The sequence below is a fragment of the Sorghum bicolor genome, chromosome 5, assembly GCF_000003195.3.
Source record: "Sorghum bicolor cultivar BTx623 chromosome 5, Sorghum_bicolor_NCBIv3, whole genome shotgun sequence".
In the NCBI taxonomy this organism is placed as follows: Eukaryota; Viridiplantae; Streptophyta; class Magnoliopsida; order Poales; family Poaceae; genus Sorghum; species Sorghum bicolor.
In genome coordinates, this window is record NC_012874.2 from 17,219,412 (window position 1) to 17,291,500 (window position 72,089).

Below are 72,089 nucleotides of genomic sequence, written 5' to 3' on the forward strand. Positions count from 1 at the left end.
GCCAGCTCAGTATTGGCGACGCGGAGATCTTCAATCACCTTGCCGGCCTGGGCGACGGCTCCGCTCTTCTCCAGCAGTTCTCCTTTCAGACGCTCGACGTCGTCGGAGAGACTGCGGGATCGAGCTCGCTCTATCTCGAGGTCTTCGAGGGCTTTCTTCTTCGCGTCCTCGGCGGCACCTCTGGCGACCTCATTTTCCACGCAAGCCACCTTCATCTTCTGGAAGGTATCGCGGAGGGAGTCCAGGTCGGTTTGGAGAAGGCCCTTTTCCTTGTCCAGATCCGCGATGACGTTCTTGTGGGACAGGACCTCCTCACGGGCTCTGGACGCGGCCTCCTCGACTGTAAGAGTCCGCTCTCGTAGCCGCACCGCCTCCTCCTCCGCCTTCTTCGAGACCTCTCGGGCCTCGGCCAAAGCAGCCTCCCTCACCTTCTTCTCCTCCTCGAGTGCTATAAGATCTTTGTAAGCTTTAAGTAGCTTTTCCTGCGACTCGAGGAGTTGATCCTTGAGGAGGGGAAGCTGCTCCCATCCGCCCCTCGTGGCGTGAATGAAGCTAGATTTGATGCGAGAGGTCTCTTTCATATCCTGCGAATCAGGGGTCAGAGGGATTAGAACATAGAAACCCAAAAACACCACCAAGATTGGAGCTCGAGAAACGCTTACAAAATAGGCTGGGCCAAGCCCGTTGTTGATGACGTCCGATAGGAGCCCCACCACATGTTTCATCCAAAGGCGGAGCTCCTCGACGTGCTCCCACTTCTCGACTTCCTTCTTGTCGTCGAGGAAGATATTGGGCTCGGACGGGTCGCTGGAAGCTCGGATACGAATCCGATCGGGACACCAGTTCTCCATCTCCCGATCGGCCCGCACCTTGACACCGCGGAGAAAGTTCTCGACGGTCTCGAGAGAACCCCCGTGGCGCAAGAACAGGTCGGCGAGGCAAGGGAACCGCCCGTCGTCATCCACCGTCTTCCACGTACCGTCCTTGCTCCCAGACGACCCGATCTCGTCTTCCTCAGAAGGAAAACGGTCCTCCCACGCTCGACGCTCCCGGAGAAACCCTGGGGCGATCCCGTCCATGCCATAGAGCGTCCCCTTGATCTCGGACTCGGGGTCGGTGGGGGTGCGCATCATGCAGGCAAGCGCCACCACTCCGTCCGCTCGACCCGACTCTGCCCGGATTGCGGCGGGCGCCCCCGGGAGAAGCCACGCTGGGGTGGGAGGCCCGTACACCGGCAAATCTCCCTCTTGATCGCCGGGCTCTTGCGACGCCTGCGGCACCGATCCGGCCAAAATTCGAGGCGGGGATTCGAGTGGCTTGTTCTCTTGGCCCCCCAGCTGCTGCTGCTGCTCGTCCTGCTGATGCAGCGGTTGCTCCTCCGGCTGGGGTTGCTGCTGCTGCTGCTCTAGTGACGGCTGCGCCGCCTCGCGCTCCCGCGCCTCCTCCTCCACCATCTCCCTTTGCGCCTCGAGGGCTCGAAGGCCTACGGGCCAGGGAGTCTGTCCTGCGACGGTGGGAGTCGACGCCTCTTCCTCCATGGGTCGGACGCCCCCAGACGCTTCGTTACCATCAGACGTGTCGCTGATGGTGATGGGTTCCCCCTCGACCCCCAATCGAGGGAGCTCGGGGGCTCCCTCTGACACTCGCGTCTGAGGGGTCGCATCATGAGTTGTTGGCAACGTAGCAGGCGCGGGACGAGGCGACGCCGCCTCGACGCCGGCTGAAGGTTGGGTGCTGGACGGGCCTGCGAAACAAAGGGCAAGGATCAGACGCCATGATAACCGATGTAGTAATATCGCGACACCCAGGAATTAACTACGAACCTTGTTCCGTGGGGGCGGCACCCGTTCTGAGCCTCTTGGCCATCGATGGTTGGGCCTGCTCGAGGGCCGGTTTCAGCCTGAGAAAAAGTAAGCATGTGAGGAAAGGTGAAAGAATGAGGGGACAAATACCGCAACAGCAAAAAGGCTTACCCCACGGGCAGAACGGCTCGCCTTCCGCTACCCCGACCAGCGGTCCTCGAGCCACCCCGCGTCTGGGCGCTAGGCCCCTCGAGGGCAGAGACTGGCCTAGGCACGTCGGGTCCCGCTTGGCGGGTGCCGGGACTTGCGCTCCTACGGCCGGCGTCCCCTTTCTCAGAAGCCGCAGCGCGACCGCGGGTCAGCGGCCTCGACGCCTGGGATCTTGCCGGACCACTCTCCTTGGGCGCCAGGGGAGGGCGCGGTGCGTCCCGGCCCGCCTTGAGCGCGGAAGGAGCATCGGGCCGGGGACGACGAGACCCGCTCGGACCCTCATCCGGCACCTCCGTCTGGGGGGTATCGACGTCATCTCGAGGGGGGCCCTCGAGGAGCCGATCGAGACGCGACGCCATCCCCTCGGAGTCGTCACTACTCTCGTCGTCGTCGTCGTCATCGTTGGGGGATTCTTCCTCAGGCTCCCCCCTCTGCCTGGATTTGGCTCGACGCGCCTCCAATGCTTGGCGCTCGAGATTCTTCTTCTTCTCCCCCTTTTTCGCGGAGTCCTTGGCAGACTTCGACTTCTCGGCGGATTGGCGTCGTTTGTCGCGATCGACCTCGTCCTCCTTTACTGGAGGCCTCGAGGACCGGACGTCAATCCGGCCCTGCCAAAACTAAGGTAGACTTAGAAAAAAGAGAGGGGAGGGGGCAAAACCTAGAATCAAGGATGCGCGTAAGAAGAAAGCGTACCAGATCAATCGAGCCCGCGTCGGGTCGCATGGGGAAGCCGTTGACGTGTTCCGGCTTGAAATCACCAGCGATTGCGGCCCTGACTCGGGCCGCGACTTCATCATCCGTCGGAGGCTCGCTGGACATCCGACATGCCTCGAGGTCCCGAGACGAGACGCCAGGGCCCATCTCGTCCATCCTCAGCGGTCGTGACATCAGAGGAAGAACTCTCCGATGATGGACCGCCGAGAGGACGAGGGCGGCGGTCAAACCTTCCTGGCGAAGCTTCTTCAGGGCGTCGAGGAGAGGGTCGAGCCGATGCTGATGAGCTTGGACGACGCCGTACGTCCAGTCCGCTGGGCGCTCCAAGATCAGACGGCCCGAGTAGGGAGGTAGGAGGTTGTCGTCGTTGCGCAGGTAGAACCATTGAGAATCCCAACCGGCATGGTTGGTCGACAACCCTACCGGGATGTACTCCCGCGGCCGGTCCGTCTTCCCCGTCTTCTGCACCAGGTTGAGGCAACCCGCTCGCACGGGTTTCCTCACGCCCGTGGTTCCGGTGGAGGCGTGGAACAGCTCGCCCCTGTAGAGGTGGAGCCACAGCTCCCAGTGCGGCATCATCCCTAGGAAGCCCTCACACACGGCGGCGAAGACCGCCGCCACGGTGATGGCGTTCGGGGAGAAGTGCTGCAGCTCCACCCCGTAATGGGAACAAAGGGCCCGCATGAAGCGGCTTGGAGGCGCGCCCAGACCGTGGCGGTGGAACTTGGCGAACGACACCACGTAGCCTTCGGGTGGCTGAGGCGCCCTGTGGCTCGCTGGCGGCGCGATCCACTCTGGCGACGACGACGAGGTGCGGCGGCGCAGCAGTCCCTCCTTCTCAAGCTCTAACAGCCGGCGCTCCGTCATCGACGACGGGCGCCAGTCATCGGCGGCGACGAGTCTTACAGGCATCTTGGCTAACGAGATGGTGGGTTCGCCTGCGGCTCGAGGGGGCGTGTGCGCGTGAGATGACGAGAAAGCAAAAGCAGCGAAAGAACGAGAGCGAGAAGGCGGAAGGGAGAGGAACGGCGGTGACGCGACGACATATTTATAGCCAGCTGACCGCCAACGGACAGATCCGAGAAGTAAGGTAACTCCCCCATAAATGCGCCGCCTGACATCTCTCTCTCCCTCCTCACAGGCCGGACTCTCCGAATTCCTCGCCGATACGGTGTCGCAACGTCATCCGCCTAAAAAGACGCGCCCAACGGGCAGAAATGCGAATCGCCACGACCGTTTCCGTCCCTCGTAAGCCAGGGGACATAACCGCAAAAGTCTCGAGAGGTCGATGGCTGGCCCGCCGAAAGGGTTCGACAGCCGATCTCGAGCGCCAGAGTCAGGGATCCCCAGCGAGCGGTCGAGAATCGAGGCCCACCTCGAGGACTCGCTGGCGATGTTCAGGGTAGGATCGAGACAGTCGAGAGGAATCCCGCCGAAGGGAGGCATCGAGCCACTGGACTCTATCGAATGAGACTGGTATCCCCGACCACGTCGACCCTGCTTTATGAGGACGCCTCCGGGCTACAGCTGACCCCCCACGAAAGGGGCACAGGTTCTCACTTGGACAACCCGCTAGGAACTCAATTTGGGATGAAAGACGCTCGCTCTATCGAGAGTACGTCGAAACCCACGGGCAGAAAACGAGCCGGTCAGAATCTTCCACCACTGGTGTCGAAAGCGTTTCTGCGAATTAGATAACATAACCCTCGAAAGAGTCAAAAACTCCTCCGAGGTCTCGGGGGCTACCCCGCGGGGTCGCTCGCGCGCCCTCACGGAAATTCGACCGTAAATCAAAACCTCCATTCGAGCGCTAGCGCTCGAATGAAGGCTCGGGGGCTACTGTCGAGGGTATTAGTAAGGGGTACCCTCAGCGATGCGCGTTATGAGATTGCTTGTACGAAGATTGGGACTCCCGATTCGACGCCTTAACCTTACTCACGCGCCGCCAACGACGGTCGCAGCCTCGAATACGGAAATAGCGTCGAGCGAATCGGTCAGGGCTCGAGCAACGACTACCGTCGAAGACGGAAGTAGGCTCGAGCGAACAGAGAGACGTCGAGCGTTAGGACACTGTCCGCCGCCTGACGCGCGCACGCGGGCTGGAGCATTAAATGCACCTGACGCTTCCCACCTAACACACAGGTCATGGGAGGCGCGATAGGGAGCAAGCTTCCGTCCCATCATTCTTTTTGCAGCTTTCTCACCGAACGACCCAGGCGTGTCAGGACGCAAGAAACAAGGATGGAACGTCTAATCGGGACCCCCTCGAGATATCCAAGGTCAGCGCTCCAGATACCAGCGTACTACACGGCATCCGACCCTCGACCGAACAGGGCCCCTACCCAGGAACGAGTTGGGCGTCGACTAACTTCATCACAGCTACGCCGTCGGGTCCGGCACCATACCATACAAGCATGCGACCTCAGGACTGGCACAAGGCGGCTGGCAGGGCAGAACGCAGGAGCACGCGTGATCATCACCAAGCTATCAAGATGGGACGGCTCGAGGCTACGCCGTACGGAAGCCTCGAGTAGGTCAGCGCTCCATGCGGCTATCAATCCCTACCCTAACATCTATGTATGTACCTTGTCTCTCTCCTTGGAGCTATAAAAGGAGGGACTCAGGAATAGAACGGGGACGAGACATATACGTAGAAGAGCTCCACATTTCACTCCACGCTTGTATTCGCCCCTGTGCAAGCACTTAGGTGCAAGATAATACAAACTCTCTCCCCCCGCTGGACGTAGGGCTTTCTCTTGCCCGAACCAGGATAAATCTCTGTGTCTTCTTGCATCACCATCCGGAAAGGGGAGCACGCATACAAATTTACTCGTTGGTGTGACCCCCCGGGGGAAAAACACCGACACCTCTAATCTTGGACCCTTGCATCAACAGCATCAGATTCGAGCGCGTGCTCATGGACGGAGGAAGTTCCATTGACATCCTCTTTCGCAACAGCTTGCCCGCCCTCAAGATATCTCCGGCACAGCTAAAACCTTACGATGCTCAATTCTGGGGAGTCTTGCCAGGTCAAAGTTCAGTGCCCCTCGGACAGATAACACTGCCTGTCTAATTCGGCACATCCAACCACTTTCGAACAGAGTTCGTCAACTTTGTGGTCGCCGACTTTGATGGAACTTACCACGCTATACTGGGCCGACCATCGCTGACAAAATTCATGGCAGTTACACATTACTCATACTTGGTCCTCAAAATGCCTACAGAGAAGGGTGTCCTAACTGTCAGAGGCAATGTCTACACAGCATATACTTGCGAGGAGGAGAGCTTCAAGATCACTAAAGTAATTGATCTTTCAATTCGCATGGCAGAAACACCAGCCCAAGCTGCACAGCTCCCTCCCGACCACCTCTGACTACCCGAGCAGGAGACCGCCAGGAAGAATTCAAAATCCAAGGAGTACAAGGAAGTACAGCTGGTCGAAGGCAGCCCCAAGAAGACGGCCCTCATCGGGGCCAACCTGGACCCTAAATAGGAAGACGCGCTCGTCAGGTTTCTAAGGGACAACGTGAGCGTTTTCGCATGAAAACCCGCAGACATGCCCGACGTCCCACGAAACCTGATCGAGCACTCCTTAAATGTCTAGAAGACCGCAAGACCCATCAAGCAAAAGCTGCGACAGTTCGCTCGTGACAAAAAGGAGGCTATTAGGACAGAAATAACACGGCTTCTAGCAGCCGGATTCATAAAAGAAGTGTATCATCCCGATTGGCTCGCCAATCCGGTTCTTGTACGCAAAAAGAATAATGAATGGAGAATGTGCGTTGATTACACTGATCTCAATAAACACTGTCCTAAAGATCCTTTTGGTCTCCCTCGCATCGACGAGGTGGTCGACTCAACGGCCGGATGCGAACTCCTCTCTTTTTTAGACTGCTACTCTGGTTATCACCAGATCTCGCTAAAGGAAGATGATCAGATCAAAACGTCTTTCATTACTCCTTTCGGCGCATACTGCTACACGACCATGTCCTTTGGACTCAAAAACGCCGGAGCCACCTATCAACGGGCCATCCAGCAATGCCTCCACGACGAGATTCGTGATGACCTCGTCGAGGCTTATGTAGACAACGTCGTCGTCAAAACAAGGGACGCAAGCACCCTAATCGACAACATAGACCGAACCTTTAAGGCACTAAACAAGTACAAGTGAAAGCTTAACCCCAAAAAGTGCATCTTTGGGGTCCCTTCTGGTCTACTGCTCGGCAACGTCGTCAGCCGCGACGGCATACGACCGAATCCTTCAAAAGTAAAAGCAGTGCTTGACATGCGACCACCTAAGAACGTCAAGGATATTCAAAAGCTCACCGGATGTATGGCCGCCCTCAGCCGCTTCATCTCAAGACTAGGAGAAAAAGGCCTCCCTTTCTTCAAACTCTTGAAGGCATCGGAAAAATTCTCCTGGACAGAAGAAGCTGACGCTGCGTTCACCCAGCTCAAGACTTTCCTCACCTCACCGCCTGTTCTCACAGCGCCTCAGCCCAATGAAGACCTACTCCTTTACATTGCAGCAACCGACAGGGTTGTCTCAACGGCAATAGTGGATGAGCGAGACGACCCAGGTCATGTCTACAAGGTCCAGAGACCCGTTTATTTCATAAGCGAAGTTTTAAACGAGTCTAAGGCCAGATACCCACAAATACAGAAGCTCATATACGCTATTCTAATAACGTCGAGGAAGCTAAAGCACTACTTCGACGGCCATCAGGTCCTGGTAACCACCAGCTTCCCTCTGGGGGATATTCTGCGCAATAAAGATGCCAACGGCAGAATTGTAAAATGGGCAATGGAATTATGCCCATTCTCCCTGGATTTCCAGAGCCGCACCACAGTCAAGTCTCATGCCCTGGTCGATTTCATTGCAGAGTGGACGGATCTCAATGAGCCTCCCATTTCCGACGTCTCCGACCACTGGTCAATGTTCTTTGACGGGTCTTTGAACATCAACGGCGCCGGCGCTGGGATACTTTTTGTGTCGCCTAACAAGGACAAACTGCGCTACGTCCTTAGGATCCTCTTCCCGGCGTCAAACAACGTCGCCGACTACGAAGCATGCTTGCATGGCATACGACTAGCCGTCGAGCTGGGAGTCAAACACCTCTACGTCCATGGCGACTCCGCTTTAGTTATCAACCAGCTCAACAAGGAATGGGACGCAACCCACGAAAAGATGGACCTCTACTGCAAAAGAAATCCACAAATGGGAGTCCAACTTCTATGGCATAGAGTACATCCACGTGGTCCGGGATAAGAACCAGGCAGCGGATGCATTGTCAAAGTTAGGCTCATCTCGGGCCCAGATCCCGCGAGGCGTTTTCGTCCAAGACATCCATGAGCCAAGTGTGGGCACAGGCCTGCTCGAAAAACAACCTAATGAGGCAATGCTCATAGACGACACCACTCCGACAACCAGCAGCCGTGATTGGCGCACCCCGTTCATCAGGTATATATCGGACGGGTCGGGCTTCCAGGATAAAACGGAGAACGAGCGCCTCATTCGACGATCAAAGAATTACATACTGGTGGACGACAAACTTATGCGAAAAACGCAAGTTCTGAAGTGCTGCTCAAATGTATATCCCAAGATGATGGCATCAAGCTCTTGGACGACATACACGCCGGATCCTGCGGCAACCACGCAGCCTCCAGAACACTGGTCGGGAAGGCTTTCCGAGCAGGTTTTTACTTGCCAACCGCGGTCGCCGACGCAGAAAAACTGGTCCGACATTGTGAAGGATGCCAGTTCTTCGCCAAGAGGACTCACGTACCTGCTCACGAGATTCAAACTATTCCGTCATCCTGGCCCTTCGCCTGCTGGGGCCTCGACATGATCGGGCCATTTAAACCGGCCCCCGGCAACTACAAGTTCGTTTTCGTGTTAATCGACAAATTCTCGAAGTGGATCGAATACATGCCACTGGTCAAAGCGACCTCCGAGAAAGTCGTCGAGTTCCTCAATCAAATCATACACAGATTCGGGATCCCCAACAGTATAATCACCGACCTGGGCACTCAGTTCACTGGCTCTACGTTCTGGGACTTCTGCAATAACAGAGGCATAGTCATAAAATACGTGTCAGTAGCTCACCCACGAGCAAATGGTCAAGTAGAACGCGCGAACGGGATGATTATTGATGCCCTAAAGAAAAGGTTGTACACCGAGAACGACAGGGCACCTAGTCGATGGATGAAAGAGTTACCGGCCGTGGTCTAGGGTCTCCGAACACAGGCCAGTCGCAATACAGGCGTATCACCCTACTTCATGGTTTATGGATCCGAGGCAGTGCTCCCGACAGATGTAACCTTCAGATCTCCAAGAGTTGAAAACTTCGACCAGTCAACGGCTCACAACGCTAGGGAGCTCGAAGTCAACTGCATGGAGGAAAAGCGTCTAATTTCATGTCTTCGAACAGCAAAGTATCTCAAAGCCATCAAGCGATACCACAACAGGAACGTCAAAGACCGTTCTTTCGTGGTCGGTGATCTGGTACTCAAGTGGAAAACAAGCCAGGAAGGAGCGCACAAGTTATCCACACCTTGGGAAGGACCCTTTGTGGTCGCAGAAGTCACGCGTCCTACATCTTACAGACTGGCGCATCCAGATGGAACACGTCTGCCTAATTCCTGGCACATAGATAAACTGCGCCGTTTTTATCCATAAATTTCAGCACCTTTTGCTTGTAAGTTTCTTATAATTAGCAACGATAAAAGTTTTTCTTTTTCGCTATGTATTGTTTACACGCAGAGTTTCTGACGAGTACAACAGTCTTCCTCTGCGCCGAAGATTCTTAACGACTATCAATCAAACACAGTGATACATCACCCAGACAACATTGCAGTGCTCAAAATCGTGGTCATGACGAAATCAAACTTTATTACAAGCTTTACATATAGAGTTTACAATAAACACCCCGCCGGGCGGTTCCTAGTCTACTCCTACAGACTATCCTACAGGCCTACTGCTCGGGCTGATCACCCGCCTGGCCTTGCTGCTCGGACGAAGGGGTCGGGGCCACCGGCGCCTGGCTGGTCGAGACCGCAGGCGTCGACCGCCCATCTCCGACAATGGACGCCCCCGATAACTCCCTGGCCGATCTGTCTGACCCCGGCTGGTCGGGGGGAGTGGCTGTCCCGCATAGGTTAATGTCGCCGATCACCGTCGACGACAAGTCAAGCAGGCCAGTTCGAAGGTCGTCTGCCTCCTGCGGGCCAACTTCCTTGGGGTACCCCCTCTCCAGCCTGGACAGGTCGACCAGGGGATAGTGGGCGCGCACCATGCTGAGGACATGCGCGCCGGCGAACTCCCCGGCGTCCTTGACGAACTGCTGGAGCCAGTCCCATGCCCGTTGCGCCTTCTCGACTGGCGTCAGCCTCGGCGCGCGGAGCTGGTGTTCAGGAAGCTCGGGGCTGATCAAGTCCAGAACCGGGGCTACTCCTTTCCAAAGCTTAATGCAGTTGGTCTTCTAGGAGTCCCGATCCTTGTTCAGCTCGTCAAAATGCTTCTTGGTATTCACCTTAAGCACTACAAACCAAGCAGAAGGTCAGTTCTAGAACAATGAAAGGAACGTTGAGCAGCCAAATAAAAAAGGTGATTGGCACGGTTATTACCAGACAATTCCCAATTCCTGTGGCCTAGCTTCTCGCCTGCTCGGCGCCCGGCCTCCAGCGCCCCGGCAAGCTCTTGGCCGAGCTGCTCCTTCTCTTGCTGGAGGCGCGCGACCTCCTCCTCCAAGTCTACAGGAACAATCCCCTGGTCACCAAAACTAAGCACGCGGCTACATACAGGTGCTCGGAGTATGTGACTAACCTGTCCGTTGCCGATACTGGTCGGCTAAACGCCGAGTGAGCTCGAGACGACGCTCTTCCTGAGCACTCATCTCGGCCACCTTCTCCCCAACCTCCGACCGAAGCTGGTCCACCTCCACGGACAGGGCCTTGTTCTCAGCCACAATGCCCTCTATTTGGTCGAAGCACCTCTTTCGGTACTTCGCCGTTTTCATCGCGCCCTGCGAGAAGTACACATGTCGACCTAGGAACACAGCACATAAGTGTCGAGCAGCACAAAGGACCACTTACCTTAACTTCGTCCACGAGACACTTGGCCGCGCGCTCCACCCTGGCGGCCTCTTCCGTCTCCGCGAGCTCCTCGTGTCCAATGAAGTGGTCCCTGCGTTGGCGCCACACGTAGACATGCTGGCGGCCATCACGGGGACGACCTTCAATCTCCTCCACGTCGTCGTCAGAGGCCGCCTGGGCCTCCTCGTTCGCCGCACTGCCACCGGCTGTGGTCGCAGGCATCACCGGCCCCTGGTCCAGGCCAGGGGAGCTTGCAGGCGATGAGGCCCCTGCCTGGGGCGGTGTGGGGACTCCCCTCTCTTCGGCTAGGGGAGGAGTCGGGGTCCTGTCTTCCTCCTCCACGATGTTACTCGGGGGAGGGGTCCTCATAGCCTCTTCATCTCTCGTCGGGGCGCTTGCCGCGGTCTTTGCTGAGGCCGGATGCTCCTCGGTGCTCTTGGCCACGATTGTTGCCGCGGGCTGCTCCGTGGTCTGCGGCGCAGCGCCCACAGCGGCAGCAACGGGCTCGGCCATCCTCTGGCTAGCAACGCGGTCAGGATCGACGTCCGACGCCGCGCTAGCAATAAGATGATGTTTCAATACGCAGCAACAAAACGCAAAACATCGCAGCGCGAAAGTAAGAATGCAAACTTACAGGTCAGAGCGCCGGTGTGTGGCGGTGAACCTCCTCCTGGTCCTACCGGTCGGTGCCTACGCCTCCGTCTCTACGACGCGCGTCGGCTCGACGCGCGGTGCAGGCGGGTCACTGGTGACCCGACTAGTCGCGGCCGGCGCAACGTCCGGACGACTTCGAGGCCTCTAGACCAATGACGACGCGGCATCCTCCTCCTCGTCGTCGTCATCAGCGATTCGGACGAGCCGACGGCGCTTTGGCGCCTGGCTGCTCTCTGCCGGCAGAAAAGCCGCCGGGGAGGGGTCCGCTGCCATTGGCCTTTTCCCCACCACTCTGTCCTCAGTGGTCGGGGCGGGGTGGTTCTGTTCCTCCTCACTGCTAGTGTATCGAGTACACCGAGCAGCGTCGTCCTCTGGCGGGTCTTCACCCGCGGGATTCTCCATGCCAGGTGCCAGTGATATGTACACTGTGCACCGGTCAACGTCTCCGATCTGCAACAATAACAGAGACAAGTCAACAACCACGAGGAACAAGAACTAAGGAGGTAACATCAGTTAGTAGCATTACCTTAGGAGCTGGTCGCCCCAGTTTGAAGGCTTGTACCCGGTCACTACCACGGACGAAGCTGCCGTCTGCGAAGTTGAACAGCTCGTTCAACAGTTGTTGCACTTCAGCTTTCTCCAAGACCTCAGGCCTCATCCTGGTTGGGTCCTGGCTTCCAGCGTACTCGTACGCCGAGTGCACCCTCTTCTAGCAGGGCATCACCCGACGACAGACGAAGTTGCCAACCACTCCTAGCCCGTCCAAACGCGACCAGTCGATCAGCTTCATCAGGTCCACTACTTGACCGACGAACTCTGGGCGGTCGGTCCAACTGACCCTCTTCTCGGGAGTGTACCCCACGTCACAGAACGTGGAGCTGCCCGGCTCTTCCCTGATGTAGAACCACTTCTTGGACCATTCGGTGAGAAGTTCCATGGGCAGTTTAGATACCGGTTCTTCATCCCTTCACGAAGATTGAGGTATACTCCACCTGCAATCTTGGAGCCTCCAACTGCTCCCTTCTTCCTCAAACAGAAAAGATAACAGAAAAGATCGAAGTGCGGCTCTATTCCAACATAGGCCTCGCACAGATGGATAAAAGTGAAAATAAGAAGAATTGAGTTCGGATGCAGATTGCAGATCCCGATCTCATAGTATAGAAGAAGCCCCTGGAGAAAAGGATGGACAGGAACCCGAAAACCCCTCTTGAGAAAATCTTCGAAAACTACAATCTCACCGGCACGGGGGTCGGGGTAGCTCTCCCCCTCTGGCGCCCTCCAGCCGCCGAGCTCTTGGCTGTGCAGTAGCCCCATGTCGGCGAGGTCGTTGAGGGACTTCACGCTGCTCCGGGACTTTTTCCATTCCTTAGCCATCAGCTCGGCCCTCTTCTTGGAGTCGCTCTTCGCCATTGACGTTGCAGGATTGACTGCGAGTTGGGAGGATTGACGGTGGTTGTAGAAGGCAAGAACGAAAAGCTTGAAGGCGATGGCAGGGTAAGCAATACGGGGGTACTGTCAGGCTTTTATAAACCACAACTCCACCCCTCCCACTTCCCGCATTCTTGGGAAGTGGGCGGGCCCAACAGCGGACGCGGCGCTTCGATTTTCAATAATTACCGGCAGTTAATACGGCGGCCTTTTTGTATAATTGATGGTTTCCTTTTCTCAAACCGCGCAAAGAGTGGCTGCACAGTTACCAGGCGCACCTTTTCACGCAACCATCTGACAATGCGTCAGGAGGTCTCGTCACGTCACTCATTTATGTGGTAAGATGCTTTTTTCAAAATAACAGACAAAAAATGGTGGAGGATCAACGTTCCTGGGGACTGCGCCGACCACCGAGCACTGTATGCTCGGGGACTGGTCGCCCAGTCCGACAGCTCGGAGACCTAGGGACTGCACCGACCACCGAACACTGAATGCTCGGGGACTGGTCGCCCAGTCCGCCAGCTCGGGGATCTTCGGGCCGCACCGACCACCGAGCACTGTACGCTCGGGGACTGGTTGACCAGCCCGCCAGATTGGAAGAATTTGGGACTGATTGATAAGTCTATCCGATGGCAAACGAGCATAGAATGCTCGGGGACTGGATAATTTTAATTTTTTAGACCTTGCTACAAGGCTTATACTTCGCCTTCCAGCAAGCTCGGGCACTACATCGGTACGATGCATCTGGCGATGCATCTTGGTTTCAGAATTTCTCTGAGTACTTTTCTTCTGACCCTGGCACCACGTGTCTACGCCACCTACTACCAGGCTCGGGGACTAAGTGGGCACACTTCACCTTGCGGTGAACATGCTTGCTTTTTGAAAGCCTGTACTTTTCAGAAAAGTAAAGTGGGCACACTTCACCAGGAAAGAAATCTTTTTTGAATAAGAGCACCATGCATTCTTCGAACAACCTGCTTCTTCGATGTCAATGTTGATCAACTGTCTTTTGAGTCGGTCAAAATACCGTTGCAACAGTTTGGGCGACTCTCCTGCCTATTGAAGATGTCAAAGTTTCACTGGTCGAAGAAGCTCAAGACGGCGTGTTACTTCACAATACATGGTGCTCGGGGACTAGCTGTGGGGGTATAAACCCCTATACCCTTACGGCTAGACTTGGGCCAGGAGGCTTGGCCCATTACGAGACAAGTTCGAGGCTTGATCCGACAGCTCGGAGTTTCGCGTAAGGAAACAAGACGTGGAGATCAAGCAGGATTCTAGTCGGTTAGAATAGGAATTGATATCGAACTATCTATGGCAATTGTAACCGACTAGGATTAGTTTCCAGATCTGTAACCCTGCCCTCCGGACTATATAAGGAGGGGCAAGGGACCCCCATAGGACACATTATTCTCTCAATCCAATACAATCAGACGCAGGACGTAGGTATTACGCCCACACGGCGGCCGAACCTAGATAAAAAGCTTGTCCGTGTCTTGCGTCACCATCGAGTTCGTAGTTTGCGCACCGTCTACCGATAAACTACTACCGTGGGCATACCCCAAGGTAGACTGCCGACTAGCTTTCGTCGACAACATCCCTCCTAAGGACACCCATGACCGCATCAACCGGCGCGCCATGAAAAGAGCGGTACATGAAAACTTGCGACGCATTGAGTACGATACCGCGCACGGTCCTCCCGGCCTAAGACAGTTTTCTTCACACCTTCGCCAAGTTGTATGGCCCCGCAACTTTAAACTCGAGAAGTTTAAAAATATGATGGCAAGGAAAACCCAGAAAACTGGATCACTCTCTACGAGATTGCCGTTCCGTCAGCAGCAGGAGACGAGCACGTCATGGCAAATTCCTTCCCAGTCGTCCTCGACCAGGCTGGCCATCAGTGGCTCCTCGGCCTGCCCGAGGACTCTTTTGACTCTTGGGAAGAACTACGCCAGGCGTTTATCGACAATTTCATTGCTCCCTGCGAGCAGCCTGGGAACAAGTACGACCTCGAGAGAATAAGGGACAGGAAAAACGAGCCTCTGCATGATTACATCCGACGATTCTCGGATATGTGCCTTAAAATTCCAAAAATTTCTCACGATGAGGCCATATCAGCCTTCATTAAAGGGCTACGCTTCCACGAAGCACTAAGGAATAAGCTACTGTGCAAAAGGCCGACCACGATGGCCGAGCTCCTCGCCACGACAAAAAACTACGCTGACGCTGATGACGCAGAAAAGCTCATCCGAGAGGATGCGAGAGGTCCCGACCAGCCTCCTCGATGAGACGACAGTCGTGGACGCTTCGATAACAGGATCCATCGTCACACTGACAACCGCGACCATAGAGAAGGTTGGGACAGGCGGCGTGACAGTCACGATGACTTCAGGGGCAAGCGCCCTCGTGACCATGACCACGAGGTGAATATGATCAAGCGCCCCAATGGGCGACGAGACTACCAAGAAGATTACAACAAGATGTTGAAAGGACCGTGCCAACTCCATCCCAAGTCCAATCACATGATGGAAGAATGCCGTGTCCTCAAAAGCATCTACACACAGCGGGCCGCTCAAGACGACTCCGCCAAGAAAAATGGGAAGCAGGATAGGCGTGGTCACGAAGACGAAGACGACGACCAAGATAGGGACCCACAACACTAGTATGTCAGTCCCACCAACGTGGTCCACTCCATCTTCAGAGGCAAAGTTTCCATTGAATCCAAGCGAGAAAGAAAGGTCTTGAAGAGAGCCTGCCTCAACCTGGACAGCGCAGATGGTCTGGTCACTGACCCAAAATTTCCTCCCTGGTCGCACAGGGAGATCTCCTTCAACAGGAAGGACCAATGGGCCACCATCCCGGAGCCAGGACGTTTCCCTCTGATCCTGGATCTTTGCATCAACAACGTCAGATTTGAGCGTGTGCTCATTGACGGGGGCAGCTCCATTGACACCCTTTTCTGCAATAGCCTACCTGCTCTCAAGATAACCCCGGCGCAGCTAAAGCCGTATGACGCTCAATTCTGGGGAGTTCTGCCAGGTCAAAGTTCAGTACCCCTCAGACAGATAACACTGCCTGTCCAGTTTGGAACACCTGACCACTTTCGAACATAATTCGTCAACTTTGTGGTCGCCGACTTTGACGGCACTTACCATGCAATTCTGGGTCAACCATCACTGACAAAGTTCATGGCAGTTCCACACTACTCATACCTGGTCCTCAGAATGCCAACAAAGAAGGGAGTCCTAACTGTCAGAGGCAATGTCTACACCGCATACACTTGCGAGGAGGAAAGCTTCAAGATCACTGAGGCAATCGATCTCTCGATCCGCATGGCAGAAACCGTAGCCCAAGCTACGTAGGTTCCACCCAACCAGCTCCAACTACCCGAGCAGGAGACTCTGAGGAAAAATTCAAAGTCCAAAGAGCACAAGGAGGTACAGCTGGTCGACGGTAGCCCCGAGAAGACGACTCTCATCGGGGCCAATCTGGACCCCAAATAGGAAGACGCGCTCGTCAGGTTTCTAAGGGACAACGTGTTGATGCAAAACTGATCTGCAAACACAAAGGGCTAATACCCGATTCAAACGTTAAGGCGTGCCAGCCGATTTGACCTTGCTATCGGCAAAGGTGATAACTCGAATACTTTAGTCCTGACAACAGCGATGCGCCCAGATGTCACGGCTAAGAGGTACTCACGCGGAACTTGAGAACACGCCGAGCTTAAGTCGACGAATTCCTAAGAACTCGTAACAAAAGGAAAAAGTATGACGAAGTCGTCGAAAAGTAAATGCTGGAATATGAGTAAAAACGTGTGTTTGATTCATTGATTGATTTTTTATTACAAGGCCCTAGGGTCTATATTTATACCCTGCTCAAAGAGCTACAACCAGACACGATTAGAATCCGAATTCCAAATTACACGGAATCCGTATACAAAACGATGCAAATAATTAAGGAAATAACAAAACTATCCCTCGTGACAAACCGAAACTCCTCCACATAACGACCGGCAGCTTCCGGACTCCCTCTTTGCATCATCGGCAGACCCTTTGCCATAGTCATCGGCAGACTTTCTTATCTAGCCATCGGCACCATATTACTGCCTGCGGACTTAGTCACGTTCAACTTCTCCCTCATCGGCAACCATCCTCATCGGCAACCTACTTTGTAAACATCGTACTGCCACCTTATCCTGCCATCCTAGACACGTGCCCAAAAATGGTGTCAACACATGCCCCCCAGTTTCGGAGTATAAAACTATTAATGCTCCGAAATTCTCTACAGTAATGATGCCTTTTCCCGCAATTAATGCTCCTAATTTGGTAACCGACAACCTCAATCTGAACAACTCTGACCCTATTCCTCCGCAGATTTCTTGAAATCCCCAACTTCATAAACGGGCATTTTTCTCAGCCGTACATCGGCAACAATACCGTTACAAAGATCTGCCGATGTTCTGACCAGGATATTCGCACAAACGGTTACTTCCCCTCTATCCGCCCATCGGCAATATGACCGTTATAGAATATTGCCGATGGACCGACCAGGAGATCTCGCACAGTAAAATATCTTCAGATAATGACCGCTTCCCGTCAAATCACCTGCACAATCCCTGGATTACCGTGCGAACAGTTACCATATCCACCTGAGTACCCTCGGATTTCTCGGATGCGGCAAAGAGATAAGTCGGATTTGCCCTTGCCCATTTTATCCTATAAATAGTTCCTTCTTGGGTACTCCTTCCCTGTCACACCATTCTACTACCCAACTTTACTTTTCCAGCGGCGGCGCCACCAAAAACTCCCAAGGTCTCCGACAAGTACCCCTCTTCACCAACTCCGGTGCCTTCAAACGCTCCCTTCGCAGCAAGATGGCCGTCGGGTTCGTCGTCCCTGAGGTCAAATCTCCACCCCGTCTTCTGTATTTTTCTTCATATCCCTGTTCACTGAACATCTTCCTTTTCTTTCCTCTTTGTATTTCTTTTTACGCCCAAAATCACTAGGAATTGTCCAACAAAATTGTCATCCCCACCGATCAACCACACCTTCAATGCCTCGGCCCTCTAGGGGACCCAGATCCAACTAACCTTATCAACGCAGAAACGAACAGGATCCCCTTCAGAGCTGAAAATTTTTCCTTAGATCTGTGGAAGGACACCTTCCGCTCTTGGCCCAGCCCAACTGTAGGGTGGAAAGACTGGTTCTTGAGGGTCAGCAACTCTAATGAAGTTCAGTGGGGTGAAAGGAATTTAGCCCAATGCATTAGATTGTCCATTGTCGATATGCATAGGAACGAGTCACTGCTGATAGCTGCATCCTACTTTTGGTCAGACACCCTCAATGCTTTTGCCTTTGGCCACGGCCCTGCTTCTCCTACTCTTGCCGATGTAGCCATGCTTACTGGTCTAGATATATCTTCTGCCGATAGCACCCACTTTTTTGATACTGCCCCTAGTGCCAAAGTGGAGACTCGCGCTATCGGCGGTTTGTCGGGGTACATTCAGAAGTACCGTGGGAAAGGATCTGTCACCATAAAGGAACAAACCACCTTTCTGAACATGTGGCTGGACAAGTTTGTATTCTGTGGTCGATCGGCAGGACCGACTTCTGTCTACCTATCGGCAGCAGAAAGACTGGCTAACGGTGGCCGATTCCCTCTCGGCTGATACCTGCTTGGCGCTGCTTACCACCTTCTCCATCAAGTAGCCCAGAAACTTCTGCTCGGCCAATCCACTGGCAACTTGGGAGGCCCCTGGTGGTTTGTCAACATGTGGCTCAATCTGCATCTGCACAAGCGTCTCAACTTCAACCTGTTCACACAGCGTTTCCCAAGAGATATAGTTGAAAACCATGTATTGGGTGAAGAGGAATCGGCAACACGCGCCCCCTTGAACTTTGGCGAAGCTGTCATAGTTCTGCCTGGTTCAGGGGGTAATCCAGATCAGATCGGCCGATTCTTCCAGACTCTGTATGAGGGTTTGACCAGAGATGAACGACCATGGTTGGCTTATGATGACCCAGATAGCATGCTCCCTCTGACCTTCAATCCATTTGATGAAGCTCTCGACAGGGACAATGAGGCGATAATGGCAATTGTGACTCCCAGAATCATTCCAGTGAATTTCTTTGGTAACACAAAAACCTCCCCTCAAACTTACGAATTTTACAACCCATCGGCATGAGCTCGCCAGTTAGCTTTCGGCCAGTTGCCGATTGCACTTCCTTATGCCGATGTGATAAAACCCAGAGAAACTATCAACAACCTTCTTGAGTGGACTCGAGCAGCCCAACTACCACCAAACGCCGATATAGATGTAGATCTGTCAGAATGGGCTCCGGCTGCTTTTATCACTCAGGCATACAAGTTATGGTGGGCAGAATGGAAAGAGCATCTATTCTGCAGATCGGCACTTTCATACCGCGGCATGATTGACTCCGAATACGAAGTTCCTGATGACACTGTAAGTAACTCAAACCAACGTTTCATTTTCTCAATATTACCTCCATCGGCAGCTTACCCTTGTATTCCTTTTGCAGGTTGACAATATTCCTCCATTGGTTAGCAGGAGTGGCAGGCCGATCGACTTGTTTCCATCAGGCCCGATTTCCTCAATCGGCCACAATGCTCCCACTCTAGCTTTCATCGTGCATCGGGGTGTACGCCTCAGGAAAGTCACCACCAGAAGAACCCAGACATCACCAACGGTAGCTGCTCCCACTCTTGCGCGGGCTTTCAAGGCAATTTGTCAAATCTTTTCCTTTATGCTGACTATCTTTATATCGGCTATATTTATGCTTATAAACTCTTGTTCATTATTGCAGCAAACCGGCGCATCGGCGAAAGCCAGGCGTGAGAGTACCGATGCCCCCCAGTCTAGCCAACCCAAGAGAAAGGGCACCACGGGTGCTAAGACTGGAACAAAGCGCCAGAAGGTAGCAGTTCCCCCTCCTCCTCCGGTATCTCCAATTCCGGTGGAGTCTTCTCCTTCTTCTCCAGAAGCCCAGCCACAGCAAGCACCATCTCCCCCACCTATGCAGGAAGCACCACAGATAGAAGAACCCCAACAGGAAGGACCTCAAACAGAAGATACATCAGCTGACATGGGTGAACAAACAACTGGCCCGGTGGGTCCAGTTATACCATCGGCAGTTCTCCCGGTTCAGACAACCATTGTCCCTCCTCCAGGTAACATACTTTAACAATATCGCTACCGATGAACTTATTCTTATTTAGTCTCACAACTCCTTTTGTCTTCTTTCAGTTGATATCGTTCCATCGGCAATCTCAGCCGATCAACCTGTAGCTCCATCGGCATCTTTGGCCGATCAGCCTGCAGCTCCGTCAGCACTTCTCAGTCAAAGACAAGAGATCGCCTTGAAGCAAGTAAGTCACCGTTTACCGTTAGCACTATTTGCCGATTCTCTGAATATGAGCTAATTTTGCTTTCCCTCCCAGGAACAAGATTCTCCCGATACCCTGTTCTCCTTCGCCATCGATCTCTCTGAAGAAGAAGGTGAAGAAGCAAGCTCTTCTCAGACGATCGGCATCACATCGGCAGAGATCAGGGTCAGGCTGGAAGAATTGTCAGCTCTCCTTCACCAGGACACAGTGCAATTGGTTGATGATTCCGACCCTACCAAGACCCTGTTCAGAACTCTCAGAGGCCAAATCCCAGCCGATGTTGAAGAAATCCTGTTCCAAGCCGCTCATCTGGAGAGTCGCCAGCTGCAGTACCAGAGAGCTTCTCGGCGTCTTGCCGATAGAGCTGCTCAGACTCAACTCTCCGATGAAATGAGGAAAGAGAAGCTTTTGACCGATGAGAAGCACAAGAACATCGGTATCCTGAGATCTTCTGGAGACGCGCTGAAGCAGAAGATATCCGATCTATCGGCAAGAAAAGAATCCCTGTTGGCGGAACTCAAGGAAGTAGAGAACGCTCTGTCCCATGCCCAACAGGAAGAGAGCCAATTGCCAGAGACCATCAGGCTTCTTGAGCACGAGCGAAATGCCCATGGTCGCAAGGCACTTCAACTGAAGAAGAAGCTGAAGCCGATAGAAGGTTCTGCCGATGATGATATCAAGGAGATAGAAGCAGCCAACCAAATCCGGTTGCGCGCTATATCGGCAATCCAGGCACTGCTTAACACATATCTGGCCGATCAGATCGATGGCCCATCCCCGGAACGGCCAAGGCTTTATTATAGGATTCATAGCCGATGCGGGTGCTCTCTGGATATTACCAAACTTTTGACAACCTTGACATCCCTTGAAATATTTAAAACAATCTTCAAGTATGGTTGGCCAAAAATATCCATTCCTTCGAATCATCCACTTCATCTTAAAAGCTGACTGATGCGCTCCACACACTCCTTCATGGATTTCCCCCATCAAACTTCTAGCTTCATCATCACCCAAGCATCGGAGAAGAATTCCGTCGATAGTTCGATAATACAATTCATTTTCAAGGAGCACATACTTGGTTGCTTGAAATCGAACCCGTCTTTCAACTTTTTTGGATGGATCTTTTAGATAATCAATAATTTCTTTCCTCCAATCACCGGCACCGACTGCCGATGTCGCATTAATCATTGGCTGATATCCCGAGGCATGCTGAGCTAACCGATTAGCGTCTTCATTATGCAATCAGGGAACATGCTCCAATCGGAAATCCTTGAATTCCTTTAACAGTTGCATACTTTTCTCGAAATAAGTTATGAGAACTTCACTTCGGCATTCATAGCTTCCAGCCAATTGATTTATAACCAACATAGAATCCCCGAATATTTCAACAGCATCAGCACGAACTTCTCTTAACAACTCCAATCCCTTGATCAGAGCCTGATACTCAGCCTGATTATTTGTTGATGTGGCAACAATCGGCAAGGAAAACTCATACTTCCTCCCCTTAGGGGAAACTAATACAATGCCGATTCCTGCCCCCCGGTCACAGGTAGATCCATCAAAGAAGAGCGTCCAGGGTACAATTTCCAAAGTTTCCACTAGACCGCAATGCTGAGTCACAAAATCGGCCATAATCTGCCCTTTGACTGCCTTAGCCGATTCGTAACGCAAATCGAACTCCGACAGCGCTAAAATCCATTTACCGATCCTACCACTCATAATCGGCATAGATAGCATGTATCGGACCACGTCATCTTTGCAAACAACAGTGCATTCGGCCGATAACAGGTAATGTCTCAGCTTGATACATGAAAAATATAAGCATAAGCATAGTTTCTCAATGGCCGAATACCTGGTTTCAGCATCAATCAACCTCCTACTCAAATAATAAATTACCCTTTCTTTCCCTTCAAATTCTTGAACTAAAGCTGAACCGATAACCGATCCATCGGTAGATAAATACAATCTGAAGGGCTTCCCTTGTTGAGGTGGAACTAGAACTGGAGGATTTACTAGATACTTTTTGATTTCATCCAGAGCCAACTGCTGTTCTTCTCCCCAAATAAACTCTTGATCGGCTTTCAATTTAAGAAGAGGACTGAAAGCACGAATCCTACCAGACAAATTCGATATAAATCTCCTGATAAAATTTACCTTGCCGATCAAGGATTGGAGCTCGGTTTTGTTGGTAGGGGCCACTATTTTATTGATGGCATCAATAGATCTTCGACTAATTTCAATACCCCTCTGATGTACCATGAAACCAAGAAACTGCCCTGCCGATACACCAAATGCACACTTGTTGGGATTCATCTTCAATCCATGCTTCCTTGTGCACTCTAACACTTTTTGTAAATCGGCAAGATGCTTTGAGAAATCTCCAGACTTAACCACCACATCATCAATATAAATCTCCACGAGCTTGCCGATGAACTCATGAAATATAAAATTCATAGCCCTTTGATAAGTAGCACCAGCATTCTTCAACCCAAAAGTCATGACTATCCATTCAAATAACCCAACATGACCAGGACACCTGAATGCGGTTTTTGGAATATCCTCCTCCGCCATGAATATTTGATTGTAACCTGCATTACCATCCATGAAGCTGATGACCTGATGACCAGCCGCAGCATCAACCAGTAGATCGGTGACAGGCATTGGGTATCCATCCATCGGCGTAGCTTTATTGAGATTCCTGAAATCAATGCACACCCGAAGCTTCCCGTTCTTCTTGTAAACCGGAACAACATTGGAAATCCACTCGGCATACCGACACTGCCGAATAAACTTAGCTTCAATAAGTTTGGTGATTTCGGCCTTAATATTAGGTAGAATGTTAGGATTACATCGGCGGGCTGGTTGCTGATGTGGCCGAAATCCAGACTTGATGGGTAACCGATGTTCAACAATTGATCGGTCTAAACCAGGCATCTCGGTATAATCCCAAGCAAAGCAATCTTTATATTCCTTTAACAAACTAGTCAATTGTTGCTTACTCTCAGGATCTAATTTAGCACTAATAAAAGTAGGCCTAGGCTTATCACCACCACCTATATCTACTTCTACCAAATCATCGGCCGATGTGAATCCCTGGCCTAATTTTCCATCATCGGCGAATCTATCCATTAAAAACCGTCGTCAGAACCGACTGCTTGGATCGGTGGAATCTCATAATCGGCAACTTTGAGAAAATCTTTCTCCCAAACTTCTTCTGAAATGCACCTGGTCCTTTCGTAAGTATCCGCTTCTGCCGATGCGATAACATAAGAAGAATCTCCTGGGACAATCTCAATCTTGTCACCTACCCACTGAACCAAGCATTGATGCATTGTAGATGGGATACAACAATTGGCATGAATCCAATCTCTTCCCAATAATAAGTTGTAAGCACCTTTTCCGCTGATCACGAAAAAAGTTGTCGGCAAGGTTTTGCTGCCGATGGTCAACTCTGCACATATCGCCCCCTTGACTGGAGACACGTTTCCTTCAAAGTCTTTGAGCATCATATCGGTCTTGGTCAAATCTTGATCCCCTTTCCCAAGCTTCCGATATACTGCATACGGCATAATATTAATAGCAGCTCCACCATCAACTAGGATCTTGGTCATTGGCTGCCCATCAACCCTTCCTTTGAGGAACAGAGCCTTAAGATGCTGCCTCTCGTCATCGGCAGGTTTCTCAAAGATAGCCGTCATCGGATCCAGAGCCAACTGAGCTATCTGATCAGAAAATTCCAACTCATCATCACTGGCTGGTGCAAGAAATTCCATCGGCAACATGAAGACCATGTTGACGCCTGCCGATGGACCTTCCCTCTTAGTGTCTGACGGCTGCCGACTTCCAGAGTTCTCTCCCTTGTTTAGCTCTTCTTGCCTTTCACGTTGCAACCTCCTTTTCTGTGTCTTGGTTAATCCTCCAGGGCACCATGGAGGAAGTGGCCTTTGCCTTGCCGTCGGGCGTCGGTTCTCCCTTGACTCCATACGATGCGTGTTAGCATCCCTGCAAAATATGAATTCATCGGGAACCCGCGCATCAGCCATTTCCTCGAGCTCTTCTTGGTTCCTGGGAAAATACTGGACATGGTCACTAAGTCTGTCGTGCCCACTAAATCTGCCCCCCAGCCGGTCATGAACTGACACCCTTCCTCTGATCAGCCCATTAAATCGCCGTTCATCATCATGATAATGCCGATCGATCCTATCGTACCGATCACAACCGTTGCACTCAGTGCAGTCTCTGACAGTAGGAAGCTTGATATTTTCCTCCCAACAATGGATGAAGAATGGACAATTCCAATGATCCCTGTGCCGATTCCACTCCTGTCGGCGTCTTTCTTCTTCCCGTCGATAATCTTCCTGCTGGCGCCGATACCGATCTTCCCGTTGTTGCCAACTTTCTCGAGGCCTTCTATGAGTTATGACGATACCATATCGAGGAGGCCTTCCCGAGCTAGTTCCTTCCTGGACCAAGCCCTTACTTCTTGCATCGGCAGTAGTAACTTGATGCTGAGGATCTACCGATGCACTCTTCTCAGCTGTCTCCGATGTTAAGACCTTAGCCTTCCCCTTAGCATCCAACATATTTGTCGGGAAAGGATGTTGTTCTATCTTCATCGGCTTCTGGGCTTTGGAACTGTCAAACTTGATTCTCCCTGACTCTATAGCCGATTGCAGCCGCTGTCTGAATACTTTGCACTCGTTGGTGTCATGGGAAGTTGCATTATGCCACTTGCAATATCTCATCCTCTTCAACTCTTCTGCCGATGGGATCACATGGTTAGGTGACAGTTTGATCTGACCTTCCTGAAGTAGAAAGTCAAATATCCTATCAGCCTTAGCGGTGTCAAAAGCAAACTTCTCTGGTTCCTTCTGCCCAAAAGGACAAGACATCGGCTTCTTGTTTTTCACCCACTCTGCCAAGCCGATTACTGGTTCTTCATCAGAATCTGAGCTTGTTGCTTCATCGACAAATGACACTTTCCTATTCCATGCTCTTTTAGGCTCGAAAGGCTTGATGTCTTGATCAGAAATCCTCTGCACCAAATGACTTAAACTTTCGAACTCCTGAGAGGCATACTTATCCCTGATATGTGGCAACAAACCCTAGAAAGCCAAATCGGCTAGCTGGCGATCATCCAGAACCAAGCTATAGCATTTATTCTTAACCTCTCGTATCCTCTGCACAAAACCCTCAACCGACTCATCATTACGTTGCCTCAACTTGACCAAGTCGGTGATCTTCTTCTCATGAACCCCCGAGAAGAAATATTTGTGGAATTGCTTCTCTAGATCGGCCCAAGTAATTACTGAGTTGGGAGGTAATGATATGAACCAAGTAAAGGCCGATCCGGACAATGATGATGAAAATAGACGAACCCTCAATTCGTCCCTGTTACCAGCCTCTCCACATTGAATGATGAACCTGTTGACATGCTCCATGGTTGACGTGTCGTCCTGCCCGGAAAACTTTGTAAAATCCGGTACCTTGTACCGATGTGGAAGCGGGATCAAATCATACGCGGGAGGATACGGTGTCCGATAAGAGTAAGTGTTGACTTTGGGTTTTATCCCAAATTGTTCCCTCATTACTTCAGCAATCTTATCGGCCCAATATGCATCGGCATCTTGCCGATGAGGTGGCTGCGGATCTGGCACCTGGTGGCGAACCTCCACGTGTCTATTCGGGACGTGATCTGCACGGAACATTGTATTGATCACCTGTCCTCCAATCTGCGGACCACCAAACTGTCCACCGATTGGCTGTCCTCCGAGTTGCTGTCCAAAATTCATTGGCTGGTTGGGAATCCCCTGACCTTGGAACCCGGGATAGACCTGCCCTTGCTGGTACCCTGTAGTCTGGTAACTCTGCTGGGGCGATTGTGGAAAGGCTTGCTGTCCAAGAGATTCATTATTAGCGTTCATCGGCATAGGTGCTGCCGATGATTGGTAATTGGGTACCGTCGTTGAATTGACATACCTCGACTGAGCCATAGACCTCTGTTGCATCAGCATTGACTCTGCCGATGCGTTGGGCATCTGGAACATTGAATCTTGAGGATTTCCAGTGTGGGGCCTTGCAGTAGTAGTTGTGGTATACCGAGGACTCTGGTTCACCGGCGCATTGGGAGGTGCCGATGTCATAGGAGTTTTGCCCCTCATGTCAGTTATTTGTGATGTTCCCGGTGTCAACTCTGGAGGCATATCGTAACCCCACCAGTTGGGAGGAAGAGTCAATCCTGATATTGCCGATGCCAACATATCTGTTGTCAGTTTATGCTGCCCAACTAAAATTTGTGGGTTGGTTGTCATCGGCATAGATAGTGCACCAGTAGTCCCCGATGTACTTGGAGGGACGGCAGATTGTGCACTTGCAGTCGTCAAGGCAGCCGATGGAGCCGTGACCTCTGGTGCCATTGGCTGATGATGGGAGGGGCCCACATAATCTGGTGGGATTTGTCCTTCCTTGAAAGTTCTTGCCACGGCATTGAAAACCGTATTAGACAGTACACCAGCTTGGTTAATCAACGATCGATTGATGGCATTGTCAACCATATCTTGAAGCTTGCCAGGATTGGCGTCAAATGTAACCTGCCGTGGTGCCGGCAGTGCATCTTTCTGGACCACTTCACCGCTCCTGTTTATGCTGAAAGACCTCAGGCATTGCTGCTTGAACTCTTCCATGGCTTGGGCAATAGCTTGCTTCTGCTCATCCTTGAGGTTGGCCTCCGTCACGGGGATGACGTTCTCTTGATCGAGGTTAGAGATCGACATGTTGATCTTGATCTTGAATCCTGTCCCACTGGGCGTGCCAAAAGATGTGTTGATGCAAAACTGATCTGCAAACACAAAGGGCTAATACCCGATTCAAACGTTAAGGCGTGCCAGCCGATTTGACCTTGCTATCGGCAAATGTGATAACTCGAATACTTTAGTCCTGACAACAGCGATGCGCCTGGATGTCACGGCTAAGAGGTACTCACGCGGAACTTGAGAACACGCCGAGCTTAAGTCGACGAATTCCTAAGAACTCGTAACAAAAGGAAAAAGTATGACGAAGTCGTCGAAAAGTAAATGCTAGAATATGAGTAAAAACGTGTGTTTGATTCATTGATTGATTTTTTATTACAAGGCCCTAGGGTCTATATTTATACCCTGCTCCAAGAGCTACAACCAGACACGATTAGAATCCGAATTCCAAATTACACGGAATCCGTATACAAAACGATGCAAATAATTAAGGAAATAACAAAACTATCCCTCGTGACAAACCGAAACTCCTCCACATAACGACCGGCAGCTTCCGGACTCCCTCTTTGCATCATCGGCACACCCTTTGCCATAGTCATCGGCAGACTTTCTTATCTAGCCATCGGCACCATATTACTGCCTGCGGACTTAGTCACGTTCAACTTCTCCCTCATCGGCAACCATCCTCATCAGCAACCTACTTTGTAAACATCGTACTGCCACCTTATCCTGCCATCCTAGACACGTGCCCAAAAACGGTGTCAACACAACGTAAGCGTTTTCGCATGGAAACCCGCAGACATGCCCGGCGTCCCGCAAAACCTGATAGAGCACTCCTTAAATGTCTCAAAGACCGCAAGACCCATCAAGCAGAAACTACGACGGTTCGCTCATGACAAAAAGGAGGCTATTAGGACAGAAATAACACGGCTACTAGCAGCCGGATTTATTAAAGAAGTGTATCATCCTGATTGGCTCGCCAATCCAGTTCTTGTAAGAAAAAGAATAATGAATGGAGAATGTGCGTTGATTAAACCAATCTCAATAAACACAGTCCTAAAGATCCTTTTGGTCTCCCTCGCATCGACGAGGTGGTCGACTCAACGGCTGGATGCGAACTCCTCTCTTTTCTCGACTACTACTCTGGTTATCACCAGATCTCGCTAAAAGAAGACGACCAGATCAAAACATCTTTCATCACCCCTTTCGGTGCATATTGCTACACGACCATGTCCTTTGGACTCAAAAATGCTGGAGCTACTTATCAACGAGCCATTCAGCAATGCCTCCACGACGAGATTCGTGACGACCTCGTCGAGGCTTATGTAGATGACGTCGTCGTCAAAACAAGTGATGCGAGCACTCTAATCGACAACCTAGACCGAACCTTTAAGGCACTAAATAAATACAAGTGGAAGCTTAACCCCAAAAAGTGTATCTTTGGGGTCCCCTCTGGACTACTACTCGGCAACGTCGTCAGCCGCGACGGCATACGACTGAATCCTTCAAAAGTAAAGGCAGTGCTCGACATGCGACCACCCAAGAATGTCAAGGACATTCAAAAGCTCACCGGTTGTATGGCTACTCTCAGCCGTTTTATCTCTAGACTGGGAGAAAAATGCCTCCCCTTCTTCAAACTTCTAAAGGCGTCGGAAAAATTCTCCTGGACAAAGGAAGCTGACGCTGCGTTCACCCAGCTCAAAACTTTCCTCACCTCACCACCCGTTCTCACAGCACCTCAACCTAACGAGGACCTGCTCCTTTACATTGCAGCAACCGATAGGGTTGTCTCCACGGCAATGGTGGTCGAGCGGGACGAGCCAGGCCACGTATACAAAGTCCAGAGACCCGTTTACTTCATAAGCGAAGTCTTAAATGAGTCCAAGACTAGGTACCCTCAGATACAAAAACTCATCTACGCCATCTTAATAACTTTAAGGAAGCTGAAGCATTACTTCGATGGTCATTGGGTCTTGGTAACCACTAGTTACCCTCTGGGGGACATTTTGCGTAACAAGGACGCCAACGGCAGAATTGTAAAATGGGCAATGGAATTATGCCCATTCTCCCTGGATTTCCAGAGCCGCACTACCGTCAAGTCCCAGGCCCTGGTCGATTTCATCGCAAAATGGACGGACCTCAACGAGCCCCCCTTCGGACACTTCCAACCACTGGTCAATGTTCTTCAACGGGTCCCTAAACATCAATGGCGTCGGCGCTGGAATACTCTTCGTGTCGCCTAACAAGGACAAACTACGCTACGTCCTTAGGATCCTCTTTCCGGCGTCAAACAACGTCGCCGAATACGAAGCATGCCTACACAGGCATACGACTGGCTGTCGAACTTGGAGTTAAACGCCTCTACGTCCACGGCGACTCTGCCTTGGTCATCAACTAGCTAAACAAGGAATGTGACACAACCCACTAAAAGATGGACCTCTAGTGTAAAGAAATTCAGAAATGGGAATCTAACTTCTACGGCATAGAATACATCCACGTGGTCCGGGATAGAAACGAGGCAGCAGATGCGTTGTCAAAGATAGGGTCATCTTGGGCCCAGATTCCGCAAGGAGTTTTCGTTCAAGACATCGACGCGCCAAGCGTTGGCACAGACCTGGTCGACAAGCAACCCTATGAGGCAATGCTCATAGACAATACCAATCCGACAACCAGCAGCCGCGATTGGCGTACTCCCTTCATTAAGTATACATTGGATGGATCGGGTTTTCAAGATAAAATGGAGAACGAGTGCCTCATTCAGCGGTCTAAGAATTACATACTGGTTGATGGTAAACTTATGCGAAAGAATGCAAGCTCCGAAGTATTGCTCAAATGCATATCCCAAGATGATGGCGTCAAGCTTTTAGAATAATGAATGGAGAATGTGCGTTGATTACACCGATCTCAATAAACACTGTCCTAAAGATCCTTTTGGTCTCCCTCGCTCGACGAGTTGGTCGACTCAACGGCCGGATGCGAACTCCTCTCTTTTCTCGACTGCTACTCTGGTTATCACCAGATCTCGCTAAAAGAAGACGACCAGATCAAAACATCTTTCATCACCCCTTTCGGTGCGTATTGCTACACGACCATGTCCTTTGGACTCAAAAATGCTGGAGCTACTTATCAACGAGCCATTCAGCAATGCCTCCACGACGAGATTCGTGACGACCTCGTCGAGGCTTACGTAGATGACGCCGTCGTCAAAACAAGGGATGCGAGCACTCTAATCGACAACCTAGACCGAACCTTTAAGGCACTAAATAAATACAAGTGGAAGCTTAACCCCCAAAAGTGTATCTTTGGGGTCCCCTCTAGACTACTACTCGGCAACGTCGTCAGCCACGACGGCATATGACCGAATCCTTCAAAAGTAAAGGCAGTGCTCGACATGCGACCACCCAAGAATGTCAAGGACATTCAAAAGCTCACCAGTTGTATGGCTGCTCTTAGCCGTTTTATCTCTAGACTGGGAGAAAAAGGCCTCCCCTTCTTCAAACTTCTAAAGGCGTCGGAAAAATTCTCCTGGACAAAGGAAGCTGACGCTGCGTTCACCCAGCTCAAAACTTTCCTCACCTCACCACCCATTCTCACAACACCTCAACCTAACGAGGACCTGCTCCTTTACATTGCAACAACCGATAGGGTTGTCTCCACGGCAATGGTGGTCGAGCGGGACGAGCCAGGCCACGTATACAAAGTCCAGAGACCCGTTTACTTCATAAGCGAAGTCTTAAATGAGTCCAAGACTAGGTACCCTCAGATACAAAAACTCATCTACACCATCTTAATAACTTTAATGAAGCTGAAGCATTACTTCGATGGTCATCGGGTCTTGGTAACCACTAGTTACCCTTTGGGGGACATTTTGTGTAAAAAGGACGCCAACGACAGAATTGTAAAATGGGCAATAGAATTATGCCCATTCTCCCTGGATTTCCAGAGACGCACTACCGTCAAGTCCCAGGCCCTGGTCGATTTCATCGCAGAATGGACGGACCTCAACAAGCCCCCCCTTCGGACACTTCCAACCACTGGTCAATGTTCTTCGACGGATCCCTAAACATTAATGGCGCCGGTGCCGGAATACTCTTCGTGTCGCCTAACAAGGACAAACTACGCTACGTCCTTAGGATCCTCTTTCCGGCGTCAAACAATGTCGCCGAATACGAAGCATGCCTACATGGCATACGACTGGCTGTCGAACTGGGAGTTAAATGCCTCTACATCCACGGCGACTCTACCTTGGTCATCAACCAGCTAAACAAGGAATGTGACACAATCCTCGAAAAGATGGACCTCTACTGTAAAGAAATTCGGAAATGGGAATCTAACTTCTACGGCATAGAATACATGCACGTGGTCTGGGATAGAAACCAGGCAGCAGATGCGTTGTCAAAGATAGGGTCATCTCGGGCCCAGATTCCGCAAGGAGTTTTCGTTCAAGACATCCACGTGCCAAGCGTCGGCACAGACCTGGTCGACAAGGAACCCTATGAGGCAATGCTCATAGACAATACCAATTCGACAACCAGCAGCCGCGATTGGCGTACTCCCTTCATTAAGTATATATTGGATGGATTGGGTTTTCAAGATAAAATGCAGAACGAGCACCTCATTCAGCGGTCTAAGAATTACATGCTAGTTGATGGTAAACTTATGCGAAAGAATGCAAGCTCCGAAGTATTGCTCAAATGCATATCCCAAGATGATGGCGTCAAGCTTTTAGATGACATACACGCCGGGTCCTGTGGCAACCACGCTGCCTCCAGAACACTGGTCGGGAAGGCCTTCCGAGCAGGCTTTTACTGGCCAACTGCGGTCGCCGACGCCGAGAAACTGGTCCGACACTGTGAAGGATGCCAGTTCTTTGCCAAGAGGACCCACGTGCCTGCTCACGAGATTCAAACTATTCCATCGTCCTGGCCTTTCGCCTGCTGGGGCCTTGACATGATCGGGCCATTTAAGCCGGCCCCCGACAACTTCAAGTTCGTCTTCGTACTAATCGACAAATTCTCGAAGTGGATCGAGTACATGCCACTGGTCAAAGCAACCTCCGAGAAGACTGTGGAGTTCCTCAATAAAATCATATATAGATTCGGGATCCCCAATAGCATAATCACTGACCTGGGCACTCAGTTCACTGGCACTACATTCTGGGACTTCTGCGATGACAGGGGCATAGTCATAAAGTACATGTCAGTAGCTCACCCACGGGCCAACGGTCAAGTAGAGCGAGCAAATGGAATGATTATCGATGCCCTAAAGAAAAGGCTGTATACCGAGAACGACAGAGCACCAGGACGATGGATGAAAGAGTTACCGGTTGTGGTCTGGGGTCTCCGAACACAGGCTAGTCGCAACACGGGTGTATCATCCTACTTCATGGTTTACGACACCGAAGCAGTGCTTCCGTCCGACGTAACCTTTGGATCTCCAAGAGTCGAACATTTCAACTAGTCTTCGGCTGACCTCGTTAGGGAGCTTGAAATCAACTGCACAGAAGAAAAGCGCTTAATCTCGTGCCGTCGAATAACAAAGTATCTCGAAGCCATTAGGCGGTATCACAACAGGAACATCAAAGACTGTTCCTTCGTGGTCGGTGATCTGGTACTCAAGTGGAAAACAAGCCAAGAAGGAATGCACAAGTTATCCACACCCTGGGAAGGACCTTTCGTGGTCGCTGAAGTCACACGCCCTACATCCTACAGACTGGCGTACCCAGACGGAACACGCTTGCCTAACTCGTGGCACATAGACAACCTGCGCCATTTCTATCCATAAGTTCCAGTACATTTTGTTTGTAAATCTTTGATGATTAGTGGTAATAAAATTTTTCTTTCTTGCTATATACCTCTTTTATATGCAGAACTTTCGACAAGTGCTACAATCTTCTTTTAGGACGAAGGTCCTTAAGGGTTATTAACCCGACTCAGTGATACATCACTCAGACAACATTACAGCGCTCAAAACCATGGTTATGATAAATCAACCTTTATTACAAACTTTATATACAAAGTTTACAATAAACACCCCTTTGGGCGGTCCCTAGTCTACTCCTACAGACTACTCTACAGGCCTACTACTCGGGCTGATCACCCGCACGGCTTTGCTGTCCAGTCGAAGGGGTCGGGGCCACCGGCGTCTGGCTGGTCGAGACCGCAGGCGTCGACCGCCCATCTCCCGCAATGGACGCCCCCGATAACTCCCTGGCCGACCTATCTGACCCGGGCTGGTTAGGGGGGTTGCCGTCCCGCAGAGGTTACTGTCGCCGATCACCGTTGACGACAGGTCGAGCAGACGAACACGAAGGTTGTCTGCCTCCTGTGGACCCACCTCCTTGGGATACCCCCTCTCCAGTCGGGACAAGTCGACCAAGGGGTAGTGGGCGCGCACCATGCTAAGGACATGCGCACCGACAAACTCCCCGGTGTCCTTGACAAACTGCTGAAGCCAGTCCCACGCTCGTTGCGCCTTTTCGACCGGGGTCAGCTTTGGTGCGCGAGGCTGGTCTTCAGGGAGCTCGGGGCTGATCAAGTCGAGAATTTGGGCCACTCCTTTCCAGATTTTGATGTAGTTGGTCTTCCAGGAGTCTCGGTCCTTGATCAACTCGTCAAGGTGCTTCTTGGTATTAACTTTAAGCACTATGAACCGAGCAGGACGTCAGTATAAACACAAGAAAAGGAACGTTGAGTAATCAAAAAAGAGGGTGACACGGTTCTCACCAGACAACTCCCGACTCTTGCTCCTTAGCTCTTTGTCTGCTCAGCGCCCAGCCTCCAGCACGCCGGCACGCTCCTGGTCGAGCCTCTCCTTTTCTTGACGGAGGCGTGCAACCTCCTCCTCCAAGTCTGCAGGAGCAATTCCTGGTCAACAAAAACGACTATGCGATTATATACAACTGATCGGAATGCATGACTGACCTTTCCTTTCACGATCCCTATCGGCTAGTCGCTGATTGAGATCGAGCAGGCGCTCTTCCTGAGCACCCATCTCGGCCATTTTCTCCTTGGCCTCCGACCGAAGACGGTCTACTTCCGCGGACAGGGCCTTATGTTCGGCCACAATCCCTTCAATCTGGTCAAAGCACCTTTTCTGGTACTTCGCCGTTTTCATTGCGCCCTACAGGAATCACACATAATGAGGCAAGCAACAACGCATATACATTTCGAGCAGAATGCAAGACGACTTACCTTAACCTCATCAACGAGCCGCTTAGCTGCGCGCTCCACCCTCGCGGCCTCCTCCGTCTCCGCGAGCTCCTCATGACCAATGAAATGGTCCCCACGTTGGTGCCACACGTCAACGTGCTGGCGACCGTCATGGGGGCGACCTTGGATTTCTTCAACTTCGTCGTCGGAGGCCGCTTGAGTTTCCTCACCTTCTGTGCTTCCCCCAGCCATGGTCACAGGTATCACTAGACCTTTATCCCGGCCAGGGGAGCCCTTTGGCAAAGAGGCCTCTGCTCGAGGTGGAGTTGGGACCCTCCTTTCTTCAGCAGGCGGGGGAGTCGTAGCTCTGTCTTCCTCCTCCGCGACACTGCTCGGGGGAGGCGTCCTTGCAGCCTCATCATCCCTTGCAGGGGTGCTCGCTCCAGTCCTCGCTGGAGCTAGGTGCTCCTCGGCACTCTCAGCCGTGGTCACCACCGTGGGCTGCTCTTTGGATTGCTCCTGGGCGGTCTGCCGCGCTGCGTCTTCGACGACAACCGCTGGCTCGGTCGTCTTCTGTCCAGCAACGTTGTCGGGGTCAACGTCAGATGCCGCACTAACGAAATTACGAAATTTTACCAATGTCAAAAGCCATAGCAACAATACAAAACATAAATCGGAGGAAGTGTAAAAATGAGATTGAAAAACTTAAAGATCAGAGCGCCCGTGTGTTGCTGTGAAGAACCTCCCCCTGGTCCTACCAGTCGCCGCTGCCGCCCCTGTCCCTCCAATACGCGTTGGCTCGGCGTGTGGGGTAGGAGGGTCACTGGTCACCCGACCAGTGCTAGCTGGTGCAATGTCTGGGCGACTGCGCAGCTTTCGGACCAAAGAGGGGGTAGCCTCCTCCTCGTCATCGTCGTCGGTGATCCTCACGAGCTGACGATGCTTCAGGGCTTGGCTGGTCTCCGCTGGCAGTGCTTCTGCAGGAGATGGATCCACAACTATTGGCCTTTTCCCCGCCACCCTATCCTCGGTGGTCGGGGTAGGACGGTTCTGTTCCTCCTCACTGCTGGTGTATTGAGAACACCGAGCAGCATCACCCTTTGGCGAGTCCATCCCCACAGGATTCTCCATACCAGGTGCCAGCGATACGTACACTGCGCACCGGTCAACGTCTCCAATCTGCAGTAGACCAACGACAAGTCATCAACTAGGAGGAAACAGTAACCAAATAGCAATACTAGTCAATAACATTATTTATTTACCTTAGGAGCTGGTCGTCCCAGCTTGAAGGCGTGCATCCGATCACTGCTTCGAACGAAGTTGTCATCTGTTAAGTTGAACAGCTCCTTCATCAGTTGCTGCACCTCCGCCTTCTCCAGACCATCAGGGCTCAATCTGGTCGGGTCCTGGCTCCCCGCGTACTCGTACGTCGAGTGTACCCTCCTCTGGCAGGGCATCACCTGACGCACAATGAAATTCCCGACCACTCCTGGCCCGTCTAAGCGGGACCAGTCGATCAGGCTCATCAGGTCTACTACCTGCCCAGCGAACTCCGGGCGGTCCGTCCAGCTGACCCTCTTCTCGGGGATGTAGCCCACGTCGCAGAACGTGGCGCTGCCCGGATCATCCATGATATAGAACCACTTCTTGTACCATTCGGTGAGAGAAGTGTTCCATGGGCAGCTGAGGTACCGGTTCTTCATCCCATCGCGCAGATTGAGGTATACTCCACCTGCAATCTTGGAGCCTCCAACTGCCCCTTTCTTCCTCAGACAGAAAAGATAACGGAAGAGGTCGAAGTGCGGCTCTATTCCAACATAGGCCTCGCACAAGTGAATAAAGGTGGAGATGAGAAGAATAGAGTTCGGGTGCAGGTTGCAGATCCCGATCTCATAGTAAAGAAGAAGGCCCTGGAGGAAAGGATGGACAGGAATCCCAAAGCCCCTCTTGAAGAAATCTTCGAAAACGACAATCTCACCGGCGCGGGGGTCGGGGTAGCTTTCCCCTTCCTGTGCCCTCCAGCCGCTGAGCTCTTGGTTATGAAGCAGACCCATTTCGATGAGGTCGTTGAGGGACCTCGTGCTGCTTTGGGACTTCTTCCACTCCTTCACCATCAGCTCGGCCCTTTTCTTCGAGTCACTCTTCGCCATTGACGCCGTAGAAAATACTTTGAGCTAAAAGTTAAAGATGGAAGTTGAAGGAGGCAGGAATGGCAAGAGCAGAAGGTTTGTAGGCAAAGGCAGGATAAAGAATATGGGCGCTGTGTTGAGCTTTTTATAGCAATAGCTCCACCCCTTCCACTTCCCGTATTCTAGGGAAGTGGGCGGGCCCTGCGGCGGATGCGGCGTTTCGGTTTTCAATAATTACCGGCAGTTAATATGGTGGCTTTTCTGCATAATTGGTGGTTTCCTTTTCTCGAACCATGCAATGAGCGACCGCATAGTTACCAGGCGTAGCTTTTTACGCAACCGTCTGACAATACGCCAGGATGCCTTGTCACATCACGCATTAATGTGGTGAGATGCTTTTTCCAAAAGACAAGTAGATTTGGTGGGGGACTGTATATGACATTCCTGGGGACTATACCGACCACCGAGCACTATACGCTCGGGGACTGGTCGACCAGCCCACCAATTTGATAACCTGGGACTGTACCGACCATCGAGCACTGTACGCTCGGGGACTGGTCGACTAGCCCACCAGTTTGAGAACCTAGGGACTGCATCGACCAATCCGAGCACTATACGCTTGGGGACTGGTCGGCTAGTCGGATCCATTGCAGAAGATCATGATATGCTCGGGGACTGGGTGACTAGTCTATTTCAGTTGTGGACGAGCATGATATGCTCGGGGACTAGTAAATTCAATTTTTTAGACCTTGCTACAAGGCTCATACTTCGCCTTCCAGCAAGGTCGGGGACTACATCGGTACGATGCATCTAGCGATGCATTTCAGTATCAGATTTTCTATGTGGTTTTTCTCTTTTGACCTTGGCACCACGTGCCTACGTCACCTACTACCAGGCTCGGGGACGAAGTGGGCACACTTCACCTTGCGGTGAACATCCTTGCTTTTTGGAAGTCTATACTTATCAGAAAAGTAAAGTGGGCACACTTCATCGGGAAAAAAATATTTTTTCTTAAGAGTACCATGCATTCTTCAAACAACCTGCTTCTTCGATGTCAATGTTGATCAACTGTCTTTTAAGTTGGTCAAAATATCGTTGCAACTGTTCGGGCGACTTTCCTGGTTATCGAAGATGTCAAGCCTCACTGGTTGAAGAAGCTCAAGACGGCGTGTTACATCACAATACATGGTGCTCGGGGACTAGCTGTGGGGGTATAAACCCCTATACCCTTACGGCTAGGCTTGGGCCAGGAGGCTTGGCTCATCATGAAGACGGTCCGAGGCTTGATCCAACTGCTCGGAGTTTCGCGCAAGGAAACAAGATGTGGAGATCAAGCCGGATTCTGGTCGGTTAGAATAGGAATTGATATCGTGCTATCTATGGCAATTGTAACCGACTAGGATTAGTTTCCAGATCTGTAACCCTGCCCTCCGGACTATATAAGGAGGGGCAAGGGACCCCCCTAGACACATTATCTCAACACAATCCAATACAATCAGACGCAAGACGTAGGTATTACGCCCACACGGCGTCCGAACCTGGATAAAAACCTTGTCTGTATCTTGCGTCACCATCAAGTTCGTAGCTTGCGCACCGTCTACCGATAAACTACTACCGTGGGTATACCCCAAGGTAGACTGCCGACTAACTTTCATCGACAACTCCCTAGTTTATCCATTGGCTAACTATTATTATGACTAGTAGATGCTCTGATGATTATCCTTATTTATAATACTTGATGATTATGCTATCACAATTATTTATCATTATTTATCTTGTGCCCTCTGCCTGCTATGAGTAGATTATAGGACTTAGGTAATATCATTTATTCATTCTTATCAATATAAGAGATGTAGTTTAACCCTTAGCCTTCCCAGTGGTATAAATATAAATCGACAACCTGGATACTTCCCTAGGTAAAATGCTACAATGGTATAATTATCTGTCTACTTGCAGAACCCATTTAGTTTACAATTATATTCATATCTTTTACTTTTGCCTAGTCACAATAGTACATATGAATCTATAAATTCCTAAGCAATATAATTAGGGATGACAACCTACTTCATGTTTAGGAATATTAATAATTAAGGAAGTGGCTAGTTGCTAATTGAAAAGTTAATTATATACCGTGCATTTCGGGTGTTGTTACTAGGAGTAGGGTTTATCTCTGTTTTTAGTGATGGCGGTAGTAAATGTCAACAAGCCTTTTTGGCGCTGTTGCCGGGGAAGGCACAATAAACTTATTATGTATTGATAAAATATATAAGTATGGATAAAGTTATATTACCAATCGATTTCTATTCAAATAGGCACACCCTTGCTTTTTATTATTTTCTTATCTTATGCAGGGTGATGAATGAATGGTTTTGCTCTTCCAAGAAACTTTACTGAAGATCCAGAGAAACTCCTTAGGAAGAAGAAGTTTGTAGAAGAAAGGGACAAATTTGAATCACCTTCAAGAACACCCTCTGCTACTCAAGCTAGCTCTTAAGAGGAGCCAGTGTTTGAAGACATGGCTGAGAAGACACCGCGAGAGTTCTCTGCCCCAACAACAACAAACATCCGGACTGGACCAACAGCCAATACTGGGAAAAATGGATTCAAGCTCAAGCCTGCTCTCATCACCATGGTTCAAGCTAGCTAATCTATGGAAAAGCTCATGAAGATGTAAGTGCACATTTACAACACTTTCTAGAGATCTGCAACACCTTTACGATCATAGGAGTACCAAAGGATAATATCTTACTTTGTCTTTTCCCATTCTCATTATTGGGGAAAGCCAAGCAGTGGTTCTACACCAACAAAGACAAACACAATACATGGGACCTTTGCTCGACTGCTTTCCTAGCAAATTCTTTCCTACGGCCAAGACTAATGCTCTGCGTGTGAAGATTTCAAGTTTCCAACAACAACATGATGAGTCATTCACTGAAGCATGGGAAAGATTCCAAAATTACATAGAAGACTGTCCTCATCATGGGATAGAGGAGTGGTTGTTAATGCAGACTTTGTATCATGGGCTCATCTCTAGTACCCGTGAATCTATTGATGCTGCAGCTAGGGGAGCTTTCCTGTCACTTAAGCTCTCAGACGCTAAAGGACTTGTTGAGAAGATGGCCTCAAATTCAATATGCAATGAAGAACGTAGCCAATCTAGGAAGAAAGGAGGAGGAATCCATCATCTCAAGGAAGCTGACATGGTCACTGCCAAGCTAGACCTCATCATGAAGAAGCTTGACATAGAGAAAAAAGAAGTCATGCACATCAATGATTCCCATATGACATGTAAAGAATGTGGAGACTATAGGCACTCAGCTACTAGTTGTCCTACGCTACAAGAGGATGTGAACTTCATCAACAATAACACCTACTATCGTCCTCAACAAAATCATGGATGGAATCAGTGAAAGAGCATCTAGGCCCCTAGTGATTTCGGTGATTAATGACATTGTTGATTACTATGACTAACGTGTGTTTTGCAGAGGCAAAGTCATAGGTAAGGTCATGGTAAATAGATACTTGATGGACAGGGACGTATATGCCTACTTAATAGTGGAAATCATTTCAGTTTTCAAAGGATGGATGGACATCGTCAAGACTAGACTAGGTCTAAGTGCCATATGGTGAAGAAGGGCACTTAGAGTAGTTTAGGACTTTATTTTTCTTTGACCGTACTATTAAGAGGGGCTTTGATCTAGTAGCTTGACTTAGGCAAGGCTTTAGGTTTAGGTGCGGTGCACACTTGGTAAACCTAGCACTAGGCAGCTCAGAGATAGTCCTTAGATCGAGAGGAACAAACTTCGTTTTAGAGCGATCGCGTTTCGACGAAGTTAGGGTGCCCAAGGGGGCACCGGACGCTGCACCGGACGCTCTGTGAGTGCGTCCAGTGAGGTCCTTAGCCGTTGGAACAGTGGCGTGCTTAGGGTTAGGCACCGGACACTGGCACCGGACTCACCGGGCAGCGTCCGGTCCCTTACCCAGGGAGGTTGCAAACCTGCCCTGAGCACCGGACGCTAGCACCGGACGCACCGGGTAGCATCCGGTCCCATGCGCAAGGAGCATGTAAGTTTCCCCGGAGCACCGGACGGTGCACCGGACGCTGGAAGTTAGCGTCCGGTGACCTGTCAGAAGCAAGTACAGTTAGCCGTTATGGAGCACCGGACGCTCGGTGCAGTGCGTCCGGTGCAACATAATGTGCGTCCGGTGACCCCGTTTTCAGTGGAAAACGGTTGGCTGACCTTTGGACTTCGTGGGTAGTATTTATACTCCTCCACCTCGTCCATGAGAGGTCTCTTGCCCATTTAAACATCATAGAAACTTGTTGTGGAGCAAGAGAGTAGCAAGAGCCTAGAGAGGATTGAGATTTGAGTGGTTTCTTGAGAGAATCCCTCTCTAGTGAGTTCCAAGAGTCAAGTGTGCATCCACCACTCTCTAGAGCCTTGTTTGGGTTAAGTGAGAGTTCTTTGCTTGTTACTCTTGGTGATCGCCATCACCTAGATGGTTCGGTGGTGATGGGAGGCACGAAGACCGCCCGGAGTTCTTGTGGGTGGCTCGTGTCAAGCTTGTGAGCGGTTTTGGGCGATTCACCGCGACGGAGTGTCGAAGAATCAGCCTGTAGAGAGCACTTGGTCCTTGCGCGGACCAAGGGGGAGCAAGACCCTTGCGCGGGTGCTCCAACGAGGACTAGTGGAGAGTGGCGACTCTCCGATACCTCGGCAAAACATCGCCGAGCACTTTCTTCCACTACTCCTTTACATTCTAGCATTTACTTTGTGCTTTTACATTCTTAGAATTGCCATGCTAGAATAGGATTGGAACTAGGTTGCAAAACTTTTATCCGGTAGCTCTCTAGGTCACACTAGGCACAAGGGGTGGAATTGGAGCTTATAGGTTGCTTAAATTTTTAGAGAAGCCCAATTCGCCCCCCTCTTGGGCATCTTGATCCTTTCAATTTTTATCAGAGCGTGCTCATTATTTAGACTTCACCGCCTAGAGAAAAGATGTCTAACGGGGATGGACCGCCACCCATGTTCGATGGGGATGACTTCCCGTATTGGAAAATACGGATGGAATCATACCTTGAGGCATGTGATATAAAGTTCCTAAAAGCCGCGACCGAAGGGTTTACCCCTCTGGAAAGTGCCACCGCTCTTACTCCACAAGAGCAAGAAAACGAGAAGTGGAATGCGAAGGCCAAAAACCATATCTTTAGAGGCCTTTGCAAAGAGGTGTTCAACCGCGTTCGGAGCCACAAAACCGCCAATGAACTTTGGAAGGAACTTTGTGCGCTCCATGAGGGATCAAAGAGTGAACGCGAGGAACGCTATCACCTAGTGATGAACAAGCTTAATACATTTGAGATGCTTCCTAAAGAAAATGCTAATGAAATGTATTCTCGCTTGAATGTCATTGTAGAGGAGCTAAATGGACTTGGGCTCACTCAAATGAGTGCGGCGGATGTAGCAAGGAAGATACTATGTGTGCTTCCCATTGAGAAATATGGGCACATAGTAACGGTGCTTCATCAAGGCAATCTTTCCACCGCTACACCAACCGCCATATTGGGGAAGATCAATGCTCATGAGATGTATATGCACATGAACCCCCAAGATGGCTCCTCATCGGCCAAGAAGGAGAAGAAGGACTTGGCTCTCAAGGCTTCTCACAAGGGCAAGGCCAAGAAGATTGAAGTTGAGTCATCAACTTCAATTGATGATGATGCATCTATTGCCCTCATGGTGAGAAGAACCACAAAGATGTTGAAGAAGCTCAACAAGAATGGAGTCAACTTTGACTCCAAGAAGAAGAAGTTCTTCACAAGTAGTAAGAGGAAGCCCATCTCCGAGATGGATTGCTACAATTGTGGTGAGCTTGGTCATCTTGCTCATCAATGTCCAAAGCCCAAGAAGGACAAATACAAGAAGAACAAAGAGCAAGATGATTCAAGTGATGATGAGAAGAATGACAAGAAGCAATACAAGAAGAAAGGTGGCAAGAAGAAGGAGCACTACAAGAAGAAAAATGGCAAGGCTTACATTGTTGGTGGTTGGCTCACCGACATTAAAGCTCAAGTGGTGACTCCTCCGGCAATGAAAGAGATGATGAGAAGGTTGCCGCCATTGCCATCGATGCTCCATCACCATCATCTTCACCACCATCTACATACTCTACACACCTATGCCTTATGGCTAAGGGTGACCGGAAGGTACAAAGTGAGGATGAGAGTAGTGAGAGTGATAGTGAATACGAATCACCTTCTTATGATGAACTTGTAAAATTGCTAAACAAGTACACAAAAGTCATAAGAAAATCTAGAAGTGAAAATGAAAAGCTTGAACTTGAAAATGAAACACTTCTAGCAAAGCTTAAGTCTAGTGATGAGTTTAGAGACCAAAATGAGATCATGACCACTAAGCTCAAGGAGCTCAAACTCTCTCTAAAAGAGCTCAAAGAAAAACATGATAAACTTGAGAGTGTTCATGATGAGCTTATCACTAGATATAGAGCAATGAAAGAAGAACTAGTAACTCTAAAAGCAAACTATGACAACCTTGAGATTGCTTATGAACTTGCAATTGATGAAACACATGTTGCTACTAACAATGTTGCTAAGCTTGATGTAGCCACATCTTGTGATGACTTACTTGTGGAGAGCACAAGCAAATGTGTTGATTGCAAGGGCAAGAAAGTGGTAGTGGCCGAGAGCTATGAGGACACTATCAAGCTCAAGGATGAAATAGTCATGCTTAAGAAAGAGTTGCAAGATCAAGCCAAGCACAAGACAATTGTAATTGAGTCACTTGATCAAGACAAGAAGCTTGCATATGAAAACAAGTTGCTCAAGGAAGAGAATCAATATCTCAAGCTTGGTTTGATGTATGACAAGCAAGAAGAGGATGAGACATTCATCTTGGATGAGTTAGCTAGCAACAATGACAAAATCATCAAGAAGCTAACTCAAGAGAACAACAAGCTCAAGAAAGCGAAGGAACATCTAACCATGGGGTTAGCAAAGTTCACAAAAGGGAAGGACCTTCAAAGTGAGCTTTTCATGAACGCTGTCATGAAGATGGACAAGAGTGGAATTGGCTACAAGGCTCATCAAACAAAGCTCATCAAGTCACTAGCCACTCATGATCAACCAAGCAAGCCAAAGCCAAAGAGATGCTTTGAGTGTGGCCAAGAAGGACACTTTGCTCATGAGTGTAAGGCACCACTACCACCACCCTTGCCCAAGCATGCAGGACCTTTTGCCTTCAATGCTCACTACATTGTAAGGAAAGACAAGTGTGGCAAGATCAAGGTTAGCTTCATGGGGCCACCCAACAAGCAAAGGCCAAAGAAGATTTGGGTGCCAAAGCAACTAGTAGAGAAGGTCAAGGGCCCTAAGCAAATGTGGGTCCCTAAATCTCAAGCTTGATCTCTTGTGTGTAGGTGAACTACAAGATCGGTGGATCACATTGGGTAATTGATAGTGGTTGCACTCAACATATGACCGGAGATCCCCGGATGTTCACCTCTCTTGATGAAGATGTTGACAACCAAGAGAAGATCACATTTGGTGACAATTCTAAAGGCAAGGTCAAGGGACTAGGAAAGGTTGCTATATCAAATGACAACTCCATCACCAATGTGCTCTATGTGCAATCATTGAGTTTCAACTTGCTCTCGGTTGGACAACTTTGTGATCTTGGATTTGAATGCCTATTCAAGAAAAAGGAAGTAATTGTGACCAAGGAAGATGACAATGAAGTGATATTCAAAGGCTTCCGACACAACAACCTATATGTAGTTGATTTCTCATCCGATGAAGTTGATGTCAAGACTTGCTTATTCACCAAGACCTCACTTGGATGGTTGTGGCATAGAAGGTTAGCACATGTTGGAATGGGCACACTCAAGAAGTTGATGAAGAAAGAATTGATTAGAGGCTTGAACGATGTGACATTTGAGAAAGACAAGCTTTGTAGTGCATGTCAAGCCGGCAAGCAAGTTGCAAATACTCATCCAACCAAGGCCTATCTCTCTACTTCAAGAGTGCTTGAGCTACTTCACATGGATTTATTTGGACCAACCACATATGCTAGTCTTGGAGGCAACAAATATTGCTTGGTCATAGTTGATGATTTCTCCCGGTACACTTGGATATTCTTTTTGCAAGACAAGGCCGAAGTTGCATCAATATTCAAGAAGTTTGCAAAGAATACCCAAAATCAATTTGATGTCAAGATCAAGAAGATTAGAAGTGACAATGGCAAAGAGTTTGACAACACCAACATTGAAGAGTATTGTGATGAATTGGGAATCAAGCATGAGTTCTCCTCAACATACACACCACAACAAAATGGGGTTGTAGAAAGAAAGAACCGGACATTGATCACCTTGGCAAGAACAATGCTAGATGAGTATAGTACTTTGGAGAAAATGTGGGCCGAGGCAATCAACACCGCATGCTATGCTTCAAACCGGCTCTTTCCTCACAAGTTCCTAGAGAAGACACCATATGAGTTGCTCAATGGGAAGAAGCCCGATGTCTCATTCTTTAGAGTGTTTGGATGCAAATGCTACATCTACAAGAAGCGCCAACACTTGGGAAAGTTCCAAAGAAGATGTGACATTGGCTACTTGGTTGGCTATTCATCAAAGTCCAAGGCATATAGAGTCTTTAACCATGCCACAAACATGGTTGAAGAAACATTTGATGTTGAATTTGATGAAACTAATGGCTCCCAAGGAGCAAGTGATAATCTTGATGATGTAGGTGGTGAACCATTGAGGGATGCCATGAAGAACATGCCCGTGGGAGACATCAAGCCAAAAGAAGATGATGATGATGTGCAAGTCATTGAGCCACCATCCACCTCACATGGTCCACAAGATGAAGACAAGGATGTGAGAGATGCTCATGAAGACACTCAAGTCACTCATGAGCAAGCGGTGGCACAAGCACAAGATGTTGATGCTCCCCAACCAACCCCTTAAGTGGCACCAAGAAGAACATCACATCTCCTCCAAGATCACTCTCAAGATCTCATCATCGAGAGTCCATCACGTGGTGTAACTACTCGTTCTAGACATGCTTTATTTTTTGAACATCACGCTTTTGTGTCTCTTGAAGATGAACCAAAGACCATAGAGAAAGCTCTCCGTGATGCGGATTGGATCATGGCCATGCAAGAGGAGTTGAACAACTTCTCTCGCAATCAAGTATGGACACTTGAAGAGCGACCCAAAGATGCAAGAGTGATTGGAACAAAGTGGGTCTTCCGGAACAAGAAGGATGATCAAGGCAAAGTGGTGCGCAACAAGGCAAGGCTCGTGGCAAAAGGCTTTTCACAAGTGGAAGGTCTTGACTTCGGTGAAACCTTTGCACCGGTGGCAAGACTTGAAGCAATCCGTATCCTACTTGCATATGCATCTAGTCATAATATCAAGTTATTTCAAATGGATGTGAAAAGTGCTTTTTTAAATGGATATATTAATGAGCTTGTCTAGGTTGAGCAACCTCCCGGTTTTGAAGACCCTAGGTACCCCAAGCATGTCTACCGGTTGTCCAGGGCTCTCTACGGTCTCAAGCAAGCTCCTAGAGCTTGGTATGAGAGGCTTAGGGACGTCCTCATTGAGAAGGGCTTCAAGATTGGGAAAGTTGACACAACACTCTTCACCAAGAAAATGAATGGGGAAATCTTCATTTGCCAAGTTTATGTTGATGATATTAGTTTTGGCTCTACTAATGAAGATTTTTGCAAGGAATTTGGTGATTTGATGTCCAAGGAGTTTGAGATGTCCATGATTGGCGAGCTATCCTTCTTCCTAGGATTTCAAGTCAAGCAAATGAAGGAAGGAGTCTTCATCTCTCAAGAGAAGTACACTCAAGATCTTCTCAAGAGATTCAAGATGATGGATTGCATGTCAATCAAGACTCCCATGGCATCAAATGGACATCTCGACTTGGATGAGGGAGGTAACCCAATTGACAAGACTCTCTATCGCTCCATGATAGGAAGTCTCCTCTACCTCACCGCATCTAGGCCCGATATAATGTTTAGTGTGTGTATGTGTGCTAGATATCAAGCAATGCCTATGGAATCTCACTTGATTGCGGTCAAGAGAATTCTTAGGTATCTAAAATACACACCTTGCCTAGGTTTGTGGTATCCCAAAGGTGCAAGATTCCAACTTGTAGGCTATTCCGATTCGGATTATGCCGGGTGCCGGATTGATAGAAAAAGCACATCCAGAGGGTGCCACTTCCTAGGTAGATCACTTGTCTCTTGGATGTCAAAGAAACAAAATAGTGTTGCCTTGTCAATGGCCGAGGCGGAATACATTGCCACCGGTGCTTGTTGTGCACAAATACTCTACATGAAACAAACTTTGCTAGACTATGAAGTAGTGCTAGACAAAGTACCTTTGTTGTGTGACAACGAAAGTGCCGTAAAACTTGCAAACAACCCGGTTCAACACACCCGCACAAAACATATTGACATCTGCCACCACTTCCTTAGGGATCATGTTGCTAAAGGTGACATATCTCTAGAGAATGTGGGAACGGAAAATCAATTGGCGGATATCTTCACGAAACCCCTAGATGAAGCTAGGTTTTGTATGTTGAGAAATGAACTTAATGTGCTTGATCTCTCTAACTTCACTAAAAAATAAAAAGTTGTGTGTTGAATCTTGTAAATAACTTTTGCTTTGCATATCATGCATACTAAAACTAAAATACAACTTGCATGTAGGGCTTGTCTAACATGGTTAAGATAACCCCTTTGTGTGTGTGAAAAAGCTTAACCTTGGATCAAACTTGACAAGCATTAGTTTACTTTCAAGTATTGTATTACAACTCATATCATATGCATGCTTGTTAATTGACCGTTTCTTTTCGATTATTCTTTGAGCATCCGCTGTGTTCGTCCATAGATAGGGGGAGCATTCAAAGCTCATTGTGATTCTAACCCCTAGCTTTATGGCCATATGATGCTCCTTGGTGATTTCTCAAATTATTTTCATAAAAACTATTAAGCCTATGGCTAGATATTTGTGAAAAATTGAGGGTTTGAGAGAAGTCACTCATACCAGTTCCATTTGGTGTTAATTTGTGTGTTTTGAAGATGGAACTTGGTTGGGTCAAAGTCGGACGTAGTGCTAAGTTAAAAAAAAAGTGCTCAGAGGAGCACCGGACGCTGCACCGGACGCTGTCTCGGTGCGTCCGGTGCGCTGTGAGTGCCAGACTGCACTCACCGGACGCAGGAACAGTGTCCCTGCAGCGTCCGGTGAGTTGCGTCCGGTGCTCACCTGGCGTGACCTGAAGCACCGGACGCTAAAGCCAGCGTCCGGTGGCCATCGTCCGGTGCGATGCATTTTTGCATACCTCTCTACGCATGAGTCCGGTGGTCACCGAACGCGTCCGGTGCCACATTAAGAGCGTACGGTGACCCCGCGGCGGGCGCATATAACCCGCGCCCGGGGAGGTATCGCGGCCAGTTTCTTTTTCCCACCGCGTTCTCCGCTCGAGCTCGTGCCCTAGCCCCGTCGCTGTCTCGCCACCGCCGCCGCTCCCTCCTGTCTCCGGCGACCTCGGTCGTTCCCCCGGCGCACAGATCCGCCCCGCGAGTTCCTCTCTTCCCTCTCCTCGCGCAGAATCTTCTCTCCTGCGAAGTGGTTAGGTTTTGGGTGAGTTCCTAATCTCCTGCCCTCGAGGTGTTCGATTCAATGCTTGAATGGATTAGATTGTTGTTTTCGACGACAATTTGATTCGTTTCATATCTGCAGCATCTTGAGGATTGGGTTCTCGTTCTCCGGCAGATCTCGATCGCATTATTGAATCCGGAACGCGTCCCGTCGCCTGATCGTAAGCCGTTCGCGCCTGTTCCTTATCTATTCTTGCGATCTATAGGGTTTTCTCACCTATAGTCGTTATGCTTTCTTATATATACCCTATCTTGTCTATTCTCTGCAGCACGTTTGTCAGTTGGGCTTTGTCGGCAGTTCGTTCAGTCGCCTGCTCTCGCAATGGCTCGTACCAAGAACGTGACTGGTCCGGCTGCTGGCTCAGGAGGTTCCCCAGGGGGTGATGGTGGAGGTGATCGTCCCCGTCGCCTGTCAGCGGCAGAGAAGGGCAAGGGAAAGAAGTTGGCTACCAAGAAGCGCAAGGCCAGCGATAGAGAGGCAGAGGTGGCTGAGGCAGTGGCAGCAGCAGTAGAGGCAGCTGAGAGAGGTGGTCGTGCAGGTGCTTTGAGGATAGGGGCAGATCGCACGCCACGTTAGAGGCGTGCAGTACTTGAGGCCGAGGCTCGACATGGATCCCCTCCAGGCACCGTTATGATTGGAGGTCAGCGGGTCAGACTAGTGGTCAGAGATCTAGCGCAGGAGGATCCAGATACAGAGGTAGAAGCCCAGGCAGAGGATCCAGCACAGGAGCAGGAGCAGCCCCTCAGGAGGTCGACTCATGCACGTACCCAGCCCACTCCTCGGACTGGTACGCCGAGCCAGTCTACCTCCACTGCTCGTGCCACTCCAGCCAGAGGCACTCCAGCTTCACGACAGAGGCCAGTCAGGATCCACAGAGATCTCACCTTAGTGTCAGCCAGAGAGATCCAGCAGCTACGGTTCGTACCGTTTCCCACTTGGTTTCCAGCTGCTAGGGATCCCAGAGCCAGTGCCAGGTTCTACACAGTCGTCCACGAGGACATCTACAAGGCACTGGTTCGCTCTCAGTCTCAGTTTAGGGAGCACAGAGTGATCGACCTTGAGATACTGGGAAACGTGGTTGGGGCAGATATCCATCAATACTTCACCTACCTCCACGGTCTCCCAGAGTTACTAGCTCTCCCTGGTACTTACTGTGAGCAGTGGGTCAGAGAGTTCTACGCGTCAGCGTGGGTTTCCCCGGATCACAGTTATATCCACTACGCACTGGCAGGGACTGACTACAGGGTCACAGCATAGAGGGCCAGAGAGGTGCTTGGGCTGCGAGCTTCTCCCACCAGGATTCACCAGCTGTGCTACGGGAACTTTGAGCCTCCCCGACGTCCTCACGGTGGTGAGATGCCACCAGTTGACTTCGTGGCTCCTTATTTCCGTCCACCGTTTGGAGAGGGCTCCAGTCGGATAGTGGGAGACTTGACATGACCAGCTAGGATCCTTGACTTTGTGTTGAGGAAGACTCTTCTCCCCAGGACAGGTTACAGAGATGGATTCACTCGTATACAGCAGTGGCTAGTTGCTCACCTCATCTCCCAGACGGAGTTCGACTTGTGGGATTTGATCATCTCAGAGATTGAGGACACCATCTCAGAGAGCTTCAGGGGACGGCGTCAGTTGCCGTATGCACATTGGATCACTCTTCTTATTCTCCGTGCCAGGCCACTACCCTTGCCAGCTCACTTGCAGAGGGAGTTGACAGAGTTAGACACAGTCTTCCCCCACTACGACCCTAGGTAGATGCTACGAGCGCACCACGACCTCAGAGCTCCTCCACCTCCTCGTGCACCATGTGGACCGGTGCCCCCACCCTCTCCTTGGGGCACTCGCAGTACAACAGCTATACCAGAGATAGAGGAGCAGCAGGACATAGCCATTGGGGCTTTTGCAGATGCAGAGGCTGAGGGAGAGTTTGACTTCGCCTCAGACAGCTCGGATGATGACTATCCGCCGTCAGTGTCAGACCTCCCTCCTAGAGCACATGACCACGAGGCAGGGGGCTCTTCTAGTGCTTCAGACCCAGCTTTACTTGCTATTTTAGAGGGTATGAGGGCAGATCAGCGCCGTGCAGCTGAGGAGCAGGCGAGGAGAGACAGGGACCAGGCTGCCATCAATGCAGCCGTGCAGGCCAGGCAGGATGAGCTCCAGTGACAGTTTCTCACCTTTCAGGAGCAGCAGCTTGCGTTCCAGGCCCAGCAGACAGCGATGATGGGCGCTATCATGGCCACCTCAGGGATTTAGATTCCACAGATTCAGCTTCCAGGCACCTCGACTGTCAGACCACCCACTCCAGCGCCTCAGACTCAGTCTCAGTCTCAGCTGCCTCTCCAGCTACCAGCTCAGAGTCAGCCTTTCTCGACGCCGCAGCACCAGGTCTCCCAGGGTGCTATCTCCTCTGGTTTTGAGCAGGTACCCCAGTTTACACCGCTCCGCTCCGGTTTCACTCCTCAGTCAGCGTCAGCGTCACAGCTTATGTTGGACACGTCGACAGACCCGCACCTCAGCTTCTCATACAGTGCTCTGACTGGTGACCCTACGCCTCCACCTCTACAGGCTCCAGCCGCCTTTACGGCGCCAGTCACCACTAATGAGCGTCTGTCGTCGTCTGTAGCGTCGTCTGAGCAGCTTGCACCGTCTTCCACCGTGCTAGAGACGACAGCCACAGCGACCGAGTCCGTGCTAGCTTCGTCAGCAGGACTCGAGCAGCCAGCACAGCCCGTGACAGCTCCCGCACCTACAGAGCTGACCCGGACCGCTTCGCCAGCACGTGCAGCTTCAGAGGGTCACTCCACCTCCTCTGCCTCGACGGCCGACAGTTCAGACGATGCAGCTCGCTTTGAGGCCGTGCTGAGGGACTCCACTGCTTCGCCTCCTCCGCCGCCTTCTTAGGTTTTTTGGCGTTTGATGCCAAAGGGGGAGAGAGTGCGAGTATGAGAGTTAGGAGTTAGGGGGAGCTAGAGAGCTAGAGAGGGCTTTTACTATTCTTTTGAGATACTTTTATGTGTGCTACTCCATCATGCATCATGTTTATATTTATGCATTGCACTTGTGTGAGATACTATGGTTGTGAGACATGACATGTGCTTATTTGTGTTATCCTAATGTCATGTGGTTTGGCTCATATTACCTAGCTTCCGCATTTTACTCCGATGTACTTATGAGCCTTGTGTTCATTATCCTGTTGTATACAACTCACATATTTGGATGCAAGGTATTGGACGTGGTGGATATAAGCATGACTAATCCCTTTGCTCTTATTGTAACATGCTTATTGAAACCAAGTCATTTGAAAACCTCAACTCCTTTCATACTCGAGGTTGTCATCAATCACCAAAAAGGGGGAGATTGAAAGAGCATCTAGGCCCCTAGTGATTTTGGTGATTAATGACATTGTTGATTACTATGACTAACGTGTGTTTTGCAGAGGCAAAGTCATAGGTAAGGTCATGGTAAATAGATACTCGATGGACAGGGACGTATATGCCTACTTAATAGTGGAAATCATTTCGGTTTTCAAAGGATGGATGGACATCGTCAAGACTAGACTAGGTCTAAGTGCCATATGGTGAAGAAGGGCACTTAGAGTAGTTTAGGACTTTGTTTTTCTTTGACCGTACTATTAAGAGGGGCTTTGATCTAGTAGCTTGACTTAGGCAAGGCTTTAGGTTTAGGTGTGGCGCACACTTGGTAAACCTAGCACTAGGCAGCTCAGAGATAGTCCTTAGATCGAGAGGAACAAACTTCGTTTTAGAGCGATCGCGTTTCGACGAAGTTAGGGTGCCCAATGGGGCACCGGACGCTGCACCGGACGCTCTGTGAGTGCGTCCGGTGAGGTCCTTAGCTGTTGGAACAGTGCCGTGCTTAGGGTTAGGCACCGGACGCTGGCACCGGACTCACCGGGCAGCGTCCGGTCCCTTACCCAGGGAGGTTGCAAACCTGCCCTGAGCACCGGACGCTAGCACCGGACGCACCGGGTAGCGTCCGGTCCCATGCGCAGGGAGCATGTAAGTTTCCCCGGAGCACCGGACGGTGCACCGGACGCTGGAAGTTAGCGTCTGGTGACCTGTCAGAAGCAAGTATAGTTAGCCATTATGGAGCACCGGACGCTCGGTGCAGTGCGTCCGGTGCAACATAATGTGCGTCCGGTGACCCTGTTTTCAGTGGAAAACGGTTGGCTGACCTTTCGACTTCGTGGGTAGTATTTATACTCCTCCACCTCGTCCATGAGAGGTCTCTTGCCCATTTGAACATCAGAGAAACTTGTTGTGGAGCAAGAGAGTTGCAAGAGCCTAGAGAGGATTGAGATTTGAGTGGTTTCTTGAGAGAATCCCTCTGTAGTGAGTTCCAAGAGTCAAGTGTGCATCCACCACTCTCTAGAGCCTTGTTTGGGTCAAGTGAGAGTTCTTTGCTTGTTACTCTTGGTGATCGCCATCACCTAGATGGTTCGGTGGTGATTGGAGGCACGAAGACCGCCCGGAGTTCTTGTGGGTAGCTCGTGTCAAGCTTGTGAGCGGTTTTGGTCGATTCACCACGACGGAGTGTCGAAGAATCAGCCCGTAGAGAGCACTTGGTCCTTGCGTGGACCAAGGGGGAGCAAGACCCTTGCGCGGGTGGTCCAACGAGGACTAGTGGAGAGTGGCGACTCTCCGATACCTCGGCAAAACATCGCCGAGCACTTTCTTCCACTACTCCTTTACATTCTAGCATTTACTTTGTGCTTTTACATTCTTAGAATTGCCATGCTAGAATAGGATTGGAACTAGGTTGCAAAACTTTTATCCGGTAGCTCTCTAGGTCACACTAGGTACAAGGGGTGGAATTGGAGCTTATAGGTTGCTTAAATTTTTAGAGAAGCCCAATTCACCCCCCTCTTGGGCATCTTGATCCTTTCAATCAGCAACCCAGACAAGCTGTACAGTGGATTGACCACTCTCTACCAGAGAAGATGGGAGACCCTAGAAGACCTGTCATTCCTATCTCCATAGGATGCCACAACTTTCCAGAGGCTATCTGTGACTTCGGCGCAAGTGTCAACATTACTTCAAAGATGTACCTTAACAATTTCTTCTTCTCCTCTTTCATGTTTTCTTCGTACTTCTTTTCCCTCTGCCGCACGGTCAACTCTGGGTCTGTTATCTAGAAACCCTTGATCACTCTCTCAGCAATCTGCATTGGAGAGAGGTATAGGATAGGATGGTGCCTTTTGTTACTAATAGTGACCGTCAACCTGCACGGACAAGTCATCGTGTCCTAAAAATCATATAGTTATCCAATACAAATGTAGAGATTGGTCTATGAAGGTCGCAATCATCACTTACAAAGAGAATAAGATGATTTGGACGATGTCAAGGTCTTCTTCCCGCAATAGATTGTACATGTCTTGGAAGTCCATAGGCAGCTCCATATCGCCACCGAGCAAGTGGAACAACTCCAAGGGAATCTTGACGGTGAAACCTGTCATCCTAGCTTTTGCCGCTTCCATATACCACACGTGGAACTTCCTTGTATCCCACTTTTCGTCGTCGATGAGCTGGGCCTTAGGTAGCATGAACTTTCCAAGCTCATAGTGGCCAGGACAGTCTTCCGCCTCGGGAAATAGATTGATCTGGAGAGTATTTGTAGGCCTGGCAATAGTTACAAATGTTATTACCATTTCATGTGTTAGAAAGGTTACGAGAATATTATGCTTGTTTGTCTCATACCTTTTAGACGTAGTAGTGTACGGGACCAGTGTGGCGGTCATGCCTCCATCCTTGCTCGGTGGAGTAGGGGCTTGAAGCGTAGGAGTAGATGTTGGTGGTGGTGTCTTAGTCCTTGTTGCCTCCTCCGTGCCTCCTTCTTGTTGTATGCTTGGGCTCCGAGGTGGACTATTTAGAGGAGGGGCACAGGTTGCACCCATGTCTTTGTCCCCCTCATCTACTTGTGCCTTCTCATTATCTCCGCCATCGTCCTTGTCTTGTGCCTTCTCCTTGTCATGGCCATGGCCATCGCCATCGCCTTGTCCTTTGCCCTTGTCCTCGCCATCACCTTCAGCATCATCGCCACTACCATCAGGATCATCTGGGGGACAAGATCCAGCCACTGATCGTTGTGATCCGACAGTTGATGGCTGCGATCCTAGTGTCGGTGTCGGAGTTGGTGTCGGTGGAATGATCTCAATGTCTTCCTTGTTCCACAGAACTTCATGACCAACGGCCTGCCCAAGAAATCTGACGTGCTATATGTTTGGAAGGTCCAATTCATACTCTTCTTGCTCTGGCACATTCCAGAGTGGGGTCACGACCACATAGCCTTCTGGGATTTCCTCTGGGCTGAAATCTATGCTTTTGGGATGTAGCATTCCCTCAGCTATATACATCTTCTTGGATCTTCCGAACAGGATCAGGAGCTAGACGTGTGTGTCTTTCTGGACGTCCTTGGTCCACTGCCTTGGTTGACCCTCGATCATCGGCAGCGCTTGCGGTTGTTGAAGTGGAGCCGTGGCCAGGCCAGCCTCGCAAAACATCTGTGACCTCATTGCCACCATTTCAGGCTCATTGCTCGTGAAGGCTTCTTTTATTGAGTGTTTGATAACCTCGGCCATGCCTTCTTCGAAGCCTTTCTAATACAACGTGTCCTTGTACTTCTGCCTTGACTTGTATGCGGATGCGTTGGCCTGCCACGACTCGACCAACTTCCAGCTCATCTTGGACTAGACTACACGAACATGGCCGCGATGCTCTGGGGTTCCGAGGACCTCGGTCAGTAAGTCATGGCCCCTGCGGACCTCGATGTTGTCCATAGATTTGGCGGCCTGGACGTGAACCTTCTCCAACTCCTCATATTGCGGCTCGTTGCACTTGGTCGCGCCTGGCTTTAGCCTCTTCAGAACGCGGGCATACATGAACTCCTTAGCTCTAACATCGACGTCTTCGTACGGATCAGGAATCCCAGCAGCCTGTCTAGCCTGTTCTTCTGCCCGCCATCGAGCCCTATGTTTGACATATCCAATCATGCCCAAGTGGTGGGGATGCTTGTTCTGTTTCGCCAGAGCACTAAACTTGGCGCTCTTTGCCTCTGCTTCAGCGGTCGTCCTCATTCGGCATAATTCTTCCCATACATGCTCCTTCACGATAGTGTATTTCTGGCAGGGTGACTTCTTCTTCTTCAGAAAGTCCCGTGCCAGCATCGTCTTGAAGTTGCAAAAGGCACAAGACGCCACATGCATGGCCCACTCACAACACTTCTCCATGTCTGCGCCTTTGGGATAAGTGAACTTTCGGGTAACCTCACCCCATACATTGCCCTTGACGTCTTTCGGGACCTGGTGCCAGCTCGGCCAAGTGATCAACACCTTATCCCTGACTATGCAGGACACTTGGTTGCTGAACCGGCCAAGTACCTCTTGCGGACTCACTGGGTTTCCCTCTAGCCCCACCTCAAGGATCACGTGCACCACATCAGTCAACTCCCTCTGGTGCCTCCCGTGTTTCCCCCTCCTCCGCTTCTGTTTGGATTCTGAGGTTGTCGTGGAGGGAGCGGGGCCTTCTTCATGTCTGTTCTCTTCTCCGGACCCAAAGTCTAATGCCCGAGGCACAACTAAGATCTGTGCAGGATCAGATTCGGTATCTAGGTGGCGAGACTATGCACTGTGGGCTTCATCATCTGCTGGGTTGTACGTCGGATCTACGTCTTCCTCGATTCGACGTTTCTTTTGCGGTGGGGTCACGGACGCGCCACTTACATAGCTAGTTGAAGATGAGCTAGGGGTAGGCTCCCTCCAATTCTGAAATGGGTCGTCCGCCATTTCTATGTGCCCAAACACAAATATAAAAATTATATTTCAGTGAAATAATTAGCATTGAAGCATGTACATCAAATAGAATCTGAACTCGAGTTCTCTCATCCACCAAAAGCCAAAACTTAGAGTCAATCTTATTATGCTGGGATAATATCACAGCATAAGAGTAGGAAACTAATCAAATTGAACACAGTGGTTTGGAGGTGACAACATTTTAAGTAGTGAATAGATACATATAGGTAGATATACTTCTTATTTGCAGCGGCTAGAATTATTTCTTTTTCTAAAAGAAAGATATACTTCTTAAAACTCTGAAACCAGGTATTTCTTTACTCTGCAGATACTTTGTTTTATCAAGAAGATTAATACAGTGCCTTTTTTGTAGTGTGAAGTACTCTCTGCTATGCTGCTACCAGCAATTAATTGAAGCCAAGCCCAGGCCCGCAAACACAGTGAGACTTCAATCTTTTAGTTTTCATCAATATGTAGGTAATGTACATAACAGATGCCACATCCATCACTTAGTACATAGATGGACAGGTAATGTTAAACTATGGATCTCAAGGAACTGGAAATATGGACCGTATGAACAAGAGCAGGAATCAAAGCATCACAAATTAGTACTTCCAAAACTAACTTTATAGTTCCATGAAACCCAAAATATCAGAATGCTTATATTAGTGTTTGCCAAGCATATATTGATGACTTATGATAATATATAACACACCCACTAGACTTGCCAACCTAGGTGTCAAATTACTTCTACATTTGTAGTACTCAACATCTATCAACAAATGATTCAAATGGATTGCACCTACATCTAGCGAAGAAATAACGCAGGACAAATGGTGGCATAAATGGAAGCATAGGATAAAAGCTCATAACCATATCCCAGTTTCTCTGTGATATACAGTATCGCAACATGCGCGGCGGCGTTTGAAACCACAGAAGCTCACGGCTTACCTAAAAGCCATCCTGGAAGGCAGCAAGTTCGTCTTTGCGCGTGCCCTTATCTTAATCGCGTCAATTTTCCTTGGTGAGACGCTCGGCGCGACATCAAGAGCCCTTCGCCGTCCTTATACAGTGGATCAAGTGCAGCCTTCTTCATCTCCCTGAAATTTTCCAACCACTTCGAGGAGCCATACACAACGTCGTCTTCATCGATGTGGCTGACTAAACCCTCGATCACCTCGATATCCTCGGGTTCCTGCACGGTAGCCGTCTCGCCATCTACAACACCATCTGCCATCTCCCCGAGTATATCCTCCACCGTGATGTAATCACGAGCACTGTCATTGTTGCCACAGGTAGGCTCTGCAGTCGTTGGAGATGAGATGGGCGCTCTAGGTTCTTGGTTTATGGTTGTCGACGCCGAGCTCAAACTAGATTCATCGCCACTGGGCTCCACTCTTTCACCGTGATGAGTCCAGACTGTGTAACCCTCCATGAAACCAAACCGAATCAAGTGATACTACACCGTACCGTCGTTCGTGAAGGCTGTCAGGTTCTTGCAGTGAGAACATGGACATATTGTTGTCGTCTGCTTCGATCTCACACGGTGAGCTTTCGCTGCAGCAATAAACTTCCTCACTTCAACAAGGTACCGCGGGTCAAGCACCCGATTCATCCAGTACATCCATTTCGACCTATCCATCTCGTGCCTGCGAAGAAGGTTTCATATGCATCCATTAAGAATCTAGACAAAAACACAACTTTCTCTCTTCTCCATGAAACTAGATCTAGATCTAGCTATATATAGACATAGAGGAGGCTCAAAAGTGAGAGAAAGAGGAGAAAGAGGGGAGGGAGCTCCTATGTACCTCTTATGATGTCCTACTCAACCAAATCAAAGTTCTAAACCACAATTCAATTGTTTGGTCAAATTTTAGGGCAAAACCACTCCCCCCACGATTTGGAAGAGATCAGCCGTGAGGAAGAGGAAGAGGGTCGACTAGCTGCTATTTATAGTGCCAACGAACTACCGAAGCGGTCAACATAAAACGCCTGCTGCGGTTAATGTCAGTTAACCGCAGCGGGCATCTTAAACTGCCCGCTACGGTAAATGCATTAACCGTAGCGGGCATGTTATGACGCCCGCTGCGGTTAATAAGATTAATCGAAGCGGGCCACTTATATTGCCCGCTACGGTTAATCGTTTGCCGCAGCGGGCGTTCCTGTGGTCGGTAGTGTTGGCGTGTGGTTGAATAACCGTGGCGGGCGAAGACTGTGCCCGCCACGGAGGTGGAAATGGGCTCGTTGCGGTTAATCAATCCTGTAGTATTGTTTGTTGGATCGACTAAATAGAAGGTTGAGCGGAGATAGTCGATCAAGACGTGTCAGGCCACGACAAGTTGAGAAGGAAGACGTGTTAGAGTTCATTACAAGGAAAGATCAGAGTCCAATTTACCTTTTTAGTAGTCATATTTTGTTAGGACATATGATTAGGTTTCTAGGTTATAAATACCAAAGGCCCGATCATTGTAAAGGACATCCACAATTCAATATAAAACCTTTTCGGCTCCAGCAACAAACTTAGGAGTAGGAGTAGAAGTAGATCTCGACAAGAACTTCAACAAATCGAGCTGCATTGGTTGATTTCGACCTTCAATTTGCTTGTAAGTATTGTTACAGTTCATATCTAGTTAAACACGACTACATCATTTTATCTCATGTTAAGCTTGATTTGAACTAGTTATCAATTTAGATATTATTTGTAAGGCTGCATTACTTTAATCTCTTATAAGTAATTAATCTAAGCTAGTTATCGGCTCTACCAAATCAGCGACTTGATAGATTCATTAAGTTACCAATATTATTTGTATTTAATTATTTATTTATTACAATAATATCATGCCCAATCAAGATTTGACAGATTAGATTAAGCTTTATCTTTGTCATGACGAATTCTAATAAATGTTAATTATTGAATAATCGACCAAACCTACATTAACTAATCTATCGATCTTGATTGTTATATGTTGTGCGTTCGAGATATCTATTTAATCATAATTAATCTGGAAATTAATCCTAACCCGATCATGATAAAGTAGATAGATCTTGTTCGTGCTTCATGAACCATGCATCGGCTAAATAGCTGATCCCGTTATGCTTCAGTGAATAGTGCGTGCATGTGGATTCAATCAGCATATTAAATAAACTAGTAATACGTGTTGAATTTATTGAAACCCGATGGGCTTTAGATCAGGTAAATAAAAATTTAATGCATTTATGAAAATAACTTGTTAAGACTGCAGACCTTTAGACCAATTTTGATATGTTATCGTTTATTTAATAAATAAAAGAATAAACATGTATAAGCTATATGTTTTACATAGACACTGTATCGACTTATTAGTTGATCCAGTCACCTCTGCTCATAATACGATCATACAACTTGCTTTAAAGAGTGATTTAAATAAATGAATTAATAGATAATAAATATTATAATCTATCATTATTGAATTACTGTTAGGAGTTGACTCTTTAGTCAATTTTCTTTAATCAACGGATATTATAAGCAATTTTCTTCAAATTGACTAGGACGCTGTAGATCTAAATCACTAAGCTGAGTTCGTGCGTTGAGGGCCAGGAGGTTAGGAACTCTAGCTTCTAAGCGGTCTCCGAGAGCCTTCGATTGTGTTCACGTGAAGACCATTTTTTACCCATATATATATAAGATAGTTACTCTCATCTATGTATCTCTAGATTTAAGGTGTATATGACCGGACAAAATGTATATAGACAAAGTATATGATCATACTAGACCATCTAGAGTGATATGTATGTTAAGTATGCATACATACGTAGAGTATATGGTTATACTTATTGTATATAATATAGTAGTGGCATTTTAGTAATATATTTAAAATATAATTTTTTTAAAAAAAATTTCGCGTGGTAAGATCTAGAGTATCTTAATATGAGTATATAAACATACTCAAACTGATAAACAAGTATGAATACATACACAATGTAGTTTATTGAAGATAAGAGTAACTACACGTACGTGTACAAAGGAATTTCCATATATATATATATATATATATATATATATATATATTCGCTATATTATATATATATATATATAATGTAACTTTTGTCCACTCATTTTGTCTGTCACACCTCTCCAACTTCCCATTCGGTCAAATAGCGCGATGAGGTGGGTCTTGCACGCACGCGCTGATCCCATCCCGGCCCTTTGCTGGATGCTAAGGCCTTATTTGGTTCCTAAGACTATCTCCAACAATCGTCACCCAAAATACAAGATCCATTTGTCCTTTGGGTAGCGCTACAGGTAAAAGGTTCCATACTTATTTTTAGTCTTCTCCAACAACAAGACCTAAAAGACAACACTCTCTGCAAATGGGTCTCGAGGAGAGAGGATACCCAAATTTGGGTTATGCCTCTCCTGATACCCAAAGTGGGTCTTCTGTATGGGTCCTCTGTTGGAGGTTATAGGTATTGTGTTAGAGACCCATTTTGGGTTTGGGTTCCCAAATGGGTCTTCTGTTGGAGATAGCGGGGAAAAGTTTTTGGTATTGTAATATTTTTGTTTGTATTTAGTAATTATTGTCTAACCATGTATTAATTAGACTCTATAGATTTGTCTCATAAATTATAGACAAAATATGCAATTAGTTATTTTTTATCTATATTTAATACTCCATGTATGTGCCGCAAGATTTGAAGTGATAGAAATCTTAAAAAGTTTTTGGATTTTGGATGTAACTAAGCAAGGCCTAAATCAGGAGATTTGGGTGCAATAATATTAAAACTTGGTCATGTTAAACATTAGCAAATATACTGAAAAAAACGTTAGCATAGATATTTCAAGTACAAGACATCAGTATATGACAGAGTACATAGTCTACGTAATATTTTAATTCCACGAGCAGGCTCTTCACAAATTTGAAAGCAAGACTCTTGCCAAATCATAGTCAGAAAGTGGAAGTTTTTTTGTACCATATATTATTATGTTTGTCAAAGTGCTAATAAATTTGATTAGAAAACAAACAGAACAAAACAGATCTAATGCTATACCACTATGTTTTACCCGTTTCTATAGTCCTATCTATTTTTTTCAAAACAACCTAATGTCTACATTGCCTAAACACAAGGCCTCCTCTAGTCTCTTAGTTCCTAGATCCAGAGCGGGCTCGCTCCCGGCGTCGAGCGTGAGCGGGCTAAGGCCCTGGATCTAGGAACCAAGAGAGGAGAGGAGGCGTGGGCTCGTGGGTATGGAAGACGAGACGTCGGCGGAGAGGGGGAGTTGCGCGGGGTGAGTGTGAGGGTTGGATGAGTGATGAGATTTGATCCAAATAACCTAAGCCATGAGTAAGAGAAATGAGAGGCTAGATTGGATGTCATGCATTCATTTTAAATGTTTTCTATTTCAGAGTGCATTTTTTGAATCCACAATTTTTTTGAAAACCTAAATTGTTTGCTTGGTTGCTGGTTGAAGATAGGTTTAGTACCAGTAACATTCTAAAGAGAAAGCATATGCACCTTGATGATTAGTCCTGTGTTTTGTGCAGTACTGGATAGAGGAAACAAGTTTTTACCTCTTCTTTAAATGCCCTTTTAGTCAGGACTGCTGGAACTCCATCAATGTGCACTAGGACTTCACCTTACAGCCTTTGGACATGATTATTCAGGCTAGAACATATTTTGGCAATTTTATTTTCAGGGAGATCTTGATATCAGCTTGTTGGACTATCGGGAAATCAAGAATGGCATCAGTTTCGACAGCAAGCCTGCCTCTTTGCTTGATTGGAGAACATCTCTTAAAGAAGACCTTGGCTTGGTTTGTATCAAAGCTAAGAAAAAAATTGCTGACCCCCTTTGTTTGTTTGTTTCTGCACTTTGGGCTTTGCAAGTCTTATAATTTGTACAATTATTCATTGTAGCTTTGTACTACTTATTTACACAGGGGGACATCTGATGTGGTAGCGTTAGGAATGTTTACATCAATTTATTATATGTATAATAATATAATATTGCCATATTGGTAGAGATTGAGTCCACCGCGTGGCAGACGGAGCTGGCGCTACTGCTCTGTGTCAACATGGTTTCCAGCTGCCCATGCTCTGCGTCAACATGGTTTCCAACTGCTCATGCTCTGCGTCAACATGGTGTCCAACGGCTCATGCCGGGGCCTCACGCTGTCTCCAATCATCGCCATGCTGACCAGGGACCTTGACAAGGTCAGGAAGCTCCTCGTCGTCGGCGGCACCGGCACGTGTTGCGCTGGGCCGCGTCAGCGGGTATGGCCTGCACAGAACCACCAACGACAACGCCGTGCCCTGCCAAAGATTGACATGTGCGTGCATGCAGCGGTGCAGGCCCTCGCGTCGTATGTGGTCCTGTTTAGATGGCGACGTTGTTGACCTCGACTACGTTACTCTTCTATATAATACATTAAAGATCATATTAAGTGTTACTGTATTACATCCATAGTACATTAATAATTATACTTAGTGTTACTCTATGTTAGATTTGTGACAATCGCCATGTCATATCTTAGGAGTATTTGTGATGATTTTTATGTTATTTGAATTGTGGCAATTACCTCAACGTACACCAACACGCGCAAAAGCCATATGTGCATCAGATGGATATGTACGTAGGGATTGGTTGCCTAGTAATTCCTAGCCAGGCTAAGACTTATGTTGTCTTTGGTTTCCCTAGATTTGAACAAGGAACTATTCCAACTTCTTAAAACTTCTTCATAAATTAGTGAACTAATTCCAACTGAAATCATTATGAGGCTCAATCTAGAGCAATTGAAGAAACCATTAGCCATGACGTAACTTAGGCCGGCCCCAACTAGCTAGGTTATCATTTGATTTGTTGCCTAAGTTTATCCTCCCTAGATTTAGTTGTAATTAGTTGCCTGACTTGCATTGAGTTTACTATTTTCTTTGTTGTGGGGAGTATATATAACACTAGCCATTTAGGGTCACTCCTAGCTTCTGACCCTCACTAAAAAAAGCGGGGAGAGGCTGAGGGTTTCTGAAAGCCCTAGTTTGGTTTTGGATAATTGATGAAACCCTAATACTAACCTCTATGCTAAGTGTGTGTAGACTTAATGAGGTTGGTACATGCCAAGTAATGGAGCAATAGATGATCATAGTGATGAAGGTGATGACCACAAGATGATCAAGTGCTCAACTTGGAAAAGAAGAAAGAGAAAAACAAAACCCTATGGAGATCAAGGCAAAGGTATTGTTTAGAGTTTTAGTTTTTGTGATCAAGACACCATAGAGGGTGTGATCACATTTAGGATAGATGGTCGTACTATAAAGAGGGGAATTCTTTGGCTAAGCGGTTGTCAAGTGCCACTAGGTGTCATTGTTCATGTGCATGCATTTAGAACCTAGTGAGCTAACTTAACTCCTTCGAAGAAAATGATTGTGAAAATGCTAACACACGTGCACATGTTGGTGTACACACTTTGTGGTGTTGGCACACTTTGAGAAGGAGATGGAGTTTGAAGGGTAGAGAGAGGATGGGTTCCTCTCTCTCTCCCGCCGAGTTTGCGAGGCGGGATTCGGCGCTTTTTGAGAAAATGAAGTGCATATCTTCGATTGCGCCGGTGGGAAAATTGGAGAAGTCGCAAGCTGAGAAACACTCATCGGACGCTGGCCACTGAGGCACCGGACGCCGAGTATGTGCGTCCAGTGTAGTCAGTGCCTGGCCCAGCTAGGGTAAGGCACCGGACGACAGGCACCGGACGCAGGCTTGAACGCCCGGTGGTGTGTGTCCGGTGTGAGGTCTGTTTTGCAATGCTCCCTGGGTTTAAGTCCGGTGAGCACCGGACGGTCCGGTGCTCAGCGTCCGGTGCCCTACACATTTTGCGAACCTCCCTGCGTTTAAGACCGGTGTGCACCGGATGCGTCCGGTGCCAACTTAGGTGCGTCCGGTGCTCTGCAGGTTACCGTTAGAAATCAACGCGAGAAATTCAAAAGGCGACACGTGGCCGTCTCTGGAGCACCGGACGCAAGGGTTGAGCGTCCGGTGCCTCCTGAGTAGCGTCCGGTGACCCCGCAGTTTGCCTAGTGAGAGAGCCAACAACTCTATTTGTTTGAGGGGTCTATAAATACGTGTTGGCCGGCTTAGGGCTCATCCTCTTGGCATTCTAACATACTTGACATCCTTGTGAGCCTAAGCAAACACCTCCCACTCATCTCCTTCATAGATTATTCATCTTTGTGAGATTAGGAGTGATTCCAAGTGCATTTGCTTGGAGTGATTGCATCTAGTGGCACTTGGGGATCGATTTGGCTATGGTTTTCTTGTTACTCTTGGTGGTTGCCGCCACCTAGAAGGCTTGGAGCAGCGGAGGAGCTTTGACACGAGTTGGTGATTGTTCGTGGCCATCTCCCGGTGATTGTGAGGGGTCTTGTACCTTCCTCGGCGGAGAGCTGAAAGGTAACTCTAGTGGATTGCTCGTGTCATTGAGTTACCTCACTTGTGGGTAGGTTTTTGTGGTGTCCTATTGAGGATGAGGTTCGTGCTACACCTCTTAGCCACCGAACCACCAAGTGTTGGTCGATACAACGGGGACGTAGCGTGCCGGCAAGCACGTGAACCTCGGGAGAAAAATTGTTTGTCTCCTTTGTGTTTGTTCATTGGATTTCTCCTGGTGATTGGACTTCATATTATTGATTGGTTCATCCCCTCTACACGGCGGTATAAAGATCAAACCATCTCTCTTACATTCCCGCAAACTAGAGTAGCTTACTTACTTATATAGAAACTTTAGATAGCTCTCTAGTGTAAGTAGTGACATAGCTCTTGTGTGTCTAGTGATCATATCAACTAGAATTGTTGGATAGGTGGCTTGCAAACACCTCAAGCTAGAGCAAAAAGCTTCGCTTTGTTATTTACTAATTACTTGCTCTAGTGTGTCTGTAGAATTTTTAAATAGGCTATTCACCCCTCTAGCCATATTAGGACCTTTCAGTTCCCCACTGTTATTCTAACGGAGTGCTAGCGGAACTGTGGAGGAAATGGGGAGCAAGCCAAGGTAGAGAGTAAGTCTATGGCAGAGGTATTAGTGAAATGCGGATTAAATGCCCATTAATTCATCTGGGAATTATTACTGTGTTTCTTGCAGGGACCATCCGTGTATTTATAGCACAAACCCGAACGCGGGGTTCAATTACATAAGGGCACCGCCTATTTATAAACACCTTGGCAGATGTGGAGGGGCACTGTAATAATCTTTCCACACCAGTTTGCCAACCCCCTGGTGTTAGACAAGATTTCTTCTTCTATCACGACCTCTCTACTACCGAGCCACGGACTCTCGCACTGCCCAGTGTTGATATTTGAAGGAATTGATCTGCAAGCGCACGGATATCGGTGAGCACTTCACCTGGGAGGTTATCCAGAGTATCGTATTTATATTTTTACCACTAGGAGAAAGAGTACATCTGACTAACCCGGCCTATTACTACTAACCTTTAGGCTACAAAGAATGTTTCTCGATGTGAGTGATAAATAGAGAAGACTACAACCGTAATCTCCTTCTAATCTTGGTAAGAATGATCTACTGTTCTAATGGGGAGGCTAACGGAATCTAGACACCACAGAGGATGTTCAACCCACACCTATAAACCCTATCCTTCCTGCTAACGAGATATGGTCTGCAAAGGTAACTCGGAAATGTCATGTTCCTCGCTACTACCACGGTCTAGCTAGTCAGGGAATATCTATGAGTATCCTAGCCCAAACACCACGTCTACGCTAGAGATGATTACTCTAAACTCTATGCGAAGAGATTAAAGTAAACTCATAAACCAAAGAACAATAAAACAAGAACTTACTAGAATTTAGAAGTCGAAATACTGAAGAATCCTAGGAGCAAGCTTTGGGTTAGGAGAACTTGATCCCGCAGGTACAAACTCAGAGTAGACACCGACAGGTCGGGCTTCCTCCGATCTACACCTCTACTCTATCTCTCTCAATCTAGTAGAAACTAGAAGATCTAATTCTACTCACATTCGATGCTAAGCCTAAAAGAAATTTTATTTAGAGGAGAGGTATTCCTTCGAGGGCTCCTCTCAACTCTATGATGAACTTGTCTCCTCCAGGGGCCAGGGGGTCTGGTTTTATAGTCCCCTCAAGTGAACGTGAGCCATTGGATCAAACCGACATTGATTGGACGGTTATCCTTGATCCTTTAGGTCGGTGGAGCGTCGTCGACGAAAAGAGTTCTGATTGGCATCCAGGAGGGGGCGGCCGCCCTGGTCCTCAGGGCGGGCGCCCTGGGCGAGGCCCCTTTCGGCCTCCGCTTTGACCCCTTGGCTTCTGGAGTCTTCTAGATGGTATAAAATTACGCGGTGCGTTGATATCTCTATGTAAACCCTAAACCCCCTGCAGAAACAGATAAACAACAAAACTCGTTGAATTCTGTCACATCAAACCCTAATTCTAGGTGTTGTTTGCATATTGGTTCTTTCTCTTGTTTATTTGATAATTAAAATTAATACTTAAGAACCGTCAACAAATACCCCCATACTTAGGCTTTTACTCGTCCTCGAGAAAAGGATGGTTAAGAACAATATCTGAGGTAAAACATTTTAAAACATTCTCTTCATACCTACAGGGTATTAAAATCCACTGTGTACTATAGTCAGAGAAGTATATGGTTAAGAGTAGAGATCCATTCTTCCTTTTAATCCTGTAACTTGGAGTTTTTGTATATTTTTGAAAAGAAAGTTAGCATACCTTTTATCCTTATATGTTCTCTCAGATCACTCATTATCTTTTATATATCTCACTGAGGCTGTTTTAATTTGCAAAAATTCTCAAGCATACTTACCTTGTATTTATTGCTTGATCAAAACGGGATCCAATGAGGGAAATGTCATACTCTTAGATCAAAGACTTTGGAAATTAAAAATCTTTGTCAACTCTTGCTGGCATATTGCTTATTAGAGGGACCATGGGCTATCATTTTCTTTCTTTTCTCTTTTCACTTTTTTAAGTGGATACCGAGGTACCCCTAATTCTACTACCGGCACTTGTCCATTTTTTTCTGCGAGGTTATCGATCACTTGCTTCTTTTTATTTTCTCAAAATATCTTTATTTTTGCATAGCCCATGCCTCTAATGCAATAATACTTCGGAAGAGTGAATCTTTCTGAATAAATATATTGATCTTAGGAGCATGATAAATCTCTCAACAAGGGTCTAACTCATTTTGAACAAACTCAAAACAGAGTAGATAGCTTTTATAATCATAATTAATATTTCAGTTTTATCAGGCATATAAAACACTGAGGATGGTAGCTAGAATAAATTTCCAAGCAACAATGATATCAAGAATAAGAAACTCATACTCTACCGTCTCACATTCCACAAAGACTTAAGTAACACAGGGTTTTAAAAATATGATTTTTCAATAATTGCAAGTTTCAGGAAATATCACAGAGTGAGATTAATCATGATTAGAAACATTTTAATCTTTTTAATTTATCATGTCGGAAACAGTATTCTACATAACCCAAGATATGTGTATGTGTAAAGTGTGCAGAGTGTGTACCTGAATCGTGGAGTAGTGTAGTCGAAGTGTGTTTGCCATGTCGAGGGATCTCCCCCATACTTGTTTTCTGCTTTCTTGCACAAAAGTAAAGTAGAGACACACAAGACGTAATAATAATAATAATAATAATAATAATAATAATAATAATAATAATAATAATAATAATAATAATAATAATAATAATAATAATAATAATAATAATAATATTAATATTAATATTAATATTAATATAATAATAATAATAATAATAATAATAATAATAATAATAATAATAATAATAATAATAATAATAATAATAATAATAATAATAATAATAATACTCTTTATTAATCTTGAGGCATTTATTACAAATGACTAGTAGCAAACTGACGATAATAGTGAAATCTAAACCGAATTTAAAGATAGATAACTAAGATGCATTGCCTCAAGATCTAATCTAGATAACTTAGCGGCGCTCTAATTCCTTGATCTTCTTATTGGCACTGGCAAGATCATGCCTAAGGCCTAGTATAACGGTGTTGTGGTTAGAGAGCTGCCTAGTGATGGAGTTAACTGAGGACTGGAGGTCTATGATGACTCTGTCTAGCCTGCGAACGTCCTCATCAATATCTACTATAGTCTTGCGACGCTTAGGAGGTGTCTCAAAAGCATTGAGAGCATGCTTCGGGGCTGCCTTTGGAGGGATGAAACGGACTTTGGCTGCTCTAATCCCTTCAAAGTAAGGTCTCTCCTCCTCCGTAGTGTAGCGAATTGGGTCTAGGTGGAAGGATCCTTGTGCCGGCTGGCACCTTAATGGTGGTCTTCGTCTTGGATGATGATCCCTTGAGGAGTAGGGGTTGTGGCGGTGCGGTGAGAACTGGTTGAGCATGGTAGGATTGGGTGGAGCTGCGCTGGCATAATGGCATGGCTTCTAGTTGTCGCTCTGTGTTGGCTGGGACGAGAGCACGGGCGTCGGGGTCTTCTTCAGGCTCCATGTTGAGGCTGAAGGGGACGACTTTCCAATCATCGTGGAACTTCTTGGCCATTGGAGCAACGAGGGACTAAACAAGCTCTAATTGAAGAAGAAGAGAAGGCTTGGGTGGATTGGTGTTTGAAAACTGATGTCAGGGGTCTGTTTATATAGGGGTCAAAAAGTGCCTCTAGGGGTTGTTCGGGTTGCTCCCGTCGATGTGCGTGCGAAACTTTCCTTCTGAGGGATTATTCGGATTACCATAAGTGTGTTTTCCATAACGGAGGAAATTGGGACCGAGAGGGGTCAGGAGCTGGGCGCCCGCTGTAACACTCTCGTGTTAAGCGAACTAAAACATGACATGTCATCATGAGCATTGCATAGTCTATTGTTAAGTAAACCCTGATGCATTAACCTAAAATAAGTTTATTTTGGATGAATGTGTTTAGGGATTTAAAGTGTGTTTAATTTATGTATGGATGCTTGTTTTGGAGTTTAAAAACTTTGGGTGAAAGTTTTTCCGAAAGGCTTAGGGGGGGAAAACCCTAGTTTTCAAAACCCTAAATTTGCCCCTTTTGTGTAATTTAAAAACTAAGCAAAATTTGAAGTTGAGTTCAAAAGCAAAGTTGTAGATCTTGTCAAGATGTACAACTTTGGTGTTTTGAGTTTTTGAAGTTTCAGTTCAAAATTCAAAGTAATTTTGAAAATACAGATTTCCGAAAAGTGTCCCCTTTTCTAAATTGAATCTCCAATTCAAAATCTGTTTGGAATTTTGAAAATTGGTCAACATGAAAGTTGTAGGGTTTGAAAAGTTGAACAACTTTTATGTTGGAAGTTTTTCAAGTTGTTATGTAAAATCAAAAGTAATTTTAGAAATTCTGTTTTGCCCTAATTCAAAAATTTGGGATTAAGCTTGAATTTCAAACTGTTTGGCTCAAATTCATCCCTTTCCATTTCAAATCTGTCTTTGGTCATTAAAGATGTTTTGTAGCATTCAAAATTCTGAGCATTTGATATTTTGACATATTTTTGTCTTCTATTCAAAAATTCAAAGTAATTTCATAATTTCAGAAAGGGTATTTCAGGGAAAAGAAGGATATGCTCCTATCTCTGTTCATGGCGGTGGACCGCCGAGCTTGAGCCGGCATTTGACAGCGCGTGAACCACCGTTTAACCTCGTCCAAACGCGTGCTCGCATCCGTGGCAAGGTGAAGCAGCTGCTGGCAAAGTGGAGCGCGACGTGCCCTTCTCTGCTGCGCTCGCGACACCATTTTCGCCACCGGAGCACCGAAGAGCGGCACTTCATCCAAATCCAAATTCGTCGAAACCAGTGATCTATATCCAAATTCACCGTGGACCTATATTGGTCACTTCCTTGCGCATCTCCTGAGCCTAGCATTCCTTTCCCTTTCGCACCAGAGCCCCGATTTCCGTTGTCTTTCTCTCCGCCGGCGACAGAGCGCCGCCGTGGGAGCCCTCACCGTGGCCAAGCCGTTCTCGAAGGTTGCACGCCATTCTAGTTGGTGTTCCTACCTCTCCTTGTCTTTCTGATGCTCATGCGCTTGCTAATTTTCCTTGGGCACGAGCAGGTTCACCGGAATAACGCCGCCGAGCCAGAGCGTCCGCCCGATCGCACTGTCTCCGTCGCCAACATCTTCAGCTACTTCTCCCACCGTGGTGACGTGAGCATCGTGTTCCCTACACCACCTTGAACCTCCCTACGCCATTCGTTTGCTCTCTACCGGGTCCTAGTGGCCGGCCGACAGTCGGCCATGGCGACCGCCCGCTCCTATCGTGGCCGAGGTGGTAGCAGTGAGGTAGAGCGTCCGCGAGTGGTACCAATGGAGTCGCGGAGTTGAGGCGGAGCCGATGCGCGCGCGCGCGGAGGCCGAGGGCCTCACTATCGGTCGCCGGAGTTGCGGCCGAGCCGCCGTGCGTGAGAGAGAGAGATCTGACGGGTGGGGCTACCCTGTCAGTGGCTGAGAGAGAGAGAGAGCGCGCGGGCGTGCGCGGCGCGGACGCGGGCCGGAAGCAGTGGGCCGGTCTGCGGCCCAGTTTCCAAGCAGCCCACTGCGCAGTAGTCTTTTTCTTTTTCTTTTTATGCAGTTTTTGTTTTATATTTGAATTTGTGTAGTAAATTTTGTGCTAATCCAAAAATTGTGAAAATTTTTGTATAGCTTACATAAAATGGATAGAGCCTAAGAAAAATGTTAGGTTTGATTTTCTGGTAATTTTCATGTATACATAAATTGCCTTTGTTTATTAATGAATAAACCTTCCATGATTTTTAATAGTTCATAGGTATATCCAAAAATCATGAAATTTAATATGTGAGCTTGTGTTAATGTTATTTAGCTCCATGATTAATTTCAGCTCTGTTTGATCAAGTATGCTCTGTTTCTTGATAAAGCTATTTAAAATGCTTATAAAAGAAATAGAAATAATTAATCCCTTTAGGAGTTGGGTGATATTTTGGATTATTTGACAACCATGGTTACTTAGCATGATATGCTCCCTGGTTATGGTTTATTTTCATGTAAATAATCTTTATGGTATGATGGATTCACAATTATTGCTTAATAAAAATAATAAAGTTGGTTTAGTAGTGATTTATGCTTTGATAGCTAGCTTTGTTTGTTTCTTTACCATGAAGGTAAAGTGTACTCGAGATAATCATATTTTGTTATATCATCCAAGAACATGTAACTTGTCTTTATCATACCTTGAGTATATCATAATCATGCATATGCACTTTTACGTATAGAGTACGCTCCGGAAGAATCTGATCACCAGTGGGTTTCTTCCGAGTTTGTGGATCCTTCGAGAGTAGTTGAGTTTCCGAACTTCCCTTCCGGTCAAGGCAAGCCCCGGACATTAAACCCTACCCTTGTATTTTCATAAAGTTATTTATATCACTTGAGTTAATATGATGCATTAGGTGAATAGGAGTTGAGTGAATCCTATTTGCTGCATTATCTACCTTGATGATTTCCATATTAACCTTGATACCTGCTTTATGAAAATACTTAGTATGCTTAGCCCTGCTTATTAGATAAGTTTTCAAATGAGAACGTTTGAAGGGTCGTTGTGGAATACTCTTATAGTTAATGATGTTCAATTTGAGACCGGTCGGTGGACTTGCTTTAAGAATGGAGTCTTAAAGTAGTGTCTCCAACTGAGTCGATTAAGGACCGTACCGTTGATTGGCCTGTTGTGATTGAGAACTTTGAGTACAGCCCACATGCGGCGGTAAGCCTTACCTATAGCTATTCCGATACTTGAGAACGGCTAACCGCGTACTGGGAGTGGAAAGATGGCGAGAGTAGCGTGTACCCACCTTACGGATCTGAGATGACCGGGAAACATCTAGATTGGCTGTAGGATGGTGGTGTACTGTACTCTCGGGTGACGCTGGACCCGTTCTTGTATGGGAGGATCTATAGAAAAGGTTGACATATGCAAGATTAAGTTCTACATATGTCGTGTGGTACTGAATCCCCAGCTGGGTTTAATCGATTCGAATCGCCGTGTTTCCTCGGATATGGAGCCTCAATCCTCGTACCATCATCGTAGTAATAAATGAATCTTTGATATAATAAGAAGGTGATTTGCTTATGAAAGTTGGATAATGATCTTGGCTAGTTATAAGTGATAATCTTGAGTTAAAACTTGAAAGTAGGCTTTAATCTTAGTAAGCTTTTATGCAAAAGAAATACTTGATTTTGATAAAGCCTTACCTTGAATCCCTATAGCCTGCATACCTGA

The 72,089-nt window shown here is 48.3% G+C and overlaps 1 protein-coding gene across 1 annotated transcript; it reads right to left on the reverse strand.

Moving 5' to 3' along the window:
- LOC110435892 (fibrous sheath CABYR-binding protein-like) lies at positions 10,208 to 35,337 on the reverse strand. The gene is made up of 5 exons (XM_021461991.1): positions 34,949 to 35,337; positions 34,357 to 34,819; positions 12,001 to 12,065; positions 11,171 to 11,376; positions 10,208 to 10,266 (listed from the first exon to the last, which is right to left on the reverse strand). The coding sequence occupies exons 1-5, from the start codon at positions 35,335 to 35,337 to the stop codon at positions 10,208 to 10,210; spliced, it is 1,182 nt and encodes a 393-aa protein (XP_021317666.1).

Coding starts and splice junctions, on each gene's coding strand:
- LOC110435892 (XM_021461991.1), bottom strand. CDS start 35,337: ATGGAGAATCCTGTGGGGATGGACTCGCCAAAGGGTGATGCTGCTCGG. Junction 12,066..34,356: donor ACGGTCGCCAGCACGTTGAC/GTGTGGCACCAA, acceptor TCAACTTCGCAG/ACGGCAGCTTCGTCCGTGGT. Junction 10,267..11,170: donor TATGAGGACCCCTCCCCCGA/GTAACATCGTGG, acceptor CTTGGTTTGTAG/TGCTTAAGGTGAATACCAAG.